This window comes from Silurus meridionalis, chromosome 5, assembly GCF_014805685.1.
Source record: "Silurus meridionalis isolate SWU-2019-XX chromosome 5, ASM1480568v1, whole genome shotgun sequence".
Taxonomy (NCBI): Eukaryota; Metazoa; Chordata; class Actinopteri; order Siluriformes; family Siluridae; genus Silurus; species Silurus meridionalis.
The window spans coordinates 9,725,224-9,797,312 of record NC_060888.1 but is presented as its reverse complement, the minus strand read 5'-3'; the positions used below and the strand labels follow the sequence as shown (position 1 = coordinate 9,797,312).

Sequence of the window (72,089 nt, the reverse complement as noted above, 5' to 3'; positions counted from 1 at the left end):
TGCAGTTGTTAAATATTTTCCCGGCTGCAGTCTTCACAGATTTGTTCCTGGTAGGATAGGCCTGGGCAAATCTGGTAAAGTTGTCAATCACAATAAGGATGTATTCATACCTCCCATGACTGGCCTCAAGGTGCAAGTAACCTCAAGGTGCAAGTAACGCCTTGTGTTTATTTATTTGTACACATACATAAAATTCATACAATTATCTCAAATTGGCAGATCAGTCATGTGTCTTAAAGCCATCTCTGGTGTCACCTCTTACAGACACAGACATTCTCATCCACAGCACAGAGGTCACATTTCCCTTCAACTACACTTTGGACCATCTCACAAGAAATCCTGCCATTCATCTCTATGATCATCAATGGGTTTTTAACATCTAGCCATGTGCCAACTACCTTCAAGCAAGCGAGGGTTATTTTCATCTTGAAGAAACCTGCTCTAGATCCATCAGACATCAACAACTACAGACCAGTATCACTTCTCTCCTTTCTTTTTAAATCTCTGGAATATACTGTTTTTAACCAACTATCTCTCACAGAACAACCTCCATGATCCAAACCAGTCTGGCTTCAAAGCGGCACATTCCACAGGGACAACCCTTTTGGCTGTCTCTAAGGAACTACATGCTGCTCGATTAGCTGTACTCATCCTCCTTGACCTTTCAGCGGCATTTGACAATTTTAGTAATAATTAGTCAACCACAAATCTCTCTTGTCTACCCTCAGGAGCCTCGGAATCTGTGAAGCAGCATGGAAATGGTTTGCTTCCTACATGAAAGGTCACTCATACAAGGTAACATGGAGGTGGTCCACATCTGCCCCATGCAAACTCTCCACTGGTGTCCCACAAGGCTCAGCACTTGGTCGCCTCCTTTTCTCCCTCTATACTCACTCTAGTTGTGAAGCCATATCTTCACATGGGTTTTCTTACCACTGCTATGCTGATGACACTCAACTGTCCTTCCTTCAGATACCACAGCTTCCACTCAGATCCTGGCATGCTTGGTGGACATATCTTCATTGATGAGTGCTCATCAACTAAAACTCAACCCTAGCAAAACAGAACTGCTGGTCATCCCAGGTGATTAATCTCCAGGCCAAGATCTCAGAATATCTCTTTATAAATCTGCTCTCCCCTTTAACCAATGCTCGCAACCTTGGGGTGACCACGGACAATCAACTGTCGTTCTCCTCACATGTTGCTAATGTTTCTCATTCTTGTTGATTTCTTCTTTACAACAAATCGAAAGCATTCAACCATTTCTGTCCACACAGGCTGCCAAGCCTAACTCAATACACACTTATTGAAGTTGTGCGCTCAATGTGATTCCTCCCTTGCTGTTTCTGTATTAGGCAGGTACACTGGCAGGTCACATACTCTTCCCAGGCTAGTAGAACCTCTTTCGGGATATCTGTTGTACTTTCTCTGTTCCAACATGACTCGTGGTTATGCAGCTGCTTAAGAACTATCTACTGATACTTTGTGGGCAGTACCAATTGTCATGTGTTGTTTATCAATACAGCAAGTTGTTTTCTAGATCCAGCTTATGCCACTCTCTAAACAGCTTCTTTGTGTCGATAACTGCCAATTTCTCCTTTTAGTAGGCATTTTTTACCAACAAACTGGACAGACTTTTCTTCTGAGTTGTGAGGTTGTCTTACATGTTGTTTCCTTGATGTCTTCTTTGGCATGGTGATGGGTGCTGACCTTTTTACTTGTTCAGGCAGCCAACACCCCTGTGACCCTCCTCAACACAAGAGAAAAAGTGACCACAGCTATCCTCTTTGCCTCTTTCCTCTTTTTACATTTGGCAAAACCTGGTTTCCCCATCTTTTCTGGTACTTTAGCTGTGCACTGGCACTGCTTGGTCTTCTTGGCCTGTTGTAGCAAACTGAAAACATTTGTTAGTGATTTCACTTTGCTTAAGATTGTGAATCTCTTTATTAGTTTTTTAAGTTTTTGCAGCTGCTGCCTTAATTTCTGAGACTTTCTCAATCTGTGCACTACAAGCATAAGTGACTTTAGACCGTGGCACTGGCTGCAGCTGACGCTTTCTCTCCTCCTTCTCACTTGTAATTTTTACAAGCTGTCTGAGAAGCATATCATCGGTTACATCTCCTGCTGCGACAAGTTGTTTAAGTTCACAACGAAGCTCACTGTGCTTGGGCCCCAAACCCTAATAAACTGTATGGAAAAATACTTCTTAAATGGTCTTAGCATCATATATTATGTCAGCAGTGCTGTGTTTGGAAAGCAAACTGGATATTTTGTTTAAGACCAATGACACAATAAAGAAATTCCTTTGGATTTTGGTTTTCTCCTTGCCGTGCACACATCAAACTTTGAAATAGCTCAGTGCTGCTCTTGTTACCTAAGTAAGACTGTAAAGGTCCTTTTAACTCTTGCACTGTCAAATCCTATTTTTCCATTAACATCTCCTTAAAGTGACCAGGTTTAGAGATTTTCAAAACCCCCCTGATAATTTCACTCTCACTAAAGTGTTCTTGTAGACCTTCTTCAATTTGCTGGCACAAGTTATTATTATAAGCTAATCTCAAAGGTAGAATCACCAATCTTGCCTCCATGAGGTATGAAGGTTCTCTACTGATCTCCTGGTTGTCGGTATTGCATGGAGTGGGGTATGTCTAAATAGGGAATGGGAGAGGGCTGGGCTGTCCCAGCGTCTTATTATTGGAACTCTTAGTTTGAATCTTTTGGCTAAGCTCCTTGTACATCTTCAATATCTGCTGGTATTCAGTGTCTACCATGTCTGTGGGGATATGATTATTATTTGAGTCTGTGCCACATGTCATGTAATCAGAATGAAACTGAGCTTAAATTGTATGTGTAACAGGTGTCTTGGCTTTTTGTGCTGCAATGTTCTGGGACTGAATAATTTGTGCAACTTTGTCTCTTAGATCAAGTAACAAACATTCCCTCATCTTCCCTTCTCAACAGGCTCTTGAAACACAAAACCCACTTATACAGTCAAAACATCCTCAGTTCCACTTGTGATTCTTTCTTCTCATCGATTTGTTCAATGTTTTAGTGATAAGGAATCATTGTTCTATCAGACAGTTCATGAAGTGCTTTCCTGATTTCCCTCACCAGGTTTCTTCTCTCGTTTGTCATTGTACTGACCTCAGAACCACAGCTAGCAACAATCCAATGACAGCAGGGATTCTATTCATGGATTCACAAAAAGCTGGTCTTTCAGATTTTATTGGATAAACTCCACTCCTTCAGCAGATGGTGCTTGCAGGTACCACTGTAGAAGCTAGTAGTTAAGTGTTCCCAGCAATCTGTGGAATGGTGAAATAAAGACAGGACAACATATGCGTGTAATCAGCTCCAGTCTTGCTGGGTTATGATTATTTTTGCCAAAAAGTTCACATTCGAACAAACACAAAGGTCATATATATTTTGTACTGATCAATTGCTTCTCTATGTCAATGTTCACTGTCTTAGTCTCTTTCTGGTAAATACACAGCATTTCCATAAAGCTGTCTCCATCAGCCAATCACTGTGTCACTCATTTGCATACCCACAATGCTTTCCTGCCACGGGACATATTCAAACGTGGCATTTTATAAATCCTTTACCCATTATAGACCACTCACATACATTTTAAAGTGAACTAAACAGAAGGGAAATTGATATTAGGACATATTTAAACACATTCACATCCAATTAACACTGTAACAAGACATACAAATTGCGTTTCATCTTGTGATTAAACATTCATTATGTACTAGCATGTTTTCTTGTCATGCAGATTGACACAAACAATCGACCAACCTGTGGAATGGTGAAATAAAGACAGGACATCATGTGCATGTGGTCAGCTCTAGTCTTGCTGGGTTATGATATGAAGCATCAATATTAACCTCATAAAATTATCAGGGGTTTTCATTGCATTTTGTATGCTTTTTATTCTTGCATTACCGTTTTCTATGAATTTGAAATTTAGGCAAATTGTGTGTTTTTGTGTAAATTCTACAGGAAAGAAAACAAAAAGTATAAATGGATATTTTGAACTGTTTTGGACGAACTTTTCTCACAGTGTAAACCTATCCGTAAAAAGTTCATCTTGTAAATGTTTTTGTATCAGACCAGTTCTGATGGAAAATCAACACTGATTTTGAGAAATTTGTGTAAACTTTCACAAATAAAAACGTTGCACACTTTTTTTATATATTTAATATCGCAATTTCCTTTGTTATGAATGCCTTCTCAGGGCCACATGGTCGGAGTTGTGACTTATAGAATGTTAAAGTAATGGCATTGCTTACAGCTCAATTTGAGAATCAATTTTGCTGCACCAGTAGGGTAGGCATTTAGCATTTTAGCGCTGAGGCAGGCTCAGCGGGTCTCATCGGGGTGATGAAGGAGCATGCTTCTCTTGGGGACTGCATGTTGATTGATTCTGCTGAGGTCTGAATGTTTCTGTTTACTTTCCAATCACAAGCTTGGTGTGTATAAATCATTCTAATTCGCACCTCGGTTGCAGTGCAGCCTACACTTGTTCTATCACAGTCAGTCTAGTGTGGGCTTGCCTGTCGGGGCCTCGGTCAGATAGATTTAAGGAGCTCTTTTAGGATGCTTAGTTGTTGTTTTTTTTCTGCAGGAAGCATTTAAAACCACTCAATTGCACCAAAAAGGTCACCTTTTAAATAGAACTAGCTGTTTCAACACTAGTAATTACTCCACAGTGAATACATGTTATCTGAGACTCAGCAGTTCTAAAGGTTGAGGTTAAAATTGCATGTCAATCGCTTCTGTTTTCAAACAAACATTACAAGTGTTTCCAGAATCGTAAAATTGCTGCCTAATACCTTTATGATGAACTAGAATTGTTCAAAATACCCTGTAAAATGTCTGTTCTGACAAAAAAATGGCACTAAAAAACTATTACATATAAGGGTTGGAAATATTAACATATTCAAAATTTTTTTCCTCTTGTTACATTTCTAATGAATTCTTTATTATACAATATGCAATTTATTTACTATCTAATTGATTTTTATGTTAGCTTTTATTTGTGTTGTGCTTTTTATTTAAAGCTCTGTTGTTTTAATGAAGCTAAGTTTCACTTAATACTGTAATCAGACCTGTGATATACTGTAAATTTGATTTACAGTTCTTTGCCTGTGTGGAACTGTCAGGATTTTGGTCACTGCACCATCACATACCATTATCACACTGAACTATCTCTGAACAGAAATTTGGTTGTCTTCAATTTAATTCAATTCAATTCAATTCAATTCAAACATTTTATACAATGAACATTGATTTAATCGAGCTTCACTGAAAAAAATAGAATACAAATATAAATTACAGCATCCGAAATTAGCCACTATAAGTTAATCTCTAATGAGCAAGCCAGCGGCAAAAGCTGAAAACAAAAATTCCCTTAAAATTATAGATAGAGACATTGAGAGAAATCAGAAGGGAACTGATTCTCTTCTGGGTGACACTAAATGTTCTAGTTATATTATTGCTGATTTTATCAACTGTTCACTGATTAATACTTGATTGCAAAACTCTTCAATTGTAATTGCAGCCCTAAGCCATTGTTGCAGTTCATATTAGTTTATAATGTTTATATTGATTTTAGTCCACATCGATCTTCATGGTTCTTGAGTTTAACCCTCCACAGTTAGCTCAGAGATCTTTCGGCTGTTGATGTGGAGCCATCCTCAGCTGCACTGAGTGGTCTCCAATCAAAGAGAGGCATCAGGATGAAACAGGTAGGTCTGGAAAAAAAAAAGGGACGGGATCGCCGGTACCTGAGGAGCATGTTCAGATCAACAGAGCAAAAAGAGGACAGGGGCAACAGGGAAAGAGAGAACCGTGGATTATTAGTTATCCTAATTGTCACATAATAATTAAGGACACTGGGCAGTGTTATGTTAAGTGCCATGAAGGGACTCAGGCAAGACTCGCTGTGACAGCATAACTAAAAGGACACTGTAAATAGAAGGTAACACTGACATGCGACAGCTCTGGTATGTAAGATGGTCCCTCACAACATTGTCAACATTGGTGAGGGCAGAACCCAAAAAATCTAGTTCACCAAAGCATTCTGTAACCTTGATCCCCCAGATCTGCTCCTTTACTTAAAAAAAAAAACATTATTTACAAAAGGCTAAACTAAATAAATGTTTTAAACCTAGATTTAAACACAGACACTGTGTCTAAGTCCTGAACAGTAATTGGACGTCTGTTTCATAAATGTGGAGCCTTGTATCAGAAAACTCTAGCCCCTGCTGCAGTCTTCACAATTCAAGGTGTTCAATTCATTATTCAATTCTATTAGCAGATTGTAAAAAAACAAAGGTTTGTTCAAGTACTTTCAGGAGAGACTATTCAGTGCTTTGTATGTTAGTAAATTTGATTGGAGGCCAATCTAGAGTGAATAAGACATGGGTGATGTGGTCATATTTTCTGGTTCTAGACTCAGTAAAACAATTTTCGTGCTATCAGAATTTCACAGCCAACAGGGGCATTCCTTAACTCCTATATATTCTAGTCTATCACAAAGAATAGTATCATCAATGATATAAGTAGTTGCACTCAAGGTCAAGCAAGGAGATTCAACCCTGATCAGAGATCAGCTATTTTAACCAGTGCTGTCTCTGTACTATAATAAAGACTGAATCCTGACAGATACATTTCTTGTATGTCATTGCTATGTAAGTAAGAGCATAATTGCTGTGCTATTACATTTTCTAGAATATTAAAGAGAAAGAGGAGGTTTCATATTGGCCTATATTTGGACAGCTGACCAGGGTTGATGGTTTGATAACTAACTTGTAATTAGCACGTGTGTAAGTCTTAACTTTCACAGCACTTTGTTATCATTATTGTTATAATACAGAATACAGAAGCTCCAGCATCTCAACCTGCATTTAGACGGATGTTCTGTAACCACTAGTTCAACGGTAAAAGACCTGGGAGTTATTTTAGACAGCAACTTGTCTTTCAAATATCATATCAACCAAGTTACAAAAACAGCCTTCTTTCACCTTAGAAGTTAAGAAACATGTTGTCTATATCCGATGCAGAGAAGCTTGTCCATGCGTTTATGACCTCCAGAATAGACTACTGTAATGCATTACTAGGTGGATGTCCTGCGTCATTAATAAACAAGCTTCAGTTAGTCCCGAATGCAGCAGCCAGAGTTCTCACAAGGTCAAGAAAATATGATCACATAACCCCAATCCTATTGTCCCTACACTGGCTCCCTGTTAAGTTTCGAATAGACTACAAACTATTACTTCTCACTTATAAAGCACTAAATGGTTTGGCTCCCATGTATCTATCCAGTCTTTTAACACGCTACAATCCGCCATGCTCCCTGAGATCTCAAAACTCTGGGCTTCTAGTAGTTCGTAGAATAGCAAAGTCCACTAAAGGTGGTAGAGCATTTTCACATTTAGCTCCTAAACTCTGGAATAGTCTTCCTGCCAGTGTTCGGGGCTCAGACACACTCACCCAGTTTAAGTGTAGATTAAAAACATATCTTTTTAGTAAAGCCTACACATAACACACATCACATATCATAACCTTGTGCTCCAGAACATCTGATCACATGCACATTATCAACTTGTGCTGTTAATATCATGAACAGCAGCTACGCTAATTCCTCTCCACTGCTTCTCTTTCTCTCCCCATCCCGAGACACCCTGAGGTTTGGCCAGCTCCAGTCACCTCCCACCTCGTGATGATTACGGACCTTTGAAGAAGTAGATGCCGAACTCGCATCCCGCATCCCGAACCATCTAGAGACGTACCAGTGCCATTTGGATCCCGCTACATGTGTGGAGTTTTGACATTGGACCTCCTGGAGTGTTAAAGGCTCTGGCATGGAGAAGCTGATGCTGGATCTGCGATGATCACAAATGCTGAGCTTATAAAACTAGGAGCTACTAACCATATAGACTGTATAAGACTGCAGAAAGAACATCACTTATAATCTTATACTCCAGTAATCATGTTAGTTCTCACTGTCCAGTGTTCTGTATTGTTGAAAGATTTATGATCAAACTCTTGATGTCACCCAAATGAGGAGGGGTTCCACTTTTGAGTCTGGTTCCTCTCAAGGTTTCTTTCTCATAACATCTAAGGGAGTTTTTCCTTGCCACAGTCACCATGGCTTGCTCATCAGGGACAAATTCACACCATTCACCTTAACTGTTGATTTGTGTAAAGCTGCTTTGAGACAATGTCTGTTGTGAAAAGCGCTATAGAAATAAACTTGACTTGACTTGACTTGACTTGTTTATGGTCCTCATTTTCATGCTAAGGTTATGGTGCATTTTTACTTTGCGTTGTCTTTTTCGTTTTGTGTTTTGTATGTTGGCACATTATTAAAATTAACTGCATAAGTGGATCTTACTGTATAGATGTTGTAACACATACAATAAAACATACAATGTTTATTGCTGTGGAATTATTTTGATGCAGAAATACAATCTTTTTTTGCTGTTTTTTATTCCTATTTTTGCCATCTCTTGTTGCAATATCATAGCATTTATAGGCTTTTTTTTAGGATTTAGGGGTAATACAACAGGTTTTACAGTAGAATGCTGTTATTAATGTGCAATGAGTTTTGTCATGTGTAAAAATGAGGATTACTTTTTTACAGAGAAGGTTAATCTGTGAGAAAGCACAGTGGTTATTATTCCATATTAATGTTAGATCATTTATTTACAGAAAAGAAAACAAGAGCAGATTTTTCATTCCTCTAGGTGGCCGCTGTGTGGGCAAAATAGGTACGATAAGGGATAGATACAGGCATAATATGTATTGGCTACAATTATAAGCATGTCTGTAATTAGTCCTCACAAGGATAATAAGACAAATGTGCGTGTCATATGGGGTGATTAAGTGACTAATAATGAAAGCTGACATTTTTAGTCTTTTGCTGCCTCTGCTATTTTTTTTTAATGTTTGTTTAATGTTCAGCTTGCTCTGATGTTCTTTGTGTGAGTTTCCAGAATTCAAAACTAGTTTCTGCTTTTTTTTGCTTCTGCTTGTTTCTGTATTGGTTATGGAGTGGCAGATGAGAAGCTGTGCACTTGCTGCAATGTATATCTGTTATTCGTGAGTCCCTGAAGGTGTATGGGGGCTGGCCAAGTGCCGTATAGAAGTGAATTATGATGTATGAGTCTGCCGCTTTCCTGTAGCCCCCATCAGCGCAGCACAGAGCCGAAGCGTGACTCAGCCTGACGCTGCAGAACTTGCACTCTATTCACAATCTGCCTAAAACTGCTAAATCCATGCAGATAATGGAAGCAGGATCTTAATCTGCCATTGATAAGGCATTTAACAATGATGGAGCTCTACAGTTGGACTATAACCTATGTGATGCCTAACAAATCATCATTAACTATTTTATGACAGTCTAACAATACAAGTTATTTATTCAAAAACTGAGCTGATGTATTTGAGGCTGGTGAGCAAAGCAGTGAGAACAGAACATGTCTACCTCACAAATGTCACAAATATTCATGTAAACTGTCATTCTGTAGATCAGGGTGCGCAACTGGGTTTTGGCTATATCTCTTACATTAAGGTTGTGTGAGTTTTTTTGAAATATAGTATATATAGTATAGTATAGAGTATATAGTTTTTTTCAAAACATAAAAAAAAAAGATAAAAAGGGAAAAAAGCCCTAACTCAAGCATGCTCTTACAAAATGGCCCAACATATTCCCAAAACAATCCGCAGATTTAATGGCAGTGAGCTAGCATGGAGGGTCTGCAAAAAAGAAAATTGGGCAATTTGGTGCAAAGCAAATATGCTGGCATAGATGGAGCAGAATATCAATTTGTTTCTAAATTTTGGAAATAAATGACAAGTCATGTAACCAACAATGAAGCAATGTATTTCTATGTAGGTTAAACAGCATACTTGTCTGTTCACTTCTTTTCAGATTCAACTCAGACATGACTTGTACTGATTGCCATTCACTGATTTCAGAGGCCATGATTTCGAGACATCACATCATTGTTGGTGTGAGTAATCACCTCCAGGGCCGTTTCTAGCTTTTTTTGTCACCCTAGGCAAAATTTTCTGTTGTCACCAACCACCCCATGACTTTGCCCTCCGACCACAATGCAGGTAAATAACTGAAATGAGTGAGGTCATGGGCAGCGAGACAATACAATACAATACCACACCCCCTTTACTTTAATCTTTACGAAACTTTAGATTTTTTTTTTATAATTTTTATAGTTTACATTTTTCCAACTGTATTTGGGTTTATGTAATGAAATTGTCTGAAATAACAATTCATAATATACTTGAAATGAATGAAATGGAACTACTTGGCATGGCATTCTACTGCACAAGAGCCTGGTCAATGTCAGGAATTAAAGTATGTCCAGTGTGGGAGTATATTTGATGGTCTTTTTTTTGATGGTCTGCCTGTTGAGGGTATATTTTACTATGAGGCATTAACTAGCTATGAAAGTGTGCCGGCCCATTTGATATAGATACTTCCTGTATTTCTTTTAGTTCCACATTGGCTTATACCACTAATTGTCTGTGTATTTTAGATGCTTCAAGACTGCGCTTTTTAATCTGTTTTACATTATTTGTATTGTTCTTTGCTTAACATGCTTCTAGCAACTCCAGATTACGTCTTTTATTCTAGACTACTACTGCCTGTGGTCTTCTTCTTCTTCTTCTTCTTTCGGCTGCTCCCATTAGGGGTCGCCACAGCGGATCATCCGTCTCCATACCACCCTGTCCTCTACATCTGCCTCTTTTACACCAACTACCTGCATGTCTTCCCTCACCACATCCATGAACCTCCTTTTTGGCCTTCCTCTTTTCCTCCTACCTGGTGGCTCCATCCTCAGCATTCTTCTACCAATATAATTTATGTCCCTCCTCTGCACATGTCCAAACCATCTCAATCTCGCCTCCCTCACCTTGTCACCAAAACATCCTACATGCGCTGTCCCTCTAATAAACTCATTTCTAATCTTATCCATCCTCGTCACTCCCAACGAAAACCTCAACATCTTCAGCTCTGCTACCTCCAGCTCCACCTCCTGTCTTTTACTCAATGCCACTGTCTCTAAACCATACAACATCGCAGGTCTCACCACAGTCCTATAAACTTTCCCTTTCAATTTTGCAGATACCCTACTATCACAAATCACTCCTGTCACTCTTCTCCACCCACTCCACCCTGCCTGCACTCTTTTCTTCACTTCTCTAACACACTCTCCATTACTTTGCACTGTTGAACCCAGGTACCTGAATTCCTCCACCTTCTGAAGCTCTTCTCCTGCAACCGCACCACTCCACTGCCCTCCCTCTCATTCACACACATGTACTCTGTCTTACTCCTACTGAGTTTCATTCCCCTTCTCTCCAGTGCATATCTCCACCTCTCCAGGCTCTTCTCAACCTGCTCCCTACTCTCACAACAAATCACAATATCATCTGCAAACATCATAGTCCAGGAGACTCCTGTCTGACCTCGTCCGTCAACCTGTCCATCACCACTGCAAACAGGAAAGGGCTCAGGGCCGATCCTTGATGCAGTCCAACCTTCACTCTAAACCAGTCTGTCGTACCTGCTGCACACTTCACTGCCGTCACACTGTCCTCATACATGTCCTGCACCACCCTTACATACTTCTCCGACACACCTGACTTCCTCATACAATACCACAACTCCTCTCTTGGCACCCTGTCGACGCCTTCTCTAAATCCACAAATACACAATGCAATTCCTTCTGTCCTTCTCTATACTTCTCCATCAACATTCTCAAAGCAAATAAGGCATCTGTGGTGCTCTTCCTCGGCATGAAACCATACTGTTGCTCACAGATGGTCACCTCTTCTCTCAGCCTGGCTTCCACTACTCTTTCCCATAACTTCATGGTGTGACTGATCAACTTAATACCCCTGTAGTTACTGCAGGTCTGCACATCTCCTTTATGCTTAAAGATCGGTACCAGCACACTCTTTCTCCATTCCTCAGGCATCTTCTCACCTTCCAAAATCCTGTTAAACAATCTGGTCAAAACCCCACTGCCATCTCTCCTAAACATCTCCACGCTTCCACCGGTATGTCATCTGGTCCAACCGACTTTCCACTCTTCATCCTCTTAATCGCTGCTCTCACTTCCTCCTTACTAATCTTATCTACATCCTGCTTCACCATCTCCACATCATCCAACCTTCTCTCTCTGATTTTCCTCATTCATCAGCTGCTCAAAATACTCCCTCCACCTTCTCAACACACTCTCCTCACTAGTCAACACATTTCCTCTCCATCCTTTACTGCTCTAACTTGCAGTACATCCTTTCCAGCTCGGTCCCTCTGCCTGGCCAATCGGTACAAATCCTTTTCTCCTTCCTTAGTGTCCAACCTCTCATACAGCTCCTCATATGCCTTTTCCTTGGCTTTCGCCACATCCTCTTAACCTGCTGCCGCATCTCCTTGTACTCCTGCCTACTTTTCTCATCACTCTGTCTATCCCACTTCTGTTTTGCCAACCTCTTTCTCCTTATGCTCTCCTGCACTTCCTCATTCCACCACCACGTCTCCTTGTCTTCCTTTCTATTTCCAGATGTCACACCAAGTACTTTTCTAGCTGCCTCCTCATCACTCCTGCAGTAGTTGCCCAATCATCCAACACCTCCTTAACACCACTGAGCCTCTCTCTGACCTCTTCCCTGAACCTCACACTACACTCTTCCTCCTTCAGTTTCCACCATCTTATTCTTCTTTCAGTCCTCACTCTCCTCCTCTTCATCCTCGCCTCCAAAACCATCCTACAGACCACCATCCTATGCTGTCTAGCTACACTGTCCCCTGCCAACACCTTACAGTCGCCAATCTCCTTCAGGTTGCATCTCCTGCATAGCACATAGTCCACCTGTGTGCACCTTCCTCCACTCTTATACGTCACCCTATGATCCTCCTTCTTCTTAAAATAAGTGTTCACCACTGCCATTTCCATCCTTTTAGCAAAATCTACCACCATCTGCCCTTCCACATTCCTCTCCTTAAAACCATACCTACCCATCACCTCCTCATCACCTCTGTTCCCTTCACCCACATGCCCATTAAAGTCCGCCCCAATCACTAACCGTTCTTTCCTAGGTACACCATCTACCACTTCATCTAATTCACTCCAGAATCTTTCCTTCTCCTCCATCTCACAGCCAACTTGTGGAGCATAGGCACTGATGACATTTATCATCATCCCTTCAACTTCCACCTTCACGATCATCACCCTATCAGAAACTCTCTTCACCTCCACTACACTCTTACTGTACTCTTCCTTCAGAATCACCCCTACACCATTTCTCTTTCCATCCACACCATGATAAAACAGTTTAAACCACCTCCAATGTTCCTGGCCTTACTCCCTTTCCACTTGGTCTCCTGAACACACAGCATATCTACCTTTCTCCTCTCCATCATATCAGCTACCTCTCTCCCTTTACCAGTCATAGTACCAACATTTAAAGTACCAACCCGAACCTCCACTCTCCTGCACTTCTCCTTTCCCTGCCGTCTCTGTAGACGTCTTCCTCCTCTCCTTCTCCTCCTTCGGCCAACAGTAGCCCAATTTCCACCGGTACCCTGTCGGCTAACGATACCTGTGGCGGTCGTTGTTAACCCGGGCCTCGACCGATCCGGTATGAAATTCTCATTTGTGATCCGCATATTTGATTTGGCACGTGTTTTACGCTGGATGCCCTTCCTAACGCAACCCTCCCCATTTACCCGGGCTTGGGACCGGCACTAAGAATGCACTGGCTTGTGCATCCATAATGGCTGGGTTACTACTGCCTGTGGTGCAATCTTCAAAACCATCATTATATCACAAGAACTACTATTATATCACAAGTGGTCTAATGTAACCTAGAATAAACTGATAAGCTCTTGCAGTGGCATCATGTTATAATTTCTATCAACAACTCTCTGATTTTCACTGCACACAACCTTTGAGCAATCATGGACAATTAACTGTCATTTTCCTTAAACATTATCTGACACTCATGTTGATTTCTCCTTAAAATCTTTTGGAGATTTCATCTATGTCTATTCATGAAGGCCAGTCAGTTTTTCATTCCCTCATCATTTCTAGACTGGACTTCTGCAACATGATCCCGGCAGATCTGCCTCCGAGGGTCAATTGGCCACTGCAACTGGTCCAGAATGCAGCTGCATCCAAAACTCTCCCACACCACCCCACTGCTATGCCCCCTATGTTGGCTTACTGTAGCTGCCTGCATGAGATTTAAAACACTGATGCTTGCTGACAAAGCTAAAAACAATCCAGCACCCATCTAGTTCAAATAACTTATCTTACCCAGCACTGCACCATGCTCCCTCCAATTTTCAACCAATGCTTAACTGGTTTTACCAACTCTCACGATACAAAGAAGTCAAGCTTCAAGACTCTACATGCTCCTACGAACTAGTTGGTAAAATAAACTTCCACTCAATATCCAAACAGCTGAGTCACTAGCATTGTTCAAAAGATGTTTAAGCCATCCATTGTTTCAAACTCATGAAAAAGAAATAAAAAATTAAAACTTGCTTCTCTTACTATATTTCCTCCCAACAGAGTTTTTGACTGATGGTATTCTTAGTCTGTGACCTAATGAGCCAGTATCAGAATATATTTATTGATAGAGACTTCAAAGCCCTTTGCAAGTTGCTCTGGAAACGGGTGCCTGCCAAATACCATAAATGTAAATGTTAATACAAGAGAAGGGAGGTGAGAGAGAGGAACATTCAGCTGAGGCTTTCCAGCACAAGTGTAATTCATTTGTTGATACCAACAAGAAGTGTTCTGTCTGTTGAGACTAAGACCAGACAATAACCTAAACTAACCAATCTTATGATAAACTTCAAGTATACATAAATCATTTAACTGACACACTAATACCAAGCTGACCGATAAAAAATACTTTAAAACATGTTTTAAGTTTAAACTGGTCAAAATGTATGGTAAATAAAATATAAAAAACAAAATGGGCTCAAGGCAAAGCAGACAGCAAGACCAGGCTACAGGGGTCTATCTGAATGGTTCTCATATGCTATAATGTTTTTTGAATTTATTGGTTATTTAGTTTTTTTTACTATGCTTTCATATTATTTAGATATGATATGATGTATGAGAAGATTATCTGCAGATCCCAGGTGAGTGTGGCTGCCAGAGGATGCTGCAGTGGCCCATCTTTTAAACAGGATACAACGATGTCAGACTGTTTATGTGAGAAAGAATGTCTGCATTGTATCAGTTTTGTTCGTCAGTGTGACATGGTGGCAGCAGATGCAGATACACACACAAACACACCCACACACAGAGGCAAAGAGAGGGAGAGAGAAGTTGGTGAATTTAAATGTCATTGTAAGGTTTGTATAAAAAGATGAATTATCCAGTAGTGTATTAAGAATTTTTCTCAATCAAAGAATGCTACTGATTTATCTACGGTACATTCATCAAATGCTGTATCATTTCCTACTCTTAAGAAATATATTTTTTATTAATTTAAATTCATACATCTTCATTAACTGTTTTGTCCTGCCCAAGGTCATAGGTCTAGATGTGTTTCAGAAAAAGTAGACAAAAAAGCAGAGACTTACTCTTCAGGGCACCATTCACACACATTTAGGAGTGAATACAGGAACAGACAAAATACTTCCCACAAACTGGTTATTTAACATTAGACTTTGCTTATAACTTTAGACTTTGCAAAGCACTGTATTATCTATCAATATTTTAATTTATTCTTCTTCAGAAAGTAACGCAAGATCAGAATTGAACCTGTGTCCCTGCAGCTATAAGATGTCAAAGCTAATCACTGCACCACCATGCTGCCAATGTTTTTTTTTTTTTTTTTACAAACATTTATATGCTAATAATAATTTAGCATTGATAAACTTATTCATTACATATACCTAACCATGTATTAAAAAAATAGGTTCCCGGTTGCCAACATGAACTATTGGTTTAAATATCCTGTCTGTCAGAGATAAAAATTGATGAACTCACACCCGCTCAGAGAATCTTTTTCACTTATCAACATTATATAACTTGCTTTGAGTTATGCCAAAATTTTCATTTTATATACATTAGTCATTGATAGAACTATGTAATTAGCATTACTTAATATGCATGTATTTAAATAACAAATAAACAGAAATCTATTAAATGCAATGATTTTCTTGGCAACTTAAAATCTAAGTATGTAGCATATATTATGAGGTGACTGTTTATGTTTTGCAGCTTTGTGGATGTGCTGTACTGCATAAAGGTGAGAGAGAAAGATATTTGTATGGATAGTCACCCCTTCTGTACTCTGCTGTTGTGCTAAAGAGTGAAAACATCAAAGCAGTGCAGGAAGGCACTGTGTGGGTGTGTATGTTGGCATTTCTTTATCGTATTATTGATGGAGGCTGCAGGTAGTAAGATTCCACCGAGTGATATTTGGCTCAGTCTAAAATATTCATTTATCTGGTAAACCTAGAGGCTTGAAGATGAATGTTTTTTTTCAGGTCTTGATATTGCACAGGAAAACATTTAAACTCTCTTTTAGATAATACATATAATCAAGGTTTTTTTTATTTTGCTTTTTGTTTTAAACATGTATATAGCTAAAAAAAGATGTGGCCCAGTTTGGGCTCTGACATGTACTTAGGTAAAAAGTAGCCATTGCTACTACCTCTTTTAGTGTCACACTTGTAACTGGACCTCACATCACATTATTAAATTATACAAAATTATTTATTGAATGTATCCAGGCTGAACAACAACCATATAGAGTACAACAGAGAAAATATGATAATGATCAGGTGATTAGGAACGTCTCTGTTTTCAGTCATGTTTATATCGCTGACTTCCTCTGTCTCATCCATGTTAGTTCCATACTCCTTGTTGGCTTCTGCCTTGTTTGTTGTTAGCTTCACAGGGTAGCCTAGGTCTGTGATGCGTCATTACATCAACATCAAAACCATCATGTTACTGCACATTTTTATTTAGTTTTCATCATCATCCATATTTCATGCTTTAAAATGTGTAAGTAATATTAAGCTATATATTATGCAGGGCTGGTTTTAATATCTCGATAGTGATTAGTCAGTAGGTCTTAAATTTGTTGTCGACTATATAATAGCAAGACTCAGACAATAGTTTGGCTGTAAGATTTATTTGAATACACTTGTTCTAGTAAGTTCCCTGGTGGTCTAGTGGTTAGGATGCGGCGCTCTCACCGCTTCGGCCCGTGTTGCACAAGCCAGTGCACTCTTAGTGCCAAGCCCGGATTAATAGGAATGGTTGCGTTAGGAAGGGCATCCAGCCTAAAAACATGTGCCAAATCAAACATTTATTTATTATTTATTGTTGTACTTTTTACATTTTGCATGCACAAACTGACATCCACAAGCCCTAAAACCAATTAGGCCTTAAACCTTAATGCGTCTGGGGAAGCTGATTCAGGTGAGATATTTTGTGTTAAGCCTGACCATGTATTTGTACATATTTCTGTGAACCTGAAATCTCTTATCTTTGTGAAGCCTCAGTGATCCCATCTTCCTTGTAGGGAAAACTATTGGCATCATTAGTGTAGATTAAAGATCATTCTAGCCATGTTTTACAATCCAGAATTCAGCACTCCCAGCTGATGATATTGCCTACTGAACCCTGACTCTCAGTGGGAGACTCATTGCTTTTCATAAAGTAAAAAAAAAATTACTAATTAAACCATTATCTAAAAAGAGAGTTCTGGTAAATACTTTTAAGTTGATGTTTATTCTCTGAGAACACAGAAGACAATAGGGCAGAAAAGAATTACAAATACATTTTATAGTGTTAAAATTTAAACTGAATATTTTTCTTGACTCACTGCCTTAAAAAAAGATCTTCCAATCTGCTGCAAAATTCAAGTTCAACTTCTTTACTGGATATAAAACTGAGATCATGTTTATTTTATGGGAGTGGGAATTACAATATTATATCAAGAGCTTGAAATTAGTGTGCAGGTTTTAACCATGCAAATGGAACTGGTAATACTGCAAAGAGCCATATTGTTGCCTGACTGAGAGATACCTCTTTTAATGTATAATTCTCAACAGCTCTGCTTTAATGTATCTCTACATGTGGTCTCAGATTGCAAGGCTGGACCTCAAGAGGTCTTGTTAGATACAGTACCTTATGAAAAGAATATGCTAAAACAGAGTTTTGAAGTTCAGAAACTTTTTCCAAAGTGAGCTACTTCAACGAAGAATATAAATGCTTAAGATCTTTCACTGTAACATCTAAACTACATGTTTACATTCAGTATTTATCCGAGGATTGGCACAATAAAACAAAGTATGTCAGAAAAAACATTTATTAGCAAAAAATGTATTTACTGCATGTCAAGAATGGTATGAACAGTTAATAAATGTCATGCAACATGTTAAATATGCTGCTTGCTACAATGGGTTATTTCCAGTTAAAAATTATACAGGGATAATGTAGTATTAAGATTTGTGATTTATTCAGTTATCACTGATGACTGATATATTAATAATAATTATTATTGTTGTTATTGTTTGTTAATTGTTATAAATGTATTTGCCATTGTGTTTTATCAAATTTGAATAATAATAGCATGTTTTGGTTGATTCAGTGAATTCTGCTGTAAAAACAATTCTGGCACGGTATGAAAGATTAACCATATTTTATAATTTTATTTATTAAAGAAAATGTCTGTGAGAAATGTACTGCATGTATCTGCGTAAAAAGTTCTTTTTGTATTAAAACTTAATTGTGATTTAATAAATGAGGACATACTAATGTGGCCTCAAATGTTTTCAGACAGCTCAAAATATTTAAAAAATACAATGCATAGTGAAATAAATCACAATAAAATATAATTCCACGGACAGAATGACATTTAATTAAAAAACATACTTCTGTTTCCCACAAACCCTACACATTCCAAGCTTGTGCAACTGTCTGGAAAGCTTAAGTTTGTATTAAAATATGAGGACTGATTACCGATGTGTGCAATTTTCATATTAAATCCCCGCTACACACACTTAACTCTGCATTATTGATTTGCATGTGTGTGTATAAATCACTCAATGCTATTGTTACTTTCTGCAGCAGGTTCTTGATTGATAGTTTAAACCCTTCTAATGACTTGGCTTTGGCCTTTTGCTCCAGGACATCAGGCAGCATACAATACAAACTAGAGAGAATTAGCTGATAAGGCAATACGTTCTGATGAGCTGCAGTACTGAACGAATTGACAGTTGAAGATCGAAAATGCTCCGAGGAGCTTGGAAGTGAATAAAATAAAGCCTCTGTGGGAGCTTTAGCAAGAGGCTGGACAGAACAGGCCTGTAAGTCTGCCTATGGCTCATAACCTTGTGTTCACTACTTCTAAAGGAATATTATTTTAGATTGATGAGTTTCTTTTGGGCATATAAAATATAGATTTTATAAAAATGTATAAATTGCTCACAACCACAACTACAGATTTGTGCAGGAAAAGCTGTCTGTTTTTTTTTTGTTTTTGTTTTTTAATTGAATATCATATGGCGCTTCATAATTAAAAGAGAAGAAGGCTACAGGGCAGAAGTTCTTGCCAGTTGAAAGAATTACTGGCAGCATCATATATAATCAAAATGAAATTCTTCTAAGTTTTTAGAAAATGATCAAATGATGCTTAAAACAATATAACTAAACTGAATTTGTATTTATCCTAGCCCATTTGAATATTTTCATTGTAACTTTGCATAAACATTTGTGGTTTTCAGAGGTATTTCTGTAAATATACATCTCAAGTATTTTTTTTTTTTTTATAATTAAGACATTTATGTAAGCAATAAACAGAAAGAAGAAGAAGAAGTTGTACGCAATAAACAATTGTGCATGATGCCAATCAGGGTGTACAATGCTCATGTGATGCATTTATTTAGTCCAAAGTACTTGCAGACGTTGAATAGCTCTTTAAACACATGAGCTTTATTTAGCTTCTGTGTAATGATACGATCAGCTACTCAGCTGCCAGCTATGATTTGCAATCAGCAAACGCTAGACGGAATGTGGCACAATCAGCAATCAGCACAAAGTTAGTCATTCTCCGAACCCCAGTCCTACTACTTTCCTTTTCCCCTTCCTTTGAGTACTTTCTTTCAAAACACAAAAAGGTTATTTATTAGACCCACTATTAGATTTTGAGAAATAATAATAATAATAATAATAATAATAATAATAATAATAATATCATTAAATATTTTATGCATATTATGTATTTTTTATACATAATCCATAATTTTTTGTAAAATCCATCATGATTGCATATGCAGACTTCCTGTCAGTAGCCTGCTACTAGAGTGCATACTACATTCTGTCTTATGTAGACTAACGCATTGCAGAAAGAGTGAACTTTTTTACTTCATGAAGTCTCTACTGCATTTGCTTTGATCTGAGGTGACATGATTTATGCATTGTATTTTTTCAGGAGGTCATTCTGCCAGTTCCTTTTGCGATCTGGAAAGAGTTTAGGAATTCTAATCCTGTGGAAATCATCAATGCACTTCTTAAGTTCGTCCTCCATGATCTTTTTCTCCTTATCTGCTGGTTCTTGGGATGTTGATCCTCCATTTTCTTTGTTGCCAGTGGTACGGGGCATTGTCTTAAGAGCCAGAGTGGTGGACTTTACTGGGCTTATGGCTGAAAATGGAGGAGGGCTGACAGAAATGTCAGATGTATGTGTGGCTCGTTCCAAGACTGGAGTTGGAGGTGAAGGAAGTGGAAGGTCAAGGATGTCCTGGGGTTCTAAAAGGGGAACAGGGTCTGGAGGAGGAACATCTTGCAAGTCCAGGTCTGCACTGATCATGTCCTTAAATATGTCATGAAATGTATCTTCCTTTGCCTGGACAAAACCTGGGTCAGAGGTAAGTGCTGGGGATGAAGATTTGCCACCTGTAAAAACAAATAGAGTGTACAGAGGTTTAGAAATAATAGAAGCAAACATAGCTGAACTAGTGACCATATCAGTCAATCTACAGGACTGAGTCACAGTCACTACCTCCCACACTCTAGGGCTATTTATAGTATTCATAGAGCATCCTGTTCCTGAACTTTCCACTGACAGAACACAATAGGTTCAAGTTGACATGACCTCCTTTTTATATTGTTCCATTCTGAATTTAACCAAATTAAAGTGTTCAGTCAAAACGTTTAATTACTGTAAATCAGTTAACAAGTAGATATAATAGATTTCAAATGACGTTTATTTATGACATTTTTATGATGACATTTATCATTATAACTAAAAACATAAAAAAATAAAATAAAATAATAAAAACCTCCAGGCTAGAGTTCAAAGACTCCTGGAGGACTCTATACTCCTCTTTCAGAAGCATTGTTATAAAATATTGAATGCTGTTTTTTACTTGGGCTTAAGTGCTTCAAAATGAAGAAAAGAAAATGTTCCAAAATGTATTTTTACAATCAGGTGAGGAAACAAAAACAAAGAAAATTTAAACACAATGAGAAAGATTATTTCCTTCACAAAGAATATTTGATCACAATCTCCACTTTCATGTTTGCCCTTAAAACTGCTTTCCTCAACAAACCAGGGAATGATAGATTGAGATCAGATTGAAATATCATGAAGAAGAGAGTGTGAGAAGACATGAATATTTAAGATGGCATATGATGAATATGGAAGAATTGTGAAAATGCTGCACCATTGTTTAGGTATGTTTATGCTGTGTCAGCTGAGTTTGCAAAGGTGAGAGGCTTGCACAGCCATCTTTTAGAGAAACATGGCTCTGAATCATATAGCCTTTGGCTTTGAGGAAGCATTTATTTCTAGTCTGGACTTCACACTAAACACACACACACACACACACACACAAACACACAAGCAAAGGTTCATACATATACTCACTCACCTAGAGATTAATTTGTACTGTAACCTTCAGGAAGAGTCTGAATTCATAACACCCAAATTGAATAGAATATTCAAAGACACTAGACCACATTTCCCAAAAGCATCAAAGTCAAATGATTTCTGCATCCGATTTACATTTACAAATAATTAGATTAATTTATACAAATAATTAGATTTAGTTATACAGCATATATACATTGCATTCGAGAAGACCCCCTTCACTTTTTTCAAGGTTTTTTGTCTGAGGTCCCAACATTAAGGATATCTCTCTACTTTTTGTCTATTCAATGTTCCCTCAACACTGACCAGCTGTCAAGTCCCTGTTGCAGAAAAAAATTCCACAGAATGATGCTGCCACCATCATGCTTCACAATTGGAATGGTTTTGGGCAGGTGATAAACAGTTCCTGATTTCCTCCAGTCCTTAACAGTTAGATTTGTTGCCAAAAATGTAATCTTAGATTCATCATATTAGAAAATCTTGGTCCACACAATGTGAGAGTCCATCAGGTGCCTGTTTGCAAACACTAAAAGTGGGCTTCCATGGGATTTGCACTGAGGAAAGGTTTCTGTTTAGTCACTCTTTCATATGAAGCCTAGATCGGTGTAGGGCTCCATTGATTGACTGGTTGTCATTCTGGAACTTTTCCTCATGGGTTGCTTTTTGCTCTGATATGCATTATCAGGTGTGAGGCCTTCTAAAGGCAGATATGTGCCTGCCCAAATCATGTCCAACAAATAAAATTTTCCACAGGTGGACTTTAATTAAGGTGTAGAAATATCTCAGCAACAATCAAAAGAATTAGAAGGCACCTGATCTAATTTTCAAGTGTTGTGGCAAAGGGTCTGAATACTTATGTACTTATTTGTGATATTTCAGGTTATAGACATTTATATTATTCTGTTTTCCCCCTAGTCATTATGGGATACAGAGTGTAGATTAATAAGAAAAAAATACATTAGAATAATTGTAATGTCAGGCTGCAACATAACAAAACTGAAATAAGTGAAGGGGTTTGAAAGCACTGTATACACCGATCAAGCATACCATTATGACCACCTACCCAATATTGTGTTGGTCCCCCTTTTACTAGCAAAACAGTCTTGATCCATCAAGCATTAACAGCATTAAATTCTTCAGCAATTTTAGCTACAGTAGTTCATCTGTTGGATCAGACCACACGAGCCTACAGGCATCAATGAGCCTTGGTCGCTCAAGACCCTGCCGTTGGTGCACCACTGTTTCTTCCTTGGACCACTTTTGATAGATACTGCAGCCCGGGAACATACCACAAGAGCTGCAGTTTTGGAGAAAGCTTTGACCCAGTCGTCTAGCCATCATGATTTAGCCCTTGTTAAACTGATTTAAATCCTCACGCCTGCCCATTTTCTCTGCTTCTAACACATCAACTTGTGTTAATCAACTTGTGTTTCAAAATGTTCACTTGCTTCCTAATATATCCCACAAAATAATGCCCTGATGAAAAGATAATCAGTGTTAATCTCTGTACTATTCATAATGCTATAATGTACTAATGCTATGCCTGGTCGGTGTATATATATATATATATATATATATATATATATATATATATATATATATATATATATATATATATATATTCTTATTTGTTTTTCTGTGTTCTGTTTTCATGTACACTTTTGCTGTATTTTTTCACTGTTATTAAAATTATCTGCACTTGTATGCTAGATTTACATTAACAAATATAAAATACACATTATAGGTGCAATGTCATGCAATAAGGTGGATACCTTATTGCATGACATTGCACCTATAATGTGTATTTTATATTTGTTAATGTAAATCTAGCATACATTTAGACATTTACATAATTAACTGTTGTAAATCTTGTACATTGATTTACCTTTGATTTATAGAGGTACACTTTAAAGGTACAGATGCAAGCTGTATTTTCAGGCAATAAAAACATATTAAAGGTACAAAAACATATTCCAACACAGGTACCCCATCTCTGAAAAGGAAGAGGAAATTTTAAAACCCTTTTTCTAAATGTGTCTATGTGTTTGTATATGTTTGTGATCATTTATTTAGAGTCGCAGAGTTAATGTGCAAGCTAAGTTTTAAACATATTTCTAAATTGACTGAATGGTGCTGTAAATATAGGCTTGTATTCACTGAATATGAAGACAACTTGTATATAATGGCTGTGTTTGTGCTTCATAGGAGGCTGTAGTTTGTGGGCATGTGTGGGGGGCTTCTGAATGCTGTTGGAATTAGAGAAAGAGGGGGATGGGCCACATTTTCCTTTCATGGCGTACGGAGTAAAGAGAAAAATACCCTTCCATTTTCCTGTCAGTCTGATAAAATATGAACGCACTGTAGCATCCTTTCCTTTTCTCTCTATGCAGCCCATCTGTTGTCAATGGCACTTTTTTCTACAAAACCATCATTACTGCTATTAGCAGCACTAATGTGCTAACCAGAACCAGCCTCTCATTAGAAAATGTGTGATTGCTCATGCACAACAGTCATAAACGTGAACTTGAATAATGACATTCAGTATCCAGATTTATATTCAGATTTTAAGGAAATGTGAAATGTATTTCTTGCAGTTGTATTGTCATTGCACTTGGTTGTTTGCTACTCTTACTAGACACACTGCTAGAGCAGTTACAATATGGATTTGCCCTCAGCTCCTAAACACAGCAAAGCTTTCAATGTTCACTACTTTCAATGTCATATTAATGAAGAGTACAAATTTCAGAATGCAATGCAGCGATACAACGGAGTGGCACTGAGTTACAACAGAGACTTTAATTGGTTGGTTTGTATTTACATAAAAGCTTTAGTACTCAGAGCAGTGTACAGATAAGGGGGAGAGAAAGCTGGACAGACTAAAGAAATAAAGCCCTGCTGCATGAATCACTGATGCTTTGCCACTGACAATACAATCAACAGACAGGAGAACACTGAGCATAATGAACATGTGAAAATAATAATAATAATAATAATAATAATAATAATAATAATAATAATAATAATAATAATAATATCCACTGCTATTCCCATTACCATCACTCTAATCAGAAAGCACTTTTCTATACAAAAAAATATTTTATAAATTTTATAAAATGTAACTATAGTGAAAAAAAAATCAACTTGTTAATGAAAGATTTCAACCAAAAAACCAAAATTGTAATCATAAAATGAACATGTTGTACCACTGAGAATCAAATAGTGATTCTAAATATTTTGTGTTTCAGGGTGGATTTTTTTTTTAATCAAGTCCACTAAACTTTCCACTCACAGATTTACAAAAAAATAATTATTATCTAAATATCTGGACCTGTTTATCAGCATATGCCTGATGTTTATCAGCAAAAAACACATCAGAAAATCACCTCAAACCTCAATGCAAATCCCATTCCAGTTTATGTTGTCTTGTGACCTAATCTAAACAGGACTGTTAGTTACAAATTTATTTTCTGTCATATGTCACTTATTTTTATTTTAAATCATGGATCCTTCAACTAGCGACAGTGTCTCCTTCTTTTCCAGAGTACCGTCTCAATAACAGACCAGACTGTAAGCTCAGTTGCATAAGGAAGTGCTTGGAGAGCCATGTGAGAAGATCTTCAGTGTACGTCTAAACAGCTAAGATCCTTGTAATGTACTTTGAGTGGGATGTGGGAAGCTTTTTTAGAGTAAAAAAGTGGCTGTTGTCTCTATGGTTACCCCTCGCCATTATAGTTCAGTGTGTTAGAACCTCAACTTTTTTTTCCATTGTGTTCCCTAATGACATAAAATTGTGCATATGCATATTTATATATAAAGACCAATTTAAATATAGATAAGCTTACATCTATCTAAGAACACATAACAAAGCTGATACACACCACATATATGTCAAGCCACAATCAAAGCTGATCTGAATCCACCATTCCTCAAAGTAAAGCAGGACATGCATCAGGAGTCTTCTCTTTATAGATAACATAATGGTGGAACGCACTTCCTTCAAATTGTCCAAACAGTGAAGTCACCAGAAAACATTAAATTAAGAATGAAGACCTACTTTATTGAGAAAACACAGCATTTTACAAAAATCCATGTTTACTGGTAATCCTATTTTTGTAGCTGTCCTAATGCCATTTATAATGTTTCTCTAACAGGATTAGTGCTTAACAGTATTATAACATGAATTTGAACATGTATTTCTGTCTGTAATCTGCTATGGATAAGGGCTATGGATGTGTATATGTATGTGGTCTCTTGGGTATCAAACCCATACAGTATGTGGTACTTTTGCTCAACATTTTGACATCAATTTGGAAGCACACACATTGTTTGTTGTATTTTTGCAATTTCTCTTCATTGTAACTAAAAAGCCCAAACCTGTTCCAGCATGACAATGCCTCGGTGCACAATGTAGGTTGGTGTAAAAGACGCCAACCTCAACCTCAATGAACTCAATGCCGCAATGCAGACTGTGCATCGGCCTTCTTACTCAACATCAGTGTTTGACCTCATTAGTGTTCTTGTGGCTGAATGGGCACAACTCCCAACAGAGACACTGCACAACTTAGAGGAAACCATTTCCAGAAGAGTGGAGTCACCACAGTAACCAGAACACTGGTGTATGATAGTCAGGTGTCCATGTGAGTCCATTATGTAAATGCACATGTAAAATAGGCTTGTAAGATTAGAAGTAGAAGCAGAAATCTTTCATACATGCACTCAGCCAGTTATAAAATAAGCATAACTGGCATCTACATTATACAGATTTATATTTGAAATGCCAGTAGATAACATGGCGTGTGAGGGTTGTTTCTGATTGTTCCTCAACCTCATATAACTTGAGAGATATGAGCAGGTCTATTGTATTTTTATTTATACCTGCCTGTGATATATTCAAACAAGTTGATTTGACTCTATTTCCCAAAATATCAACAAATTAGTAACCTAATTTTAAACCACCATTTTATAAACAAACCGGTCATTCTATCAGGCACAACTTCTGTGTGGATTTCATGCAGCACTTTGTAGATTTACAACTCCTGACTGTTGCCAATATGCCAATTTCCCTCTACCATAATTGCCATTACAAATGGAGCCACAGAACCTCCACTGATCAAATTTTTATTACTGTGGTGGACTGTTCTTAGTATTGCTGTAACACTATGTAGTAGTGTGTATGGTGCTGGTAAAGCTGCTGATGCAGATATCTAAATGTCACTGTTTAAAAAATGTTGTCTACCAATCAAAATAACAAGCTAACAGCAGTGCAATGGTCAGAAAGCTATGCTAGCAAAGAGTATAGTGAAGTAAATTGTCACAGCTGTGCTTTACGTTATCCACCACCCAAATAACAGCTTTTCGGTGCAGCTTACTTTCTTCTGTTTGATTGTGTAGATCAGTAATACAGTCAGTACAGCATACCTATATAGTAGTTTCATCAGATAAAACATCTAATGAGTCTCGCTATGTGATTAGAACAGCTAATAAAAACTAAGCATTCTAGAGTGGATATATGGATTCAGCACTATGAACAGTGACACCACAGCCCAGCCACCAAAACAATAACAAGTACATCTGCTTCCTGAGCTGTGCTAATCCCAAGTGCTCACAGCTGGAGGGCGAAAAGTGCATCAGGCTTCCCCAGCTGGTGGCTCATTAGTGGACTGACAAAAGGTCTGCACATGGTAGGAGAGGACACAGGAGCTATATGAGCCATACTAACCAAATACAAACCCAAACAAACTACACACATTTTTCCAAGGTTCTTCAGTGACAGCCTTTCAGAATGCAAATGATTACTTCATCATGTGGCTTGTCACCTTTATCATACACCTTTTCCTTTGTCATACTACACTCCATTACAGTGGATAGCTAGATCATAATCAGTGGATCAATGGCTTGAATACCACAAAGGTCATGGTTTATTTATCCTACACACCCCAGGGTTTCCTAAACAGGGTGAAAGTACATCTTTCTCAAGACTGCTAGCAGTTGGAGAACACAGGAGGCCCAACAGAATAATAAGTGCATGTTTTTCCAGGGTGGCATGAATCCCTGGAGTCTCAGGAAAGTGAGAGTGCCAAAATGATCTAAACAAACTGAATTCTGAGGTATTTCTGAGGTATGAGGCTGTCACCTTTTCCCTCACACTGAGTTTATAAAGAAAGACTGTCCAAACCTGCACTGATAATGCTGAAACTTCATGGATGTCAACAAACTGCACATTATATATATATATATATATATATATATATATATATATATATATATATATATATATATATACATATATATATATGTATACACACACACACACACACACACACACACACACACACACACATACATGTTGTATTTCATACTTTTGAGACATATATAGAATTCTGTATTCATTTTATCATTATGGGATTCTGAGAGTAGATTAATGAGAAAAAAGTACATTTGAATGATTATAGTATCAGCCTGCAACATAGCAGAATTGTAAAGAAAAAAAATACAAAATATAGTCTTTTTTGCTTGTGAACTGTTAATTTTCATTAATTTTCTGACCTGTTTTCTGTGTTGTGTACTAAATTAGATTACTGGTTGTGTTATTGCAGGCAGACAAAGACAGCTGCTCCGCTTTGCAGATCTTATTGGGTTCAAGCCAATTGTTGATCAGAATGAAAATTAGACTCCGGAGTTGCCACATGGTGAATGTGCTGTGCTTGCTTTCCTCGTGGTTTACTATTAAATTTGTAAAAGATTGAGTTTTGCTGGCAAGCTGCCGCATAGTTCAGACGCTTCTTGGAGGTGGATGAGTGAGAGAGAGAAAAAGAGAGAGATTTTTACACATCTGTTGGTTGGTGATTGTTGGACAAGATGCATGTTGCATTGCTGGATTAAAAATATTGATGCAGTGAAAGATTATAGGAAAAAACAGAGACAGAGATGAAGTGTAAATGTAAATGTAAGTGTAAGTGGTTGGCGGGGGTGAAGATGAGTAGATAGAAGGAACTGATGGAAAAATCATCTGCCAACCTTTCTTCACCACCACTTTACATTGCTTCTCTCTCTCTGTTCTCTTTTAATTAGAAATAAAACACTCCAACTTCATCTACCCTGAAATGTCACATTCTCTTTTAGAGCTAAGAGTTACAAGCAATCTCAAAAGTCTTCTGTAGCTTTGTGGGTTAAATAATCATGCAAAAAAGAAACATGCAAATTGATAGGCTTAATTATAATTCATTTTGATCTGAGGATGTTGTTCATTTTTAATAATAAATAAAAATAAACATTTCTTATATCTTTATCGTTTACTGCTAGTACTGTATCCTTTGTACATGGGAGCAGTTAGTCATTTTAAAAGCACTCAGCTGTCTGTGTGGTGGATTTTAGTTGCACTTGCATGTTTTTTCGAGTCCTCTATTGAAACTGCATATGCCTTGTGGGTTGTATATTGGGGGATTTGGCAGAACTAAGCAACATTGTTCTGTGTAGGCAGATCTAATCTCTGGCCAGAAAGGTGTTGAGGAAGTGACTGGAGCAAAAATGAGGTGCACATCTTAGAGATAATGCCTACAGGCCAAATTACAGCTAAGTTCTTAGAAATCAGTTGTGCTTGAGTAGCTGCTGATATAAAAAAAAAATAAAAACTAATCCACTCTTGCCTTGCACTTCAGACTTAGCGAGCACGTCTGTACTCTTGCTGAGCTTGTTGACAAAGAGCCACTGAATGCTAGGTAATTAACAGGCTGGCACTTTTATTTGGGCTGCTTTCAGTTCTGCATGTGCTCACAGCCATCAAGAGAGGAAGGAAGAAACTGGTGAGCTCCCTGATATTTTATCATTATATAACACACTTATTTATATGTTTATTTGTTTGTTCGTTCATTTATTCAGGGTGGGGTGGAGGGTGTGGGATATGGTGGTACAACAGACAGCATTTTTCAGCTCTAGGATTCTGAGTTCAATGTTGTACTCGAGTGATTTGGAGTGATCTGCATGCTCTTCTTGTGCTTGTGTGGATCTCCTTTAAAGTTTTCCGGTTTCCTTTCAATATCCAAAAACCTGCAGCTAAGTCAATGGGTTATGATAGATTGCCAATCGGCAAATATGACATATTGTGTAATACCCAGGAATTAATGAATTTTTCAATAAAGTCCAGCAGCACAGTTTTTGGGATTCCTGGGCAAAAGCCTTTAACTGTGCATTCTGTTTGTTACATATGCCGCCAGATTAAAGGAACATCTCCTCTCAAATAGTGGCTAATAGTGAATAAACATGTGAATCAGCTAATTATTTGCAGAAAGCTAATCAGTATGCAAGTCTGAATTCATTATGAATTCACATGCTGAGTAGATTATTATTTTTTTTTTTTATTACACTGATGTTTGAGCTGATGGTTGTAACTGCCTGTTAAAGCCTAATCCTACCAAGGACACTACCATACATGCAGATAATTTGATTAATGGACTTAATTAGGTCAGAGACAGTGTGATGGATCATATTGGCTACAATGGGCTGTTTACATCCGGAAATAAAGGCAAAAGGATTAATTAAATTTAGAAAACATGGAAAATGTATTACTTTGAAGGATTTTGTTCATATTTTATGATCATATGCTAAAATGTTTATTTGAATTAGAATATATGTATGCTTTACAAAAGAAAATGGTCAGTGCTGGGTAGTGCAAGCACTGACTGAACACTGACCGAGCACTAACCGAGAAATCTAGGGTGCTTTGCCTACGATAAACAGAGTTAATGCGCCTCATTAAAATCATAAATCACATCTTCCATGAAAACATGACATTCTTGAATGTATAGTCTAAAAACAGAAACAAATCTGAAAACGAATGAAATGCGGAAATACTGAATACGTTGGGATGATTTGTAATTTGATTAATCAATGTGGTTGCTAACCAAAAGTGACTAGTTTTCTCTGACAAATAATCTCTTTCAAAAAATGTTGTTAATCATTGATGACTGTGATGCACCCAGGTTGTGATGGGTTGCCAGTATAATGAAGTAGCAACTGCATTACAATGCTCAACATCCTCCGATTCAAATGAAATCATTACTATTTTATTGAATTTATGGGTTCATTCATTTGTTTACTAGAGCTACGCAATTTACTTTGCAGGAGTTGCTTTTCTGTTTGCCCTCATTCCTATTCTGGCCATTCCTTCATTTTGCCTTTGAAGTCACCAGAGAAAGAAATGATAAGGTGAGAGAAGAAGGATAAACAGGAGAAAGCCTCAGAAGTGCTGAGCACATTGCAAAAGAGGAGACATATGTTCAGAAGAGATGTGCATGATAATCCAGTTTAATGCTTCCATCTCCACCATTAACTACATACATTGCAACATCATCATCATGGCAAATTTTTTATAATATGAGTCTTATTTCACGTGCCGATCTTGGTTTACATCTCGGTCCTATGTTAGTTACCAAATTCTTTGTTTTTACCTTTTAAAATTGTACAGTGATTAGATACTGAGAACTGTACTTCCAAACAGTAATACACAACTGGTTGGTACTTTAATTCACCACAAATGACAGAAAATTGATTTTATTCATGCTGTACTTTTTAGCACTTGTTTTGCTTACTTGCTGCTAACAACACAGAATAAGAGTCACAAGACGATTTATATCCAAGTTAAGGATGTGTGTGGCTCAATATATAATCGATTCTTTTGTCAGGCAATAGTAGAGGTGTGACAAATAAAGATGCCTAATAAAAGCATTTAGTGAAAAACTCTTACTCAACTAGTCAAGATTTGTGCCTTAATACTTTCTATAGATCTGAGGTAACTTCTGTGCAAATCCATAGTTATCCTGAGGGTGGACCTGAAAATGTGTTTTTCTGCTCTGTTTGGTTTTTTTCACACCCTTTAATACTCTTTGTTGTAAAGATGAGTATTTATTTAACCTAAAGCTTCCATACATAAATCTGTATGCTCTGTCAACAGAACAAACTCTACAACTCATCTTTAAATAGAAAAGAAAGTGTTAATACAACTGTTGTGTGCTTCTTAAAAAGATTTGAAATGGTGTATAGTTACATAAACGTGATCAAAATCAAAAACAAAATATGTATTGTAATAATGGCATATTGAGTTTTGCTGAAAACCAGGCACATTGACATTTGACGTTTCTCTTTACAGACAAATAAACTGAAAACAAAATGCTTCATGTCACTATCAATACATGTCATCAGGATTTACTGAGCCGAATTCGGGCAATACTTTAATCCTAGTGTGTGTTTGTGTGTGTTTGTGTGTGTGTGTGTGTGTGTGTGTGTGTGTTCCATAGCCTCCTGCTCAGGGTGCAGCCCTTGATGTGTTTTGGCAAGAAGGCAAATTCCCCTTCTGGTGTAACACTTTGTGCTTGCTAGAATTACAACAGCAACACAATTATTTTTTTTTCTTATGAACACACTTTGGTGTGGCCTTGACACAAAAAACAAACATGGCAGATAATTTCATAATCTTGAGCCATTGTTGCATCTATAGCTTACTTACATGCAGTCGCATTGCAGATTTAGATTTATGTGCTTGTCATTCAATCAAAGGGATTACCCTAATGGTCCATACTCCTAGCCTGTCAACCTGCTGGTTTCCTAATGGCTTGGTCCTACACATTTAGCTTGACAAAAGTATGACTGAATAACTTGTCATTAGAGATACCAACATTCAAGAAAGCAATCGAAGTCCACTGATGTGATGGACTGATGAGAAGAATGGTATTGTTATCTTTTGGTACCAAGGCTACTTGGAGATACAGAGAGAGACTCCTTTCCAAGCCCTTTCAGCTGGCCTTCTGCCAGTTTAAAAGCAACAGAACACCACATATACTCAAAACCCAACAGCATGACACAGTACTTCACAAAGGCAAGAAATGGTTACACAAGTATCATGAGTTGTTTCTAGTAAAGGGGACAGTTGGTTTGAAGAGGGGGGAAGTGGTAAACCATGACAAGAAGCATCAAGGGCAAGTTTGGTTGGAGGTTTGGGATGGTGATCTAAAAGCGTCTGTATCTAAGGGAGCACAATCTCAGAGACAGGCAAGTAGAATTTGGGAGAAAAAGGGTCTGGAACATGGTCTCGTCTCACTCACGGTAGAAAACGTATTCCGTGTAGCTTGTCCATATCTTGTCATCCGTTTGGTCATGTGTGAAAGCGCATGTGCCTGTCGAGTTGCATGCCACCATGTGGAAACCAGCATCAGCCAACTTGTCAAAAGCTTGTTCGAGGAAAGTGAACTTCAGATAGTAGCGACAGGTGTATCGCTCCGGGGGCCGGTCAGGGTCACGGCTTTCATTAAGGGTTTCTCCAAAAACCTCTTTGGCCAATGACGTCTTTCCGCATACCATGATCCGGGCCACACGCCGGAATTTAGCATCGGTTTGGCTATCACGGCCCAGTGTGTAGGAACCTCGGTAGCCAATGGTGATGAACCCAGTGCGCTTGGAATCGCTGGCTGCTAGGTTACTGCAGGTTGCTGCTCCTAAAGACGCCAAATTGCGGCTAGCATCAGCACTTGGTGATGACTCCTCTGGGTCACTCTGGCATCCATCATCAACCAAAGAGTTCTGCTTGCTGATTTTTGGAGCCAGAAGCTTGACTAGCTCAGGAAGTTTGAAGTACTCAGCCTCTCGTTTTAGTCTTCCTCGCTCTGGGAAATGGTCAGGCAGCACAAGTTGCTGGTCACGCATATAGTCCAGGATGTAGCGAAATAGGAAGCCATCACGGTCAACAAAAAAGCGTCCCTTGGTGTCACGTGCCAGGCTCTTGGCAGATTTCTTGCTAAACATCTCCCATAAGAGGGATTCAGGAACGCTGGTGAGAGTCGAGTACCGCGTTATGTATACCTGGCCTCCCACATTCAGTTCAATAATTTCCGGAAAAGCCAGTTCCTCTGAAATGCCACTGGAATTATCAGGCAAAGCCATGCTGTTGAAATTATTAGCTTGTAAAGGCTTCAGAAGGAAAAACTTTGCAGCGGAGGATGAAACCCCAAGCCTCTTTCTACCACTCTAATGATAAAGTGGTGCTGAATTTCACACTGAGCCAATTATTAAAATTTAGATGAGTTCTCGTTCTAACGTACAGGATCACATCACAAGAATAAAATTAAGACTGGACACAAAATGCACAATGACCCTCTTCACAAAAGCAGATGCACAGTATTTAAGTTCAATAGTCCTTTTTAGAGAAGAGCTAAAAACAGAAATCTGATTTGGAAAAAAATCCTTCTTGTCCTCCGTCCTTTAGTCATGCAGTTGCACTCAATTATGGAAAAAAAAATGTTAAATGTTCACATTAAGCTATCTCAGAAGTCCATGATACTATTTCCACGCTTTCACAGGTCTCTTCATAATCGTTTAGAGTATGTCCAGCATTCACAGCCTTCACAGCTTCAAAGCACACAAATTGGCTGAACTTCAACTGTAGAGAACGTGGCGTGAAATGTAAACATAGTGCAGAAAAACACTCGGAACGGAAAAAGAAACAAAGGTAAATGCATACACCCCGGGATGATCACCTTCCATAACTGATGCCGTATGAGACTAAAGCGCTGTTTCCTTCTCTTTCTCCCTCTCCCTCTCCCTCCCTCTCTCTCAATCTCTGCTACAATATTCCCGTGATTAGCTCCGCCCACAATGTAGTGACGCCACGAAAATAATTTACTAGTCTTTTTTTTTTCCTAATTATGCCTTTAGAATAAAGGTTTCTTCTATAAATTTGGGAGATGGTCGTGTTTTAATTGATTAAATATATTTTTTTAAAAGATGTACGTATTCTCTCGCACTCCATACAAAAGCATAAAAAACATTGTTATACTTTATATTTTTGTTAATATGCCTCAACGGAAAATAGTTTACTGTATGTATGAATTTTATATTGTTTTCTTACGTTTGCATTTGTTTTTGTTTTTATGTTTGTTTGATAACAACAAATCCCCTCTGCGTTAATACTAAGAGGAAAGACCTTTCTGTGTGAAACATTGGCATCTAGTGGACAGAAAATGTATTGCATGAATGCCAAGCTGTTAAAAAATTAACCGCCTCATAAAATTTGTAATGGTTTTAATGGTTATAATAGGATGTAAATTAGTTTTTAATGGAAACTCTAATGGTCCTTGTGGCCCTTTGGGTCTCTACTGGTACTCTACTACCTTGTATTATGTCTAATCTAAATACTATTAAGGACTAAAAGAACATCACTGGTATATGTTGGCATCTACTGGACACCTACAGGGGCCAATTAGGACATCATTAGGCATTTACAATTCACTAAATTCCTCCACTGGTGTCTTTGGTTTGAAAAAAAAAACGTACTGCTTAATGAAAAAGTTTTAATAGATAACAACTAATGGTTTGTAATTATGTTTATAGTGGAAAACATTAGAATATCTGTGATCATTTCCTTTTTTTTAGTGTGGTTATTACGGGTCGCATTGTAGACATGGAAGACCGGTTTCCCTAGGGTAAGAGTTGTTGAGTTGTTTTGTTAATAAATTCATTTTTCTTCAAGAATCGCATTATTTTCCTTAGTGTTGCTGTGAATTCTGGGAATGCGAGATGGGAATGTGCATACACCATTGATAAAACACCAATAGAAGCAGTGTACACATATACAAACACACACATATACAAACACTCAGACACACAACACAACCAGTGCACCTGCTGGCATTGTCCTAGAGGAAAACACGGCAAATACAGACAGTATGTCAGTATTGAGGTTCAGTACTAAATGAGGGACAATGAATCTGCGAAGTGGCAATATTTCCTGCTCCACTGTGGCATGGACAAATAAAAAGACCATGGTGCAGTGGCATTAAACACTAGAGGCTGTAACTGTGCTAATAGTATTTGACCCTAATAATAATTAAAAAAAACTACGTTTTTAATACAAGCTGCTAATAATTAAAATGTACAAATATTGGTAGCATTTTCTGTGAAGAGACATTTATTGGGGATTTTTGGAAGGACCCGCTTGTCTCAGCACTAAGGTAAATCAAAGGTGTGTTTTGTAGTTTTCCACAAACATGCCTAATAGATGTGTAACGATACACATATTCTGACTAAAGTTCTTCGGTACAGGGCTTTCGGTTCGCTTCGGCGACCCCTAATGGAAGAAGCCGAAAGAAGAAGAAGAAGAACCGTACCGAAACTGTACCGAACCATGACTTAAAAACCAAGGTAGTTACCGAACTGTGAATTTTGTGTACCGTTATACCCCTAATGCCAGCTGTACATTTTTGTATTATTTGCTTGTATTATTAACTACTATTAACAACTATCACAGGAGAGTAATAGCAAGAAGAGGTCAAATACGTCACTAATTAATAATTAAAAGCTCATTTGCATCATTAGCAAAATGCTGTGTTTGTAAGAGAAATAAACCACTTTGTTAATTGCTAGAATTAGTGAAATTAGAAAATAGTGGGCTGGTAACAGTAATAATTATGCTTTGTGTTGGACCTCATTACACCACTTCATCACTCAATCAATATATATATATTTTTTCAGTAACTGCATTTACTTTATTTACACTTGTATATCCTATATGTAATATAGCATTAATGCATAGCTTTATCATTGCAATAGAGGCAGATACAAGGATAGAGTAGTAGTGCAAAGGACTGACTGCTTGCTTGATTTTCTCTTGTATTAGGAAAGTGTTGAGGTACTGTTATAACTGTCCTTGGGCTTAACTGATAGCGACATCTTGTAGATACCAAAAATGCATGAAAGACCTTCGAAGCTGCTGACACTAATTCAGATAGTACTGCTGATTATTCAGGACATAATTTACACTCTTTATGTAATCTAATCACACAATCTAATTAAAATTAAATTGACTTCCGGATGAATGGCTTAATGGAAGAGTTCAGATGCTATACATTTTGCACACACTTTGAAATGAGTTTAAAATTAATATTGACCACCTATTTGTTTTCTTACTGTATTCATTCTCATTTTATTTAAATCTGCAGATTAGGCTACTCCTCAAATTCTTATTAAGCAAAAGTTGGAAGTGGGTGGAAAGGAAACGTCTACTTGGTGTTTATACATTACAGATGGCACAGAAGGTGTGTTTGTTTGTTTATTTGGTTTTTCAACCCTTATGTTAACTTAGGGTCTCTGCTTCTTCTTTCGGCTGCTCCCATTAGGGGTTTGCCACAGCGGATCATCCGTCTCGATACCCCCCCTGTCCTCTACATCTGCTTCTTTCAAACCAACTACCTGCATGTCTCCCCTCACCACATCCATAAACCTCCTTCTTGGTCTTCCTCTTTTCCTACTTTCTGGTGGCTTCATCCTCAGCATTCTAAAAATATACCCCATGTCCCTCCTCTGCACATGTCCGAACCATCTCAATCTAGCCGCTCATGTCTTGTCTCCAAAACCTCCTACATGCGCTGTTCCTCTAATATATTTATTTCTAACCCTGTCCATCCTCATCACTCCCAATAAAAATCTCAGCATCTTCAGCTCTGCTTACTCCACTTCCACCTCCTGTTTTTTACTCAACGTCACTGTCTCTAATCCATACAACATCGCAGGTCTCACCACAGTTCTATAAACTTTCCCTTTCATTCTTGCAGATACCCTACTATCACCAATCACTCCTGCCACTCTTCTCCACCCACTCCACCCTGCCTGCACTCTTTTCTTCACTTCTCAAACACAATCTCTATTACTTTGCACTGCTGACCCTAGATACCTGAACTCCACATTCTCCACCTCTTCTCCTTGCAACCGGACCGCACCACTCCACTGCCCTCCCACTTATTCACACACGTGTACTCTGTTTTAATCCTACTGACTTTCATTACCCTTCTCTTCACCTCTCCAGGCTCTTCTCAACCTGCTCCCTACTTTCACCACAAATCACAATATCATCTGCAAACATCATAGTCCACGAAGACTCCTGTCTGACCTCGTCCATCCACCTGTCCATCACCATTGCAAACAGGTAAGGGCTCAGAGCTGATTTTTGGTGCAATTCCACCTCCACCTTGAACCAGTCTGTCATTCCTACTGCACACTTCACTGCTGTCACACTGTCCTCATACATGTCCTGCACCACCCTCACATACTTCTCTGCCACACCAGACTTCCTCATACAATACCTCAACTCCTCTCTCGGCACCCTGTCGTATGCTTTCCCTAAATCCACAAATACACAATGTAACTCCTTCTGACCTTCTCTATACTTCTCCATCAACATTCCCAAAGCATATATTTAGTCTGTGGTGCTCTTCCTCGGCATGAAACCATACCGTTGCTCACAGATGGTCACCTCTTCTCTCAGCCTGGTTTCCACTACTCTTTCCCATAACTTCATAGTGTGACTGATCAACTTATTTCCCCTGTAATTACTGCAGGACAGGACATCTCCCTTATACTTAAAAATAGGTACCAGCACACTCCTTTTCCATTCCTCAGGCATCCTCTCACAATTTTTTTTTAACAATCTGCTTAAAAACTCCACTACCATCTCTCCTAAACATTTCCATATTTCTACCGGTATGTTTTAAGGTCCAACTGAAATTTCCACTCTTCATCCTTCCAATCGCTGCTCTCACTTCCTCCTTACTAATCCTATCCACTTCTTGCTTTACCATCTCACCATCATCCAACTTTCTCTCTCTCTTTTTCCTCATTCATCAGCTGCTCAAAATACTCCCTCCATCTTCTCAACACACTCGCCACACTAGTCAACACATTTCCATTTCCATCCTTTATTGCTCTAACTTGCAGCACATCCTTCCCTGCTCAGTCCCTCTGCCTGGCTAATTGGTATAAAAGCTTAAGGTCTATTTTTGCTGTGCCACCCAGTATTTTTAGCACACAAAGGACATATACTAGGGGCCAGATTACCTCATTGCCACCCTGCCTGTTCCGGTTCCTGTTCCAGTTCCTGTTCCCTACTCCTTATCCTGATCCTAACTCAGACCCCTGCTCTGCGCTGCTCTGCCTCTTCAATAATTTGGATTCTGGACTGTTTTTGGTTTGTGTTTTTGATCTGCCCTCTATTGCTCAGTTGCCGTGTCTGAACTCTGGACTGTTTTTGACTGCTGATTTTGGATCTCCCTGCTGCGGTCTCTTTACCTGGCTTTTGGATTTTTGAACTGTTTGTTGGTCTCTGATTTTTGGTTTTCCCTTCATTGCTCTGTCTGTTGGTTTTCGGACTATTGGACTTTTTTTTCGGACTGTGCTTTTTCTTTTGCCCCATTGCTCTGTATTTCTCTCCTTGCTACTTTTTATTAAAGCCTGTTTTCTCCATACTTCCTGTTGCATCCTGAATTTGGGTCCTTCCTTTAAGTCTCCACTCACCGTTTCTGACAGAATAATCTGGCCCTGCATCATGATTTCTGACAAATTTAAACAAATATATTTGAAAAAAATGCTAAAGCAGCACAATTTTAGGCACAGGATTAGGTACACATGTACACATTATATTCGGTGGCAAGCTATTAAGACCTGCATGTATTATATGCTGTGGGCATGAAGGGTTTGAGTCAAAAATATAGTGTTTAATTATTTTTTTGATAGGATAAGCTAATAGTTTAATTCAGTACATGATATTTTAATTCAGTACACTCACCAGCCATTTTATTAGGGTCAACAAAAAAAATAAACACTGCAAACGAACTTAATTTTTTTTTGTTCTTTATAGCAAGTGTATAAATCTAACTAACTTTGAAATGGGTGATTGGTAGACAACTGCATCTTTAAAACAAAAGGTCTTGTGCGGTGTTCATAATATGCAGTGGTTAGTACCTAGCAAAATTGATCAAAGGAACTGGTGATCTTGTGACAGGGTAATGGTTCATTGACACATGTGAGAAGTGAAGGCTAGCCTGTCTGGTCTGATCCCACAGAAAAGCTACTGTAGCACAGATTGTGAAAAAATTTAATGCTAGCTCTGATAAAAAGGTGTCAGTACACAACTGGATCATGGAAAAATAAAAGATGGTGGATGATTTGATGGTTTGGTCTTGTACATCTGTGAATAGCTAGGTTGCTTACTTGATGGTACCAGGATGCACCACAAAAAAAGGCAAGATGTACAGACAATTTGTCATCAGTGTTGGTCCCTTTTCCTTTAATGAATAAGGTAGAAAGAGTTTGACAACACAAAATGGGCAAGAGTCTGTATATGTATTCCTATAAAATATGCCTACATGGCAGTATTAGCTGAAAAATATGCATTGTAGTTTCAGACTTCACTTGATTTTACTATAGAAACTAGTGTTATCTATTTTGTAATACTATATATCGCAAAAACATGCTGCAGCATGCAAATCTGAAGTGTAAAATAATGCATACCCAATGCTAAGCAGTCTATGTTTTAAATCATATAAATCATGTAACCCATTTTTAAAGTAAATAGAGCTGCTTGTCATTATGAGCTATATATTATCTTATAGGTGCAATAAATGCAGCAATAATATTTAATATGTATTAAGTTGTAGCTCAGTGGTTAAGACATTGGATTTTTGATCAGAAGTTTGAGATCAAATTCCAATAAGCTGCCACTGCTGGGCCCTTGAACAAGACAGATAGAAAGACACAACTTTATTGTCATTGTATAGTACAAGTAAACAGCAAAGAAATGCAGTTTATTGTCTACTAAAGGTAAATATATGTACAACAAATAACTATAAAGGCTATGGGCAGTGGTACAGAAGCTGTTGAGCAAGTATAGTATGAATGTATATAAGATCTCTAATTAAAAATAAGAAGTTAAAATACGTGCAACATAAGTAGAATAAGGCAACATATGTAGAAAAATATGAGATATATACATTTACAATATGAGATATGTACATTGCAAGGTAACTAACCCTCAACTGCTCACTTGTATATATGAAATAAAATGTAGATTGGAAAAGGGTGTCTGGCAAGTGCCATAAGTGAATTGTAGTTATTTAAATTAATCAGTATATAATAGGTAATTGTGTAATGGTACACAAAATTCATAGTTCGGTATGTTCCTCGGTTCAATTTCGGTATGGATACAGGGAAAAAATGCAAATCATAAAAAAGTTATTTCAGTTTATTATTATTATTTGTGAACATCGACAATTTACATTTGTAAAACAATTTTAAATAAAGTGCCTGCTTCGTTGATAATATATAAAATAATATTTTATAAAATAAAATAAAAGCATTACACTTTTTATTATATTGATCAAATTGAGTAAACAATTAAATTGGCACAAATTAAATTGATTAATTAAAAGGGAATTTTTTTTTTTATATTTGTTAGAACCCATTTGGGTAATACAGGTGTGTATATGTAAGTGTGTTTTACATTTAAATTTTTATTTCCTAAAGATATGATACACTTAACTGTTCTACTTATATTAATATACTTTAACAATTGTTGTCATTGCTTTCAACCTTCATGCATTCACTACTTGGATATGTGGAACTGTCAGGATTTTTCCCCCTTTTAAGAGAAATTCTTGAAGCTGGCTTACTTTTCTTTTCACTGCATGTATTGTATCCTGCATATAACTATGTTTGTGACAAAAAAAAAAAAAACTTTCAGGCCTCAACAGGATAAAACAATGCAGACCCTGATGTGGATTCATTTCTAATAACATTTTATTTATTTTACCACACAGAACCAGAAACTAGAAAATTCACTCATCAGTCTCTTTAAAAATTCTCTTTTAAACGCTTTATCCTGACAGCTATCATATCATGGGGAACTTGCTGCACATTTTCCCTCTGACAGACCTGACACCAGAATGTTTAGTCCAGCAATGTTAAATACCTTCCAGAAAGCCTTACCATAACACAGATACATTAAGTTCCTATGAATTACCTATTAAAACATAAAACAGAACAGAACTGATTGGAACAGGAACAGAAATGACTGTGGCTCATTTTAAATAGTAAAGCTGAAGGTATCTATAGGAAAAAAATGTTGACTTCTTGATGTATCTTATAAAATACTTAATCTCTTCAATCCTGCCAAGCTTGATTTTAAAAAGATATTTCCTGATGTTCAATTCAATTCATTTTTATTTGTATAGCGCTCTTGACAATTAAAATGGTCTCAAAGCAGCTTTACACAGATATTCGTTTTTGGGAATGGCACATATGACTGTTTTTGAAGGATCTTCTGCATCTTTGTACCTACATTTTAATAATACTTTAATAAAAACCAAAAAAAAATCATTTTTAATAAACCTTTTTTTTTTATTTTATTAAGACGTTTCTGAAATGTCAAATTAAGCATGCTAAGCCATATGTTTTGTGTGAGAGTTTAATCCTATCCTAAGCCATTATACAGTGCTACTTGAGCACAGAGGGTTAAGGGCTCTGCTCAAGAGCCCAAGAGTGGTAGCTTTAACCTCTGACCTTCTGTTTAGTAAACTAGAGCAGTAACCACTGAGCTACCACTTCCCCATAAAAGGCATTGCTATGTGTGTTTATAAATACCATAAATAAATAAATAAATAAGGTTTAATGTGGACAGGGCTTATGACAGTATAGGCGGGGTTATTTACTGACAGACAGGTGGCAGTTTGACGCACATCTGTTCCTGTGCAGTTGATGCATTTGGGGCAGTTGGTAAGAAGGGAAGCGCGCGCGACAAATGGGGACGTCTAACGCCAGTGGGCGGGTATGTGACGTCATCGCGTCGGAATAGCGCGCGTGTGGCTGTGTGAGATCTCGCGCGCCATCGGAGAGCAGACGGAACAACTATGGCGGAAAGGTAGGGAAGACGCTAACAAGGGGACTCAGCATCAGCCAGATACAATCGGACCAACACACCAGCCTCAGTCTGCTCAAGCGGAAGTCGTTGTTCTAGAGCAGACTTTCTGTCCTGACACTCTTGGTTGTGCACCACGTCAGGCCCCTGGAACACGCAACGATGCCGAATATTAAAATTTTCAGCGGGAGCTCCCATCAGGATTTGTCTCAGAAAATCGCCGACCGGCTCGGACTCGAGTTGGGAAAGGTCGTCACGAAAAAATTCAGTAACCAAGAAACATGGTAAGTAGGAGCAACGACTTTCTAGAATTGTCGCGTGTTGCCTTTGCATCGTGCCAGCCAGGCTGCCGTTAGCCGGGTGTTCACGGAACTTGTAGTTTCGCTCATCATGTCGGTCCTTTAACATAAGGCTGCACACACTACAACTCCCATAATGCATCGCGCGACAGCGGCACTCGTGCACGCTATATGGGAAATTAGCAATCCGTTTTGTGAGCGCGTGCGTTAGGTTTGCCGTGCTTTATTTGATTTCTATCAGCGTAAAAACTGGCACAGAATAATTCTGCAAAACTCAGACAAGGTCATTTTTTGAAAGACCCACCAAAGTGTTACACTGTTTACATTTAAAACTTGTATTTGGAATACAACGATCGGTGGTATTCCTGGGGAAAATATAATTCTGATCGGATGCGTTCAGATGCGCTGGATTTATCGTGAATGTCACGCGCAGCCGGTCTCGTACTGAAGTTATATAATATAAAGTAATGCACACACACTGCTCATTGCAAATGATGCACAAATATTGTAAAAACAACATTTTCAAACATTACAATTAAACGATTTCAGTAAACAATTAATTGTTTTTTTTTTTTTTTTTTTGCTAACGCATGCTGAAGACTTCGAGTGCACTCTTCAATGTCATGTGTGTGTGTGTGTGTGTGTGTGTGTGTTTTGATTGATAGTTGACTGATCTGATCCTTACACTCCCCATGTCCATTCTGCAATTCTCTGAATCATTATAGACTCAAGGTTTCGTATTTGTGTGCACAGTCTGTGTTATTTATATCAAAATAGCATATTTATGTAACTCTTTGTGTGTGTATATATGTGTGTGTTTGAACCCAGTCTTTAGACCTAATGTGTTCTGTCAGTGGAACCTTCCTGAATAGAAAGATTTACCAGCTCCTGTCTTTTAGTCAATGTCACTGTCTCTAAAACATACAACATCACAGGATTTTACGACAGTCCTATAAACTTCTTTTTCACTCTTGTAGATACCCTTCTATCACAAATCACTCCTTCCACTCTTCTCCACCCTGCCTGCGCTCTTTTCTTCACTACTCTAACACACTCTCCATTACTTTGCATTGTTGACCCCCAGGTAACTGTATTCCTTCACCTCTTCTCCCTGCAACCGCACCACTCTACTGCCCTCCATCTCATTCACACTACTGTCGTTCTATCGGTCGTTCCTACTGCACACTTCACTGCTCTCACACTGTCCTCATACACGTCCTGCACCACCCTCACACACTTCTGTCGTACACTTTCTTTAAATCCACAAACACACAATGCAACTTCTTCTGACCTTCTCTATACTTCTCCATCAACATTCCCGAAGCAAATAATTTGTCTGTGGTGCTCTTCATCGGCATGAAACCATACTGTTGCTCACAGATGGTCACCTTTTCTCTCAGCCTGGCTTCCACTACTCTTTCCCATAACTTCATAATGTGACTGATCAACTTAATTCCCCTGTAGTTACTGCAGAACTGCACATCTCCATGCTTCTACTGGTATGTCATTCTGGTCCAACCGACTTTCCACCTTTTATCCTCTTAATCGCTGCTCTCACTTCCACCTTACTAATCCTATCCACTTCCTGCTTCAATATCTCCACCTCATCTAACATTCTCTCTCTCTTATATTCCTAATTTATCAGCTGCTTAAAATAGTCCCTTGACCTTCTCAACACACTCTCCTCACTAGTTAACACATTTCCTTTACTTGCAGCACATCCTTTCCAGCTCGGTCCCTCTGCCTGGCCAATCGTTACAAATCCTTTTCTACTTCTTTAGTGTCCAACTTCATATACCTTTTCCTTAGCGTTTGCTTCATCCCTTTTTACCTGTTGCCGCATCTCCCTGGTGCTACATAACAGAACACAGAGGACTAAAGTAAGTTGTCCTAACGATACCTGTGGCGGTTGTTGGTAACCCGGCCCTCGACTGTTCCGGTATGAAATTCAGTTTTGTGATCCGCATATTTTATTTGGCATATTTTACGCTGGATGCCCGTCCTAACGCAACCCTCTTCATTTATCTCTCGCCACACGCACTGGACACTATCTAAGCCAAACAAGTTTATCTTCTCAACAGACCACAGGACTTGGTTTCAGTAATTCATTCATTCTTGTCTTCAGCAAACCGTTTGAGAGCTTTCTTGTGAGCCAACATTAGGCTTCCTCTTGGAACAAACTGATGCAGTGTGTGGCATATGGCCTAACAAGTGGACCTTCCACTTCTGCAACCTCTAAAGCAATACTGGCAGTACTCATGCATCTGTTTTTTGAAGCCAGCTTCTGCACCTGACGCACAGCATGAGGACTCAACTTCTTTGATTGACCCTTGCGAGGTCTGTTCCAAGTGGAACTCGTCTTGGAAAACCTCTGTATGACTCTGGCCACTGTACTGTAACTCAGTTTCATGGTGTTATCGATCTTCTTATAGCTCAGGCCAACCTTGTGAAGAGCAACACTTCTAATTCTTAAATCCTCAGAGTTCTTTGCTATGAGGTGCATGTTGAACATCCAGTAGTCAGAATGAGAGAATTGTACTCAAAGCACCAAATTTATACTGCTCTAATGCAAGATACACAAATTTGTATGGCCCTGTCAAGCAGACAAAAACATGAACATGATGAAAAGGACATGTTGCTTTTCATGGCTACACGATGTACAGCTGTTGTCGCTTGGGGCGTACGTTGTATGTTAAGTTATTTTCAGAAGACAGAAATTCTATACTGCTGTACAAGCTGCACATAGACTACACTAAAATATATCCAAGTTTCATTTCTATAGTATTGTCCCTTGAGAAGATATACTAAAACGGTTGCTGAACTGTGAGGGGTGTACTTACTTTTGTGAGATACTGTACATCAGAACCCTGAGGTAGGGTTAAGCCAGGGTATATATTAACTCAACATTGGTAAGAAGGCTATTAAAACTAGTAGCAATTTGTTTTGAGAGGTTTATGTGAACTCTTGTTTTTTATTTTATTTTTTATATCAGGTCAGAGCTTGAACTGAACTGAAAAAGTGTTTGAAAATGTTTATACGCTAAATAAGGTGGACCTTCTGCAAATATTGAAGAACATATACGTGAGAATGTCTTTGTATTCAGCTGCATTTACATTTCACTTGATTGCAACTATGAGGTCCAAGAATGGTCCAATATAACAGTGTTAAAGCAATACCATTAATATCATCAGGTTTATGAGGAAGTTTTGAGTGATCTGCACAGAAACCTCCTCTCAACCCTACTGAACACCTTTGGGATGAGGTGGAATGCAGACAGCACCTTCTCACCCCCAGGCCTATTCACTCGACATGCTTTTGTGGGTGAATTGTTAAATCAACAACAGCTACACTCAAATCATTCTTCTAGGAAAGCCTTTCCAGGAGGCTATTATCAAGATTATTAGAAGAAAGTGGGATCAGTTCTGGATTGAGATCTTCAACAAGCATATATAGGTATTCTGGACAAAAGTTCGCATACACTCATGGGTCACTTGAATAGGAAAATCTGTACACCTGCTCAGTTATCCAGTTATCTAATGTGGCAACATCACAGTTGCATAAAGTGATGCAGGTACAGACCACAAGGTAATGTCTACATCAGGGGTCACCAGCATGGTGCCCGCGAGGACCACATTTGTCGGCCGGAGGCCTTTTCTAAAAATAGCTCACCATAGCGCCACATACTAGTGAGCTGCATCTAATTTTTTTTTAAATCACACTTGCATTAGTGTGAATTCAAAAATTACAATAAAAAAAAAAAAACAGCAGTCTTTTTTCACAAGACCGGTGAAAAACTCACAAAAAGCAAAGTCTCATTTAAAGCTACACATTTATTGATAAAGAAAAAGAAGGCATTTTCAGATGGCGAGGTTTTCAAAGAAGCAATGATGATAATTGCAAAAACTGTGCTTAAAGACGAGAAATATGGAACGGATATAATCTCCACTCTCTCCGATGTCCAACTGGGGGCAACTACAATGGTAAGAAGAGTGTCGGCAATGTCCGGGAACTTGGCCGATCATCTGGGGAAGTGCAGCTGGTTTAGCATCCAGTGTGACGAGTCCGTGGACAGCTGCAGTACAGCGCAGCTGTTGGTCTTAATCTGGAGGGTGTTTGATGATTTCTCCACAAAAGAAGAACTTCTGACACTACTCCCCCTAAAGACAACGACGAGGGAAGTTGACCTCTATAACGCGGTGAAGGAGTTTTTCACCGAGAAAAAAAGTGCAGTTGGAAAAGCTGCTATCAGTGATTACCGACAGGGCTCCTGCTATGATCGGCCGACATACAGGATTCATCGCTCACTGTAAAGGTGACCCAGAGTTCCCAAACTTCATGCATTACCACTGCATCATTCACCAGCAGGCGTTATGTGCAAAGGTGATCGGCTATGGGCACGTCATGACTCCCGTCGTGACAATCATAAACAGCATCCTCTCCAGAGCTAAACAGCACAGAACATTCAAGGTGCTATTGGAGGAGCTGTCAGCTAAATATGTTTTTTGTCACTTTTGAGTGAGATCAAAAAGTTCATGCAATCCATAGACGAATACACCTCGCTGCTAGAGGACACTGAGTGGACACTTGATCTTTCATTTTTTAACGGACATTACTGGGAAACTGAACCATTTGAACTGTGAGCTGCAAGGCAAAGGTAAGACTGTTGCTGACATAAGTGCTTTAAATGCATTTAAAGCCCAGATAACATTTTCTCTGTGCATTTACTAAGAAAAAAGGTGCTGCACTTTCCCTCTGTGCAGATGGTGCTTTTGCGTCTGAGACTTTTGACAAAGTTGCAGAAAAGTACTCTAAAGTCATAAACAGACTTGGGCAGGAGTTTGAGAACAGGTTTTGTGACCTTGATCAGTTTGAGCCATGTGTATTGTTAATTTCCAATCCTTTTATGATCGTGGACACAACATGCATTGCTGAGCGACTAGGGGTGTTTTCACACCTAGTTCGTTTTAAAAGAACCAAACCCAGTTCACTTAAAGTGAACCAGAAAGTGATCTAAGCAAATGTGAACTCAGTCCCTTTCGTGTTCACAATAAAAAAGACTCAAAAGAGAACCCAGTTCTCTTTTTGGTCCTCTTCAGTATTGAAGTGATCTCAGACCCTTTCGTGTTCACACCTCAACCTCATAAGAACTCAGAACCCAGAATTGTGTGAAATTTTATCACTTGTGTTTATGTACTTCTGTCGTAGTTTTTTCACTTGTACGTGACATTGTGGTGCTGTTCTGTTGTAGCCCCTTTCCTTCAGTTTTTGAGAAAACAGAAGAAATACTTTTATGTTTTTATGTGTTGAGAATAGTTGGCGTTTAATGCCATCCTCTTTACAAATATCAATAAGTGCACAGCTCTCTTCATAAGACCACACGACTCCGACCTGCCATGTCAAAAGTTTTGTGTTTCAGCAGTGACGGAACACGGCTGCAGGTATGGCAAGCCTCCAGGGACATTTGGCAAACGAAATGCAAAGCGGACCGGGACCACATTGCTTTCACATGTCACAAACAAATCGAACCACAACGGACCCACAAGCGAACGTACTCAGACCACCTCCGGAGGTGGTCTGAGTACGGTTCGCTTCTGGGTCCTTTTAAGGGGTCTGAGATCACTTGGTTTGTTCACATATACACACTGAACCGCTCCGAGAGTGTTTGGAGGGCTCAAACGAACTAGGTGTGAAAACACCCTAAGTGCAACGTTCAGCTTGGATGCTGGACAGGTGGAAATCGAAATTGTAACATTGCAAAATGACCTCCATCTTAAAGCCTATCAGGCCACACCAAACCAAAGTGGTTATTTCAGAAGTGTGTATCAAACTGGTAGCTCTTCACAGTTTCAAAAAGGTTGGTGACCCCTGATCGACATCAAACAATAGAATAGGGGAAAGAGTGATCTGAGATTTTTACTGTAGCATTATAAGAACTAGAAATGCAGGTTTAAGTATTTCATAAACGTCTTATCTCTAAAGTCTATTGTTTACACAGAATGGTGCAAAACATCTGTGCATGAGTGAGCGTTCTGGCGGTAGAATCAGAAATGGCATTGTAGAATGGCCAGATTGATAAGTTGCCATGAATGCAAATAATCACGTTTTACAAGCAGAAAAGCATCTCAGCCTTGACCAAAAAAAATGTGACCTTCAATCAAATGCTTTCCTTTGCATGAAGAACATGAATCTTTAAAGATCACCTTTAATTCAGGTCTTCAGGCTTAAGGAACCTGTGCCCATGATGGCACAGATTGCCATAATGTAAATATTATCTGAGGCGCTTGACCTTTATCTTCACAATTTTATGCATTGAGCAGCTGCAACATGATTGGCTGATAAGATGTCTGCGCATATATATATATATATATATATATATATATATATATATATATATATATATATATATATATATATATATATATATATGCAGGTGTACAAGCATTCCAATTAAAGTGGATGGTGAGTCAATATTGGCCATATTTCTTAAGAATAATTTGCCCCAAATGGTAATCTACAAAATGTTTACTCTTGACAAATGCTTGTCAGTTGACAACGATTGTATACAATCTTAACAATTTCTGGCTGTTTCACATCATGTACTAGACATATGCTTTCATTTGACTTTTTTTCTTCTGATTGATTATGTATTCTGGTGTAAATGATCAGTGTTTAACCAGGCTTTGTAAGTGTCATGTCCAACCGGGTTTATATTACCGGCACTTCAGGTACAGTCATTGTAATCGTGTTTGTCTGAGGGCTTTGCATTTGTTTCTCTCGAATTTGCATCTTGCCACTCTACTCAGATTACACTGCTCTAGAACACTGACAGCTGATTGCAATTTAAGGCTGCCTCAAATGTACCTGTTTTGTTCCTACTAAATAGCAAAAGCTTAATTTTTGTCATATGCTCTTTTTGCACAGTGTGGAGATTGGAGAAAGCGTACGCGGCGAGGACGTGTACATTGTACAGAGTGGCTGTGGCGAGATCAACGACAACTTAATGGAGTTGCTGATTATGATCAACGCCTGCAAGATAGCATCAGCTTCCCGTGTCAGCGCAGTCATCCCCTGTTTCCCTTACGCTCGTCAAGACAAGAAGGATAAGGTGAGGCTGCTTGTGTCTCGCATAGGAAAGTCCTATGCAAATACACTTGCACATCTGCTGTTTGCATACAGTGTTGACTTTGGGTGTGAGGTACATGTCCGTCTTTACTGAATAAGCAGTTAAATAGTCATGTTCAAGTTAAAATTTTAACTTTCACACGTCTTCTATTTGGCGTAAATGTTAGAAGTTGCTTATTACTTATTATTTGCATGCACTTACGTAGAACACAGATCCTCTTATTCACATAATGGAACTGACCACCCACGTAAACAGTTCCTTCTGAAAGTACAGCGCAAAGGCAATTCATTTGTTTTTGCTCAACAATAAAGCCATTCTAAACGGCATATACGATTTTTAGCTTTCATTTTCCGATATTTTTCTAGATTTGTTAACATTTTTTAAGCACAGAACCTTCTTGTAACCCCACCATTGTTCAAGTGATCAAATAAAAATTTTATTGGTCATATACTCATTCATACAGAGTGTGTGTGTGTGTGTGTGTGTGTGTGTGTGTGTGTGTGAGATATATATATTACACATACACACATACATATATATACACACACACACGTTTGTGTATAGATATGATATGTAAAAGAGATAAGATTATAGCTACATTACATAGGATGTATGCAGAACATGCTAATTACTGTTTATTTTGCTATTAACAGCAGTTCCTTTAACTTTTATTTGAAGTTAATGATCCTGGGAAATGCCACTTGTAACAACGAAGTCCCTTAACCAACATTCCCTCAGCTTAAACACTTAAATTAACAGCTTTACCTCTGACTGTTACAATATGCTGATACTGTAGACTTCCTCTAATAGTATTGAATAAATGTCTTCTCTTAGAATAATGACTAATGCTTTTCTGAGTTGCTTTTGCTGAAAGTCTGACAAGTTCAGAGACTCTTAAGAGCTTTTGGATGCAAATCCGTATCAGTAATTTGGTCCAGGGAGTCAGTGCACTGTAAAGAGTTATAACTTAATCTAATTTACTAAAAGAACTTTGCTCTGTTTACACACATTTGTACACAACAGACACAAACAGAATCACCAAAGTGTTTTTATGGATAGCTTACAAGATACTGACTATCTTCATCTCCAAGCTACTTAAAAATATTCCTATAAATTTGAAGTCGTTCATGGATTGGTACAAGTACACACAGGTTTGGTTTGGTACATTTGCAGACAGAATTTTGAATAAATTAGGCAGGTGGGTTGTTCCAGACATCATCTGTGCCTCAGATATTTCTGTATCTTCATGTAATCCCAGACAGACTCGATGATGAAATCAGGGCTCTGTGGTGGCATCCATTAATAAATTGCAACTTGTTTTCCTTGGTCAATAGCAGTGGTTTAAGAGGAATAAAACACTTCAGGATGTGTAGTTATTGGCCAACAATCAACTTTTGAGTGGTAAATAACACCACTTCATATTCACACTAGGGCTGCTATCAATTAGTTAATAGAGTATTTAACCGATTATTCCGTCGATTAATCGAGTAATTTAATAAGAAGTATGTTTTCTTTAAGTGCAATACTAAATATACAAGAAAAAATAAGACAAGTCTTTTAAAATCAACAACATTTTTAGAAAAAATGCTGAAATTGCATACAAGAATATTTGTTGAAACTAAGCCTATTTAGTCCATTTAGTTTCCATATTACATCAAAATGTGAATACAAATATATAAATAAAAAAATAATATAAAAATAAAAAAATATAATATAAATATAAAAACAATCTACTCTTAAAAAAAAAAAAGGTAAATGCATCATGCAGTGTTTTCTTTGTTTTAAGTTAAAATATTTCCCAAATTATTTTAATTCTGCCGCGTCTTCTGTGTTTACATGTTCAGAGTGCTCCAGAGTTTAGCGTAGCGGGTGGTGCATCTGTAATAATGGTCCGTGGGGAAACACAATGCTCCGTGTGTAGTTAAATGATTACTGTAATTAATTTGCCTCGATTATTTTTTTTTTTTTATTCATATTACTTGATTAACTCGTGGTATCGTTTCAGTTCTACAGCACATGGCGCTTTGATTTTGTATTAAATTTTGATTTACAGTGTTTTATTTCTTTTTCATCTTGACCTACAGAGAGCTTTAAAAATTGTGATTCTCCACCTTTTTACCACAAAAATTATTAGAATTTTTTTTCTGTGTTGTGAAATGTCAAAAAAGAACATTCATGGTTTTTTTTTTTGTTGTACTTTAGAATTTCAGATTGTGTTTTATCTATTAACATGTTTTCTCCTCCTTTTTGTTATTATTAATAGAGCCGAGCACCAATCTCTGCCAAGCTGGTGGCCAATATGCTGTCTGTCGCAGGAGCAGATCATATCATTACCATGGATCTGCATGCCTCTCAGATACAGGTGAGTCAGAACCGATTCCACTGAATCTGATCGCTGAGTGAATTTTAATCACTTTGACTGGATCTTCCTGAATACTCTTTCTAAATTCGGTGTGTTTATAGGGCTTCTTCGACATACCCGTGGACAACCTGTACGCTGAGCCTGCTGTGCTGAAGTGGATTAAGGAAAATATTCCTGAATGGAAGAACTGCACCATTGTCTCTCCAGATGCTGGAGGAGCTAAAAGGTCTGCATAGGCTACTTATTACACTCATTTCAAAAGGGTGTTTTGTGTCACCTTTACAATCTCAGGACATGCCGTGAGTTCCCTGAAAATTAACAAATGTGGTGTTAGCAATGTTGGGGATTTATTACTTATACAGTGGAACCTCGGGTTACGAATTTAATTCGTTCCGGTACTTTATTCGTAACCTGAAAAGTTCGTATCCCGATACAAATTTCCCCATAATAATGAACAGAAACTTCGGTAATTCGTTCTGGACAACCAAAAATATTACTTAAATAAAAATAAAGCCAATATTCACTAATAATATTTGCTTTTAACATGTTATATTAAAATCATACCACATAAAAACATACAAAAGAGGAAAAGATCTTTACCGGGTACTTTCCCTTTGAGAAGACTCGCTGCAGGAGACGACGTTCGTAGAAGGGGAGGAGGAGAGTTATTGTTTGGAAGGAGAATCTTATTATATTATATTATTATATATTATTATATATTATATTATAGAATATTAAAGACAGTGTTATTAACACGAACACTGAGACAATTGTTGCATTAGAGGGAAAATGAGAGCTGTTTCTTTAAGGCTACTATCAGTTGGTATTGAAGTCCAGAGTGAAATTCATTATGGGTATTGTACTTCGGAAAAGACTGTAACCCTGCTAATCTATCTTCATAAAAACAAGTAAAGTGGTTATGCATCGGCTAATGTTGTCCATCTCATCATTCCACGAGCATCAACTAACGAGTTGTTACGCTGCTGCCGGGAAAAGTTCAAGCGGATAAGTAACACGATGCTCTCGCTAGGGACACAGGACGCTAACTGATGTGACGAGCTGCGTGGATAGAGCAAAAACAACCAACTTGCCTGCGATTTTTTTGGTGCGCGACGTTCGTATCCCGATATATTGTTCGTAACCAGGGGCAAAAATTTTGATGAACTGCGATTCGTAACCTGAATTATACGTATGCCGGGGCGTTCATAACCCGAGGTTCCACTGTACTTATACTTGCAAATTATTAATCTATTGTGTTAATTTCAAGGCATGCATGTCATCTTTTATTTTATATTATTATTATTTTTTGTATATTTCTGATGCTACAGATCAACATTTAATTTTGTGGAAATTGTGCTCCTCTGTACAATGTTGCAAGAAATAGTAGTCAGAAGCTAATTTGCGCACACACACACTCATTCAGTTTATTTTACCTTTCTGTTAATTCAGCTGTGTGTTCTTTCTAAGTCAGCATTTTTTTAAACATAGATTTTAATGTTTTTCCTCCGGCAGGGTCACGTCTATAGCAGATCGACTGAATGTTGACTTTGCCCTCATTCACAAAGAAAGAAAGAAGGCTAATGAGGTGGATCGCATGGTGTTGGTGGGAGACGTGAAAGACCGCGTGGCTATCTTAGTCGACGACATGGCTGACACATGTGGCACCGTCTGCCATGCCGCTGACAAGTAACTCACCTTTTTTCTTCCTGTCTACTCCTCTGCACACGAAGATTGTGTTGACTAATTTTGTTGACTAATTTCCCAAAATGTAAACAAGTGAAGAGTTTAAATGATCATGACTGGGAGAAGGCATTTATTTATTATATTTTATTAAGCATTTATTTACCCTGGGCCTCATTTGTGAAACACGAGACCAAGAATGAATTTTAGTGTAAATTGGTTTGTGAAACCATTCTGTTTTGTTTTATTACATTTTTTTTTAACTATAAAAAAGACTAAAGTCTGCATAATATTGAACATTTACTGGCACTGATGGTGCTTTTGCATGATGTGGCAGAAAGAGCTCTGTGTGATGAATGTGGTTTTAGAGTAAAGGTTTATTTGCTAAGTAATGACTGGTTGCTAGGGGGAACAGCATCACTGTCACCATCGGGAATTGACTGAGGTTTCACCAGTTGTACTGGTCATGCAGCTGGTTCACCTTGATGAGGGTGAACCTTTTTTGTGAGCTAATGCATCATTTGTTTTATGGGCTAATGTTTCCAATCCAGCATCATGTCAAGCCATTTACTTTTAACCTGCTGGACTGGTCAAGTAGCATAAGAGTGCTAACAATTGTCATTTGCTGTTACACATCCTATTACCTTCTGACTGATACAAACCTGGGTACATTTGAAAAAGAAATGTTTTGTTTTGCACCTCAGCCAAAAAAGACAAAGACACACACACACACACACACACACACACACACACACACACACACACACACACACACACACACACACACACACACACACACACACACACACACACACACACACACACACATATATATATATATATATATATATATATATATATATATATATATATAATTTGCTGCTTATCTGTGGTGATATCTTTATAAAGGTTGTTATACCTTATGCGAGGGTATTATGCAAATTGTGAATGGGTGAGCATGTGTGCAAAGTGATTGAAATTCATTAACATACACAGGCCTAACTAATGAATCTGAGAGATCTAAGAATCATTTGTGAATTCTGAGGAGTGTTTACAGGATGGTCCAGTTTCCGTGCACATTGCTCCATGTTGACTCATATCTTCCATGAATAAGGCCCAACGAGTAAATGAATAAAGTACACTCCTGCATACATTTATTGTATACTAGAGAGTCAATCAGTATACATGTGCACACCCGTCTACATGTAATGCGAACAGTGTGCTGTAAATAGAAACTGAGCAAGTTGTTTTGTCTCTCTTCTTTTTAGGCTATTATCAGCTGGTGCCACCAAGGTGTATGCCATCCTTACTCATGGCATTTTCTCAGGGCCTGCAATATCGCGCATCAACAATGCCTGCTTTGAAGCTGTAGTCGTGACCAACACCATTCCACAGGAAGAGAAGATGAAGCATTGTCCTAAAATACAGGTTGGATGCCAAACATATATTAAAATGAATCTACAGGATCAACAAATATGTACAATTGTGTAATTCCACTAAACAATTTAGCAAACATGATGGCACCTAAAAAAAAAAATAATAATAAATACACTGTTAAAGGGTCACAGTTACACATTTTTTGTTGCAGTTACACCCTTAAAGCATGTCAAGTTATACCTTTTTTTATTTTTACAGCAAAATAATGAGCTTAGAATTAATTAATCTCCTAAGAACCAAACCGTGTATACAGAAGTTAACAGTTGTTTGTTATAACTGGATTCTTTAAACAATTTTTTTTTTTTTTTTATGCATGCCTCCATGATATAAAACTTATTTCTAAAGTTACTTGTCCTGACATTAAATATTACTTAGTTTTAGAAGTCGAACGATTAATAGGCCAGCTGATTAATCAGGCAGATTTTTGCAGTTTTTTTAATTAATCATGCATCGGCCGATTGTGCTGTAAATTAGGCCGATTATTAGGTGGGCGCATCTGACACACCAACTATGCTTTTACATTCTGTGCTTGGATGAGAGAACATAACTCTCCCTTACGAGCAGGTGGCAGTAGTCTGTATTCAGCATCCAAACAGGGAAACCGGAAAAGAGCTAGAACTGTGAATATGTAAAGCAAGCAGCATTTTCACCTGCTGTAATCGTTACTAATGGACTTGTGCAGCTTTTGTCAATCATGTCCTCTAAGTTGCAAAGACAAAAAAAATTAAATTTTTTATTGTGTGCTCTTTCGCTAAGCTAATTAGCCAATCGTATTGCAGAATCAGCTCAGAAACAGCTGATGCCGTCTGACCATAGCCAACGGTGCGAGAAAAAAACTAAAGTCGACCGACACTCAAACGTGGTGTGCTTCAAATTCATATCATTCGTACTTAATTGGTTAAATGTAGGGCTGGGCGATATGGCCTAAAAAAAATCCCTGATTTTTTCACAAAAAATCCTATTTGCAATTTAAATAGATTTTTTTTCTCCTGCTTAAAATCAATCTGCAAATGACAAAGAAAATGTTCAAAAAAAGTTTTAACTTTTAAAATAAAGTTTATTTACCCTTCTGGGATTATAACCCACTTTGGGTTAAAGTGCAATCAGAAACAACAAGCCAAAAATACAAGATGACTTGCCATCTTGCCCTGCCATTGTAAATTGTGAAAATAGAACGTAACATAACATAAAATGAGAACACCTACAAAGAAAAATGTTTTATAAGTGTGTAAATGTGGAACATGATTGAAAATGCACCTGAGGTTTTGAGTGATTTTGTCTTTACGTTTCTCCAAAACTCCACCGTAAAATGAGAAAATTTAACAGAGTAATAGACACGGACACTGTAAATTAGAAGTATTTGAAAGATTGAGCAAACCTCAAAAAAAATTTTATTAGTGTTTGAATATGGTGATTCAAACGCTCAGAGGGGCTGATTTCCCAATTTTTCCTGATTTTTGCCCACCAGCTGCCAATTTCCAAATATCGGCATCATCATTGGCCAGAGAAAAACCTGTTTATGTTGACCCCTACTTAGTTTGTGTTCAGACCAGAGAAGCACTGAAAGCCTATTACAATTTAGATATAATAAAAAATTGGAGATCTTTATTGTGTATTGTTATAGCTGGTGCAGGTTAAACGCTGTCCAAGAAACATCTGTGGTGTTTATTGGCAGAAGGAAAGAAAAGGGGATGTAGTGCCTGTCAAAAGTTTGTAAATGCCTAATCTTTTATTGGTTTTCTCCAGACATTCAGTTGGAATACTCAAACTTGCCAAAGGTGATCTTGTGATACAGTTCATCCCAGAGAAGTTCAATAGGATTTAAGTCTGTTGACTGGGCTGGCCATTCCACAACAGATAACACTCCAGCTGACTGTCTGATCTCTAAATAACACTTACAAACTATTGTAGGTGAAGTTGCTTCCAATTAACCATCATCCAGATAAAATTGCATAGGAGTGAAATATGGAACGGTAGCCATGTTGGTTCAGTATTCCTTTTAGCTGTAACAAGTCTTTCCCCTTCCCTGCCTCAAAACAACCCCAAACCATTAAGCTTCCCTCTCTATGTTTAGCTATGAGGCAGCCTGGTAACATCTTTTTTCTTATTTACTGTCTTACAGAAGTGCCTTTCTTAGAGCAACCAATTCTTGCATGTTTTGGCCTTTTATCCAGTTTGCTACATATTAACAAAAGGAACATGCATGTGTCTCAATGATAAAAAAAAAGTAGCCGTTTCCACACTCTGACAGGTCTTGAAACTGTATACAGTATAAGTTAGCTAGCTTGTTTTATTGTTTGGGAAAATATATTCATTATTTGGCTAGACTTTATCTAATATTGCTGCAATCTTTTTGACTGTAGAACAACATGGAAGTTAAGACTTAAATATTTTGTTCACTGGTGACCAGAACAACATGGTCCTATTTAAAATTATGATGGTAAATTTGGTAAATTGATGGTATTATGGTGAATTAGGTTGAGGTAAGGCTACTGTTTTGAACCCAACTATATATGTGATATTGGTGGATGTGTCCGAGTCCCTCTTGTGCTTAGTTGCAGTAAAAAGTACCAATAACCATAGCAATGTTAGTGAATGGGAACCCACAGAAGCACACACAGATTTATACACACATTGTTTTGAGAAACATTTGTAATGTTAGTTGACCTTGATATCTACACAATATTCCCTATGATAAATACATTTTATTAGGTATTTTATGAGTTATTGAGGTGATTGAAGTTTTAAACATAAGCTTCTTGTCAGCTCTGTTGTAAAGCCATGTCTTGTTCTGTGTAAAACATCCTAATTGGCCCTTACTGTGGAATAAAAAATTTTTGCATGTTGCTTGTTTTAATGAAGCCTGTACTGGTGGTACAACTAGGAAAGCAGCATGAGTGAACGAACAGATGACAAAAACAAAAGTAAATTTCATAATGCAATTTACTGCTTACATGACATTAGTAAACACTCAAAGTAACTCGTAAAGTTTAGTCAGTATTTTCCTTTTACACAAATGGCACCAGAGGAGCATAAAAGTACATTTTTACAAACAGGTGGCAGGTGTAGCAAATCAGTATTGCATTAGTTACTCATAGCACGCGATAGTTTACAAATGGTCATGACTTAGTAACTAACATCTTTTCTTTGCTGATTGATGAACCATGTCCATGATCAATATATACACCAGTAAAATATACCTAAATACAATTTCATGTTTTTGAGTTTGCTGTTGTATTTTACACCTCAGTCCTGTCATATGACTTGATATTGAATGCAATTTTTGCAGTTGTTTTCTGGCTCATTTAAAACATTTTGGCCACTTGTTTTCTTTCACAACAAAGATATATAGAGTCTTTATAACTGAACATTGTGTTCTTTGTCTATACACTGTCGTTGATGTGTATAGTATTGATGCATACTAAGTCTATTTTAACTTTACTAGATAGTCAAGACTCAAGAAACCTTTCAATGACAAGGCTATATTTATGAAAATGCTTTACTTCTGATCAAAGATGATTGTGTTGTTTTCTGTTTTCCAGGTCATCGACATTTCAATGATCCTTGCAGAGGCTATTCGGAGGACCCACAATGGCGAGTCTGTCTCGTATCTCTTCAGTCATGTCCCCTTGTAACCTCTTCTCAGCGCATATCCCTTTATTGTGCTTTATTACCAAAAGAAGAAAGAAAGAAAGAAACAAGGGAGCCTGACCCTAAGACCTCAGTAAGCTGATTGAGACCCCAAAGAAAATTTGCCTTCTGTGAAATCCTGGCACCCAGTCTACCTGTCTGAGCTGTACATCTCTAGTTGAGGATTCTAGCAAGTCTTTAAAAAGACTGTGAACATTTAGTTCCTAGTCTTAAACGCATTCTGTTTAGTACCTTACACGGGTTGCGACTAGCTCGACTAGATGCTTGACCATTCGGTGACAATCTGTTACATTTTATTTATTTGGGTTTGATTTGTATAAGTTGATTGGAATACATGTATCTACACAGGCAAGAAAGTCAAGTTAGTTGAGTGAGTTTGTTTCCTTTCCTTCTTCCTTTTTTTGTTTGTTTTAGTAAATGCTGGGGGATCGTAAGTTAGGGTCTCTGCAGGCTGGAGCTTCCTTGGTAGTTTTCTTTTTCCACATTCTTTATTTTATTTTTTTAAATTTAAATGTATTGTTATGAAATAATTTCGCCATACTTTCTTAGGATCCACCAAGAATTGTTTCACTTTTATATATAGTTTGAGTTTCTATTATTTTTCATTTCAAATTTGCTAAACTTGTTCTTATTAAAGAATTGTGACAAAGAGCGAGGACACTGGTTTGGGTTACTTTTTCACTTTATAAAGTAAATGCTGTGTTTTGTATTTGTAAACATTTTATTACAATTCTGGAAAATGTCATTGAAATTTAGTTTTGTGCTGAGTAACAGCATGTAGAAATGTTTGAGATCTATTAATTAACTTGGCCAGAACATTTTACTTATTGACCCTGTACACATAATGTGCAGTGTATATATAAAAGAAAAGAAAAAAAAAGGAGCCATGTTTTGATGTGACTAATGTCCACAGTATTGAGCTAGAGTGCACCAGTCAAATAAATGAATCACTTACTAATTCTCATCACCAAATAACTATTTTAAAAGTGACAGTTTGACACGTTAATATTTTTTAAAAAGTCTTCATAGAATTAGAGAAGTATATAGGTTACATTAATTCTTTATTAATAGCTTATTAACTAAAATTAGTTAACAATTAATAGCTTAGTCAAACATAGACTGATCTTATATCAGATTAATGAACTCCAAACATTCTTCATTAACCTTGTGACTTTACAGAGTGTTCGGCGTTCTCAAGGAATCTAGCACCATGCTAATGCGGATTGCGCTGTTACAAGCGGGCTTTTCCTCCTGTTAACATTGAGACCATGCACTCATGGTGGATGAGTCTCAGGTGGATTTTGTACTGGTGGGAAAACATAAGCCAATCATCTTTAAACAGCAGTGCCCTTTTGACTCTGCCTGCATGCTTCACATGCATATTCTCTTTGCTGGAGAAAGACTGAAGGGTAGAATTTTGAATTAGAAAGCCTGCCATGGAAACACAATCATTAGAAAACATCTGTGTTCAAGACCGCTTCACATATTAACCATTGTAAATAAATCCTGTATCAGCAATTCATTTTTCATTGGCATGCTTCATAGAATTGTTAGAAAATGCTGATAATACAGCTGTTATATCTAAGATAAGTTGGTTTAAAAGTCACCTTGCATCCTGGCCAAGTGTCCTATACAGCTGAGTGTGCTTTCTTTTTTGTGATCAACATTTTTATTCAAAATTAGTTTTATTGCAGAAACATATCAACGATCACCATTCAAAAGTACAGACAGATGCCATGGAGCTGACCACTTGAATAAAGAAAGATAGAAAAAAAAAAAGCAAAAGTCAGCTAGGTATAGTAGTACTTTCCAGCCTATTTAGCAACATCACAGCAATATTCGTCCAACTCCAAATAGTGTTGTCCTTTGCGTGCTAAGCCTGGCAGTGGTACCTTTTAACAAGACAATATCTCTGAATTATGATAAAAAATTTACGAGCTTCAAAATGTAAAAAAGTTTGGCGGCAGTACTTGCAGCTGATATTGTCCTTTTTTTTTAATAAACGTTCAAGCTGGAGAATAGAATTGTCTAACAGTAGAAAAATCTAGGGATCTTGAGGTATATCTAAATACAGGAAATCCGAAAGAACAGAACATACAAGGTTCCAGCTGGAGTGTACTTCTAATCAGCTTTAACACCGTGGATCATTCCTGCCAGCTGGCATGACAGATTCAATGCAGGCTGTAAGAATTCCAGCATGTTGCCTGTACTTGTGATATTTTGGATTTTGAGATTGCAATGCTTATCATTTGACTAGCTAGTTAGGTTAAACTTCAAAAGAAGTTACCCTAACAGGTCTGCTTGTTCACATTACTTGAAAATGTGTGGAAATTGTCATCTTTCTCAAGTTGTACTCAAAACTCAAAGGCATTAGGATATTTATTTATTTGCAGGTTTTCCAACACTAAGAAAACCTGCACATAATGCACTCAGGAAATAAAATACAAAAACAAATAAAATATCAATTTCTGTTTTGAAACATTTTAAACTTAAAAAAAAAAAAAAAAAGTGGTAAAGTACAGGATCAACAGAATTTTCAGGGATATCAAAGTCAATCATGAGAGGGAGAAGTTTAATTAGTGCCCAGTTTTCATAGGCATTACTTTGAGAGGCAAATGTAGCTGTAATGATCTGAGGCTGATTAACTGTGTCTGAGAATTTGTAAGGGAATTGCTGTTTAGCTTGAATAATGGATTCAAGATTGATTTTAAATCATGTACACAATATGGACAAAAGTATTGGGACAACTGTTATCGCAATACTGAGAGGCAAGCATTTGTATAGGGTGTGTTTGGATGCAGTAGCATAAAATGTTCCCTTTACTTGAACGAGGAGACCCAAACCTGTTCCAGCATGACAATGCCCCTGTGCACAAAGCAAACTCTATGAATATATGCTTTGCATGAGTTGGAGTGGTAGATCTCCTGCTATAGAGATCTGTCCTCAACTCTACTGAACATCTTTGGGATGAATTGGAAAGCTGACTTCACCCCAGGCCACCTCACCTCACCTCACCTCACCTCCATTAGTACCTGACTTTACGCACACTCCAAAATCTCATGGAACATCATCCCCAAAGAGTGGAGGGAATTATAAGAGCAAATTGGAACTAAATGTGAAATGTAATGCCCAAAAGCACAATACATATATATTTATATCACAGTGTATATATATTTATCTATTTATTGAATACATGTCATAATTATTGGCACCAAATACTTTGCAACAGCTGTGGGTCTTCTCCTAGACTCCACACTTCACTTAGGAAGAGTGTGATATTTTTAGAATGGCACACATATCTGACAGAACTGGCAATACATTTTGTTTAATATTAGGCAACTGTTTCATTCTATTCTTTATTTCTAAAAGGATGACGGGTAACTCATCAAACAGCGCACATTAAGTCCTTTCTAGCGTTACCACTAAACTGGTGTCACCCTTTATAGAGTCCGAGTGCACCAACACCAACTGGGTAAAACTAAGCAACCCAGCCCTGATTAAATAAAACAGGGTTCAAAATGCGAAAAGTCTGATGCATGCATATTGAATTATACACTGAATGATGATGGGATTACGTGTCAGGGACGTCACACTCTTATGATTGGCTGTTCGGGGATGTGCGGCTGTAAAAGGACCAGGACTGGTTTTATATTAGCACGTGTTCGATTTACGGCTAAAATACATAAAAATGTAAAAAGTTTGGCGGCAGTACTTGCAGCTGATATTGTCCTTTTTTAATAAACGTTCAAGCTGGAGAATAGAATTGTCTAACAGTAGAAAAATCTAGGGATCTTGAGGTATATCTAAATACAGGAAATCCGAAAGAACAGAACATACAAGGTTCCAGCTGGAGTGTACTTCTAATCAGCTTTAACACCGTGGATCATTCCTGCCAGCTGGCATGACAGATTCAATGCAGGCTGTAAGAATTCCAGCATGTTGCCTGTACTTGTGATATTTTGGATTTTGAGATTGCAATGCTTATCATTTGACTAGCTAGTTAGGTTAAACTTCAAAAGAAGTTACCCTAACAGGTCTGCTTGTTCACATTACTTGAAAATGTGTGGAAATTGTCATCTTTCTCAAGTTGTACTCAAAACTCAAAGGCATTAGGATATTTATTTATTTGCAGGTTTTCCAACACTAAGAAAACCTGCACATAATGCACTCAGGAAATAAAATACAAAAAACAAATAAAATATCAATTTCTGTTTTGAAACATTTTAAACTTAAAAAAAAAAAAAGTGGTAAAGTACAGGATCAACAGAATTTTCAGGGATATCAAAGTCAATCATGAGAGGAGAAGTTTAATTAGTGCCCAGTTTTCATAGGCATTACTTTGAGAGGCAAATGTAGCTGTAATGATCTGAGGCTGATTAACTGTGTCTGAGAATTTGTAAGGGAATTGCTGTTTAGCTTGAATAATGGATTCAAGATTGATTTTAAATCATGTACACAATATGGACAAAAGTATTGGGACAACTGTTATCGCAATACTGAGAGGCAAGCATTTGTATAGGGTGTGTTTGGATGCAGTAGCATAAAATGTTCCCTTTACTTGAACGAGGAGACCCAAACCTGTTCCAGCATGACAATGCCCCTGTGCACAAAGCAAACTCTATGAATATATGCTTTGCATGAGTTGGAGTGGTAGATCTCCTGCTATAGAGATCTGTCCTCAACTCTACTGAACATCTTTGGGATGAATTGGAAAGCTGACTTCACCCCAGGCCACCTCACCTCACCTCCATTAGTACCTGACTTTACGCACACTCCAAAATCTCATGGAACATCATCCCCAAAGAGTGGAGGGAATTATAAGAGCAAATTGGAACTAAATGTGAAATGTAATGCCCAAAAACACATACCATACTTCTGAACAGGTGTGTCTGCACACTTTTGACAATATTTGACAAGCGAGATTTCAAAATGGGACACTTACCTACAGTGCCTTCTAATTATATTGGCTCTCAACATATGATAATAATATGATCAAAGAAATCTGTAGTTAAAAATTGTCTTTATTGTTTAACCTTTTGATATTTTGTTTAGCATATCCACAAAGAATACCAATATCAAACAATTGCAAGCACAAAACATATATATTTATATCACAGTGTATATATATTTATCTATTTATTGAATACATGTCATAATTATTGGCACCAAATACTTTGCAACAGCTGTGGGTCTTCTCCTAGACTCCACACTTCACTTAGGAAGAGTGTGATATTTTTTTAGAATGGCACACATATCTGACAGAACTGGCAATACATTTTTGTTTAATATTAGGCAAGTGTTTCATTCTATTCTTTATTTCTAAAAGGATGAACGGGTAACTCATCAAACAGCGCACATTAAGTCCTTTCTAGCGTTACCACTAAACTGGTGTCACCCTTTATAGAGTCCGGAGTGCACCAACACCAACTGGGTAAAACTAAGCAACCCAGCCCTGATTAAATAAAACAGGGTTCAAAATGCGAAAAGTCTGATGCATGCATATTGAATTATACACTGAATGATGACGGGATTTCGTGTCAGGGACGTCACACTCTTATGATTGGCTGTTCGGGGGGATGTGTGCGGCTGTAAAAGGACCAGGACTGGTTTTATATTAGCACGTGTTCGATTTACGGCTAAAATACATAAAAATGTAAAAAGCCCTTATCAATAAAAACTGAAAGGAGTAATACTGGAACAGTGCGGGGGATAAGGAAAAAAATAAGGTGCTCTCTTCAATTTCTTCCCAGTCGATACAGTCTGCAAGAAAATCCACCCTTCCATTGTCTACCTCATTGACATTTGTTTGAAGGTAGGAATAATATGAAATAATATCCAACATGTTTCATAAAATATAAATCAATGAATCTATTTTTATCAAACAGGTTAAACAGTTATCCATTGTACACAATTATTTACTGTACCAAAAAAAAAAAAACGTTATATTGCTCTTATTAACATTTGGCCTATGTTGCTGTTTTTGTTTGTTTGTATGTTTTGTTTTGTATTTTGCATTTTAAGAGATGAGTGAAATTTGTTCCATCACCTCATTAAAGACAATAAATAATCTTTTTCACCCTGTGAAAGGTTTATACTAATAAAACTAATAGAATTTAGATGATTACATCTAAACACAGGCCATAAATACCGGACAGTCGAATTGCACTGCCATTGAATCTTTCTATAATAAATCACAATTTTATTGCATTCCCATCATAACAGTATTATGAAAAGGTCACGTAATCTGATAAATCCAGTTTTACCCTGTTCCAAAGTGATCAGCATAATCATGCCTATTGACTACTATACAAGCAGTGTGGGGCAGGGTAATGATCCGAGCTTGCTTCCGTTTGCCAAGTATAGGTTCAGTAACATTACATGTCAAATAATTCAGTTGACTATCTGAATATACTGAGTAACGAGTTTCCTTCATCAATGGATTTTTTCTTCCCTGATGGCAAAGGCATATTCCAAGATGACAATGCCAGGATTCATTGGGCTCAAATTGTGAAAAATGGTTTAGGAGCCTAAGACATAAGTGGGCCAACTGTTTCATTCTATTCTTTATTTCTAAAAGGATGAACGGGTAACTCATCAAACAGCGCACATTAAGTCCTTTCTAGCGTTACCACTAAACTGGTGTCACCCTTTATAGAGTCCGAGTGCACCAACACCAACTGGGTAAAACTAAGCAACCCAGCCCTGATTAAATAAAAGAGGGTTCAAAATGCGAAAAGTCTGATGCATGCATATTGAATTATACACTGAATGATGACGGATTTCGTGTCAGGGACGTCACACTCTTATGATTGGCTGTTCGGGGATGTGTGCGGCTGTAAAGGACCAGGACTGGTTTTATATTAGCACGTGTTCGATTTACGGCTAAAATACATAAAAATGTAAAAGCCCTTATCAATAAAAACTGAAAGGAGTAATACTGGAACAGTGCGGGGATAAGAAAAAATAAGGTGCTCTCTTCAATTTCTTCCCAGTCGATACAGTCTGCAAGAAAATCCACCCTTCCATTGTCTACCTCATTGACATTTGTTTGAAGGTAGGAATAATATGAAATAATATCCAACATGTTTAATAAAATATAAATCAATGAATCTATTTTATCAAACAGGTTAAACAGTTATCCATTGTACACAATTATTTACTGTACCAAAAAAAAAAAAAGGCTAGCCCTCTCTCACACATTTAAATATTAATAAGTTTTCATTTAAATTAGTGCTGGAATTTACACATTATCTGAACACAATCCCTGAAACCCAAATAAAATAATTATTAAAATTATAATTTAAATAAAAAATATATATTATATAAAACTAAAATCAAAATAAAATGTGAGTGTAAAAAACTAAACTGCACTTATAATGTCAACCCACAATATAAACGAAAGCCAAACAGAGCTCCTGTTTTTGTTTTTATGTACTTGGTTGTCTGATTTAAGACTCAAGGTTGAGCAGATCCATGCATGTTGTTTAATCATAAATGACCAGTAGGTGGCAGAGTAACTTGTATTAGATCTCTGACACAGCAGTGAATTAGAAATAATGGCACATTAATGGCCAAACTAATAGGCAGAAAAAAGAAAGTGCCCGAATTGGAGTATGATTTTATTTAATTTTTGCTAAGTTAACTTAGTTTTTTGTTTTGCTAACTTTTAAATTAATTTCCACGATTATATATCATGTGTATATATACACAAATGAAATGTATGTTGACTAAAAGAAGCTGTAATGTTTTCACGTTTCAGACAGTATTTGAATGTAATAAGCGAATGTTTAATACTGAAAGTTTTTAGTATTTGTGAGCTGTAATAAACAGCTATCAGAAATGAACAAAAAAATGAAATCAAAGCTATTTATTTTTCATCAAACAAAACTGCAATAAAAAAATCTAAATACAACAAATCTTTATATTTTAAAAAACAATAACTGCTTCAGACAAGGGAGGACCCCTGTTTATGAATTGGGGTTTTCTTGGACACCTTTCTGACAAAAGGGCTTCATGTTTGCACAGTATAGAATTTTTTTATTTTTTTTCATTTTAGAACCTTTTAGCAGATTTACAGTCAATAAGACTGCAGTTATCTAAATGTTTATATTATTGCTAAATAGTGAAGAAAAGAATATGATATGTTTTACTTATTGTATCTAATTTTGTCTACCTTAGCAATGTGCCAGCCACCAAAGTCGGACATTCAGCAAAACCATGCCGAAAGCTTTGGGAAGCATGTTGTCTCAGAGCCAGGTATTTCTTTCCAAAGTTATATGCATGGTGGAGTTACAGCTATATAATGAAGGACTACTGAAACTTTACCGTGGAGTAGTGCCACCCTTACTGATGAAGACTCTTCAGTTTTTGGCTTCCAGAACACCCACCAGAAGCAGCTATTCCCTTTGGCCGAGTCATATATTCCCAGGGCAATGCTTCCTTCCGGCCGGGCTCGGGACGGGGTAGTGGAGAGTTTGTTATTTACCCCCTTCGAGCGCGCACAGAGTATCCTACAAAACAGTGGCAACGACCGCACCCTTCCCACTCTCAGCAATATTATGGCCCGGATAAGTTCCAAAACATTAGCGAAAGGGTGGTACCGAGCTTTTTTACCCACTCTTACTCGTAATGCCTTAGGAAGTGGGCTTTACTTTGGCTTGAAGGATCCATTGTCCAAAGTACTCCATGAGCAAGATTGCCCCCCTAGCCTCATCTTTTGTATCAGGGATGGTCAGCTCCTTTGTGATCAGCTTGCCCTTGTACCTGGGAGTGAGGGCAAGCTGGCATCAGCTGTGGCAGAAACGACAGCAAAGTTTGGTGGTGTTGTACCGTGGAGGATCACTTTCACTCTCTCCTGAGGCATCACCACTGCCATATATGACCTGCTAATGAAACGCTCAGGATGAAGAACCCCATCAGTCCAACCTCTCGAAAATTTGGTTTTATCTTTTAAATTAGATTTTATATTGAAAAGGTTTTATCAATATTTTATTTAATTTATGTGTAGCTCTCTCATTGTAGCCTTTTATGAAATTGTAGAAATGTATACATTTTTTTATTGATTAATTTATTAAGGCTGCGATTTTATCTATTAATTTATTAATATTTTTATTCAGAATACGTTCTTGTGCGCATGTTTTAAGACGTTAACCAATCAGAGCTCACGCAGCGCACGACGAAGCTTAGCAAAAAAACCGAATCGGCGAGCGGGAGGAAAGAACATAAAATATGGATGCAGGTCAAAATAAAAATGATTTGGTGCCAAAGAGAAATTCAACGTCAGTCGTTTGGGAGTATTTTGGATTCAGGAGAGAAGATGTGTCACAGAGCAAGGTAATTTGCAAGACTTGTGGAATGATTATTCCAACAAAACGGAGCAATACTACAAATCTGTTCCAACACTTAAAACAGCTCCAAAAAAAACTGCATGATCAATGCATGTCGACAAAGTCCATCGAAACAAACAAAAGCACACATCAAAGCCAGCCGAACAGATTGAACAAGTATCCATTGTTCAAGCATTTGCAAGCACCATGTCTTATGAGAAAGGATCAAAACGGCACAAAGAAATTACCGACGCGGTCACCTATTATATATGATGCCTGCGCACATCTTCAGTAAAGACGGCTTCCGAAGACTAATACAAACACTCGACAAAAGATACCAGCTGCCATCTCGCACTCATTTCACACGATTTGCTATTCCCAAAATGTATGAGAAATGTAAGGCGGGCGTTGAATACGAGCTCAAGCAGGTGAAATACTACGTCACGACCACAGAAACGGTGGACATGCTGGATTTTCTTGCAAAAACCTTTGAGAGCAATCTGTTTTTGGTTTTGATTTCTGTTAGTTTTTATTTATTGTTATGACTGGAGTTGAGGTTAGTTCATCTTAATTTATTTCATGTCTGTTTTCAAGACAATTTATTACAGTTTTGTTTATCAAGCAGTTAGTACTACTGTACAGTTATTTCATTGTGAAATGTGTGCACTGAAAAACAGTTTTGAAGTTTATTTATTATGACTATAATATATATATATTATTCTAGTTTTCTGGTGACATCAGATGGTTTTGTCTGGTATTTATAAGCCTGTTTAAGGCCACAAAAATATAATTTTAGGTCACATGCGTATATGGAATTCTGATGTCCAAGACTCATGGGATGGTTGAGAATTTAAAGTTGTCCATATACCCATAATCCGAAAACAAATAATCTGTTAAAAATAAATAAATAAATAAAATGTTAGGATTCTATATATTGTATTAAAGTTATGCCAACTTTAACTTTCTCAACAGAAATGGTTTAATTTGTTCCATGTCTCTACCTCAATTTATGTTTAATCGGTTGCTTAATTTGTTATATTGCTATATTTCATTATTTATGTTACATGTTTGAATACACAATAACAGATAAATAATTTGTTCTCTGTTGAAGTGGTTGTTATGAACATAAAACTGACAGGCTTTATGAAATAAATATATCCAGTCTGGTTAAATGTGGTGAAAACACTAATTTACATTTTCATTTGCGGCATTTAGCAGACGCCTTATCCAGAGCGACGTACAAAAGTGCTTTAATCTCTAGTAATGAATAAATCTACACTGGTACACCAGATTACAAACTTAATATAAATATAACTCTTGAATTCTACAAACTTGGAAAGTGCTAATTTAGGTATTTCAGGAAGAGGTAGGTCTTCAGTCGTCGCTTGAAGATAATCAGGGACTCTGCTGTACGGACATCTAGGGGAAGTTCATTCCACCACCTCGGTGCCAGAACAGAGAAGAGCCTTGAAGTGTACTTACCTCTCATTCTGAGAGAAGGTGGTACCAGTCGAGCAGTGCTGGAGGATCTCAGACAGCGTGGTGCAGTGCGAGATGTGATGAGGTCACTGAGGTAAGATGGTGCTGGTCCATTTTGGCCTTGTAGGCAAGCATCAGTGTTTTGAATCTGATACGCAGCTACTGGAAGCCAGTGAAGGGAGCGCAGCAGTGGGGTGGTGTGGGAGAACTTGGGCTGATTGAACACAAGTCGTGCAGCTGCATTTTGGATCATTTGCAGTGGACGAATAGCGTTCAGGGGAAGACCTGCCAGCAGAGAGTTGCAGTAGTCAAGTCTTGAAATGACAAGAGACTGAACAAGCACCTGGGCAGCCTGTGTGGACAGAAATGGTTGAATCCTTCGGTGTTGTAAAGAAGAAATCTACAAGAACAAGACACATTAGCAACATGTGGGAAGAAGGACAGTTCATTGTCCATAGTTACCCCAAGGTTACGAGCAGTGGCTGAAGGGGAGAGCAGAGAGTCATGAAGTGTTATTTGGAGATCTTGACCTGGAGATGAATTGCCTGGGATGATCAGCAGTTCTGTTTTGCTGGGGTTGAGTTTTAGTTGGTGAGCACTCATCCATGAAGATATGTCTGTCAAGCATGCCGAGATCCGAGCGGAAGCTGTGGTATCTGATGGAGGGAAAGAAAAGATTAGTTGAGTGTCATCTGCATAGCAGTGATAAGAAAACCCATGTGAGGATATGACTTCACCAATGGAATGGGCATAGAGAAAGAAAAGGAGGGGACCAAGTACTGAGCCTTGTGGGACACCAGTGGTGAGTCTGCATGGGGCAGATGTGGATCCTCCATGTTACCTGGTATGAACAACCTTCCAGGTAGGAAGCAAACCATTCCCATGCTGTTCTGTAGTCTGTAGTTGTTGATGTCTGATGGATCCAGAGCAGGTTTCTTCAAGATGGGAACGAACCTTGCCTGCTTGAAGGTAGTTGGTACATAGCCAGATGTTAATGACCCATTGATGATTGTGGAGATGAAGGGCAGGAGATCATGTGAGATGGTCTGAAGCATAGTTGAAGGATTGGATCCAGAGGACAGGTGGTGGGATTGCAAGATTGGATGACTTGCAGTATCTCATCTTCTGTTAAGGTTGAGAAGCTTGACACACATAGTGGATCGTTGGCTGTGTTGTGTAGTCATTATTGGGGAGGAAGTGAAGGTCTGGCAGATTTTTTTAATCTTCTCATCATAGAAGGAGGCAAAGTCATTAGCTGTCATGGAGGATGGAGCAGGTGCAGCAGGGGGTTGATGAGTGAAGAGATGATGTTGTGGAGCTTACGAGGATCTTGTGCAGAGGCTTCAAGCTTTTCCTTGTAGAAGGCAGTTTTCCACATACCAAAAAGTTATTTTTCAACACGGTGAAATTTTATCAACATGGTGGACTAGTCGGCATATAATGCTTGTTATTTTTAAAGACATTGATTTCTGCAAGCTCTACAGGAGGAGGCTTTTTTTTTTTTAAGAGGATGATATGATGTTTGCAGCAATTGTAAAGAGACAATCTGCAATTGCATTGTCTGTGGTGAATTTACTTGTAAAAATGCAATGCATGCAATGCTAGCAAAACTACACACGCACACGTGCAAACAGCATGCAAAACACATGCAAACACAGAAATACTAGCAAATACTAGAAAACTGCAACAACAAAAAATCCCGTCAGCGAAATGAATGGGATTTGCCATTGGAAAATGGGGAAATTAAGCTTTCTATCCACAGCTCTATTTCATGGTCTCTTGGCGCCACCTAGTTGGCAACAGTAAAAAACGCAAATTTAATCTCTTTCCAACAGAGGTCACTAATAACTTTTAAAAATGCATGCATATACAATTATAATGTATATGCATGCATATGTATAATGTATAATGTAATTTTGGAGCAATTAAAAATGTCATTATAATGGGAGTCAATGGGGGAAAATCATCAAAATAATTTAAACTGATGCTGCAAAAAAACTAACCATGCATAAAAGTCAGTTTTTTCCCAATCTTTGACACATTCAAGTCTGTGATA

At 37.8% G+C, this 72,089-nt stretch overlaps 2 protein-coding genes, 1 long non-coding RNA gene and 1 pseudogene across 3 annotated transcripts; 3 read left to right on the top strand and 1 right to left on the bottom strand.

Annotated features, from left to right (window-relative positions):
• Positions 1-17,802: 17,802 nt before the first annotated feature.
• kctd12b (potassium channel tetramerisation domain containing 12b) lies at positions 17,803-34,530 on the bottom strand. Its single transcript, XM_046850264.1, has 2 exons — positions 33,045-34,530; positions 17,803-20,972 (listed from the first exon to the last, which is right to left on the bottom strand). The coding sequence occupies exons 1-2, from the start codon at positions 33,877-33,879 to the stop codon at positions 20,488-20,490; spliced, it is 1,320 nt and encodes a 439-aa protein (XP_046706220.1). The 5' UTR covers positions 33,880-34,530; the 3' UTR covers positions 17,803-20,487.
• Positions 34,531-36,089: 1,559 nt separating this feature from the next.
• Positions 36,090-37,851, top strand: LOC124386423. The gene is made up of 3 exons (XR_006925919.1): positions 36,090-36,135; positions 36,933-37,028; positions 37,796-37,851. It is a non-coding gene; the product is annotated as an uncharacterized LOC124386423 (long non-coding RNA).
• A 4,737-nt stretch (positions 37,852-42,588) lies between these two features.
• Positions 42,589-59,884, top strand: LOC124386459 (ribose-phosphate pyrophosphokinase 1). The gene is made up of 7 exons (XM_046850311.1): positions 42,589-42,960; positions 49,897-50,080; positions 52,362-52,460; positions 52,562-52,686; positions 53,973-54,146; positions 55,409-55,568; positions 59,120-59,884. The coding sequence occupies exons 1-7, from the start codon at positions 42,839-42,841 to the stop codon at positions 59,210-59,212; spliced, it is 957 nt and encodes a 318-aa protein (XP_046706267.1). The 5' UTR covers positions 42,589-42,838; the 3' UTR covers positions 59,213-59,884.
• A 6,342-nt stretch (positions 59,885-66,226) lies between these two features.
• On the top strand, positions 66,227-68,303 carry LOC124386396 (annotated as a pseudogene).
• Positions 68,304-72,089: the final 3,786 nt, after the last annotated feature.

Excerpts from the sequence above, each read along its gene's own strand:
- kctd12b (XM_046850264.1), bottom strand. The coding sequence starts at position 33,879 with ATGGCTTTGCCTGATAATTCCAGTGGCATTTCAGAGGAACTGGCTTTT. Across the intron at positions 20,973-33,044 it reads CACGGAATACGTTTTCTACC|GTGGCAAATCTTCATCCCCA; the intron begins GTGAGTGAGACG and ends TTGTTTTTACAG.
- LOC124386459 (XM_046850311.1), top strand. The coding sequence starts at position 42,839 with ATGCCGAATATTAAAATTTTCAGCGGGAGCTCCCATCAGGATTTGTCT. Across the intron at positions 42,961-49,896 it reads TTCAGTAACCAAGAAACATG|TGTGGAGATTGGAGAAAGCG; the intron begins GTAAGTAGGAGC and ends CTTTTTGCACAG. Across the intron at positions 54,147-55,408 it reads GTCTGCCATGCCGCTGACAA|GCTATTATCAGCTGGTGCCA; the intron begins GTAACTCACCTT and ends TCTTCTTTTTAG.